The sequence below is a fragment of the Pholis gunnellus genome, assembly GCF_910591455.1.
Source record: "Pholis gunnellus genome assembly, chromosome: 17".
Lineage (NCBI taxonomy): Eukaryota > Metazoa > Chordata > Actinopteri > Perciformes > Pholidae > Pholis > Pholis gunnellus.
Genome location: NC_136544.1, coordinates 15,929,744 through 15,997,586, shown reverse-complemented (window position 1 = coordinate 15,997,586; position 67,843 = coordinate 15,929,744). Strand labels below are relative to the sequence as shown.

At 42.9% G+C, this 67,843-nt stretch overlaps 2 protein-coding genes across 3 annotated transcripts; one reads left to right on the top strand and one right to left on the bottom strand.

Moving 5' to 3' along the window:
- Positions 1 to 3,691: 3,691 nt before the first annotated feature.
- On the bottom strand, positions 3,692 to 6,546 carry LOC306709029 (cell adhesion molecule 3-like). Of its 2 annotated transcripts, XM_079177043.1 has the most exons (4): positions 6,366 to 6,546; positions 5,372 to 5,674; positions 4,897 to 5,286; positions 3,692 to 4,145 (listed from the first exon to the last, which is right to left on the bottom strand). In XM_079177043.1, exons 1-3 carry the CDS (start codon positions 6,466 to 6,468, stop codon positions 4,931 to 4,933), a joined length of 762 nt encoding a protein of 253 aa, XP_079033169.1. In that variant the 5' UTR covers positions 6,469 to 6,546; the 3' UTR covers positions 3,692 to 4,145; positions 4,897 to 4,930. The 2 variants fall into 2 exon arrangements, with proteins under 2 accessions (XP_079033169.1, XP_079033168.1); XM_079177042.1 differs by having other exon boundaries at positions 3,692 to 5,286.
- A 6,846-nt stretch (positions 6,547 to 13,392) lies between these two features.
- Positions 13,393 to 61,868, top strand: mgat5b (alpha-1,6-mannosylglycoprotein 6-beta-N-acetylglucosaminyltransferase B; the record flags this gene model as incomplete). The annotated part of the gene is made up of 17 exons (XM_079177394.1): positions 13,393 to 13,460; positions 15,182 to 15,294; positions 25,022 to 25,166; positions 29,254 to 29,363; positions 30,891 to 30,964; positions 31,819 to 31,986; positions 33,520 to 33,684; positions 37,167 to 37,336; positions 46,242 to 46,373; positions 48,069 to 48,202; positions 49,081 to 49,211; positions 52,459 to 52,614; positions 52,711 to 52,857; positions 52,996 to 53,112; positions 55,946 to 56,020; positions 60,589 to 60,854; positions 61,668 to 61,868. The coding sequence occupies 17 exons, from the start codon at positions 13,393 to 13,395 to the stop codon at positions 61,864 to 61,866; spliced, it is 2,370 nt and encodes a 789-aa protein (XP_079033520.1). The 3' UTR covers positions 61,867 to 61,868.
- Positions 61,869 to 67,843: the final 5,975 nt, after the last annotated feature.

Below are 67,843 nucleotides of genomic sequence, written 5' to 3'. Positions count from 1 at the left end.
ACATTACTGATTGCAGGTTATTTCATCTTCCCACATACACCTTTGTCACGGTGACGCATAGAATACCTGTAATGATCGTCAAATGTATTTCAGGTAGAAGCTGTTTGCTTTTAACTGGGTGCAAATGTTTCCTAAGAACCTTTTTTACACATTACTAAAGACATATCTTAAGAGTTTTAATGTTGCAACCCAATTTTCTTCAGCTTGTTAAATGTAGCTAGCCATCATTAATGCTATTGTTTACACCTGTGTTAAAATGTCTGCCACACAAAGGGCTTGTTGCATACAGGACAGTTCACCTGCTACGACAAAGGCTCAGTCAGACCTCTCGCTGCGATTTGACGCAGACACATACGCACTTATTGTAAATATGTCAGTGAGAGTGGCAGTCGCACGTCTCCGCCTGTAAAGGTAAGTGTCTGCCTTTTACAAGTTGAAAATAATTAAAGTTGAGCAAAACAATTGCGCTTATCCTGGGGCTTTGTGAATCTGATTCATTCAGAGACACGGGTGCTGTTTTTATTTTCTTAATCTAATCGTCAAGGATCACAAGGTTGACGTCATTATTAAAACAGCATTCAAAAGGAGAGAGATTGAAGGGACATTACAGGATAGTAGTAGTCCAAAAATCCTAATTGTGCGAATGACATGAGGCAAAAATGTGTTCTGCTTTCTGCGTGAACAGCATTTCATAAGAGTCGCTTAATTTGTCGAGTGCCAAGGCAACCACAAGTATTCATTATGCTCATTAGCAACAGATGTAGTTATTACGTTGTGGAACACGTTTATTCATCACCGCTACATTTTACTGCAAATGTCAAGAGGAGGTTTTATTTTTTACATGTAAAAGGTAAAAGTACTTCTCTGATTTCTTTCCCTCCACTTCGTGATGTATGACTTAATTGGTCTGTTAAAGGATGGAAGAAGGGGAAATTACAACTTTCCCGGAACTTCGTTTTTATATAAATGGGTAACCGCTCCACTTAAGGATGTGGAGAAGTGCGTCACTCTTGAGAAACCATTTCCTCTCAGGATGAAAAGGGTAAGGAGTAGCTGCTGTGAGCTCAGGTCTGTGTGTGTATATATATATATACATACTGTATATACACAATGTTGAATTAATATCTGACCAACAGAACAAAAGATGTGGGAGGCGAAAGCTGAATAATATGCTGCACATAAGTACAGATGTGGTCTTCAGCTGAAAAGCAGCTTCTGAGGATCGGAGAGGTTTGTGATGACGAGTCCTCTCTCTTTGTGGAATGACTCTCACCACAAATACACATTGTGTGCACGTTGTACTCTTTCTTATTCAGTTTTTCCTCCTTATTGGTACAGGACCTGATCTGCGACACGATTCCAAAGAACACCCAGGATTTATGTCATTTTGCGTTTGTCAAGTTCTGCATGGATGCCTTTGAACAGAAGGCGTTTCACTTGGCTGAATTGTCATTCACGCATAAGGAAACTGGCCAGGTGTGTGTGTGTGTGTGTGTGTGTGTGGGGGGGGGGGGGGGGGGGGGGTGTTCTTGTATATCTTTCACAGTTTGAATTGTTCAGCTGAACTCTGTTTCCTCTTCAGAGAGTGAAAGTCTTGTTCCAGAGAAGGCTTTTCTTTTCATTCTTTTCACAGAGCCTGATGACATCTCTAAATATACGTGTGTAATACTCCAAAACAACACACTCTTACACACACTGCCCTTTGCTGTCCATAATAGCAGAGAACATCTCAACTGAGTGAAGGGTTATGAGGAGACGGTGGTACCTAATTATAGTGATCCAACAGTTGCCTCGCATTTCATGGTGACTAGCAACAGGTGAACGATAATCCACTTCTTACCTTCAAGACTGTGCTGTGATCTATGAGACATCCAGCTAACGAGAGAAATCATGCCTCAAAGCCCACCGCTCACCGCTTCAACGCGTTCACCTTGAACGTGCCCCCCGTCTTCCACTTCACTCGTCTGCTCTGCGTGGCCTTCCTCGTCCACCTCCTCACCTGCAATCACCCAGCTGCTCCCCATTCCCTCTCATTAGAGCCTGCCGTTTGACTCCAGCCCAGGTTCTTTGTTCGTTGTCCTGTTTCAATGCAGCTACCTGTCTGCCTGTTACCCGCCTGCCAGACCTGCCGCCATTGTAAGCTTCTCTATGTAAGTCACTGAACTGCACCAATCTGAATGGTGATTGATTTCCTGCTAACATTGTATCATCATTCTTCCTTCCATTGGCTCCTGCTGCCTGCTCTCCTTACTGTGATACGTCTGCTCTTAAGAGCATGTGTCATGAAATAAGAATCAAACAAAAGACATCAGTGATGTCAGTGATTAGCTGAACTACTTCTGAGATGAATGCAACTACAAATAACAGCGAATGCAACCGGCCCTCAGATAAATGATACGCAGACATGCGTGAGTTTGACCTCTTACTTGATGGGGAATCTGATTGCTGGGCTCCATTTTCTGCACCAAAAGAAGAAAACCAGCAAATTTGAGACATAGCCGACATATTGTCCTTGTGAAAAGCTTCGGCAGCTCAAGTTCACCATGGCAACAGTGTTTTAGTCTCAACTCGACGCTGTTGTCTTTGCAGACCCAACGGTCGAGGTCCAGCTTAGCCTGCAAACATCTGGATTAGATCTGATTCGACGGATGTTCTGTTCTTCTGTACGATCATATATACATTGTGTGCTTACGTTTGTGGTTTATAGTGTTTTGCAACCTACACATGGCTGCTGTAGGATTATTGAACAGCATGTTTTTTATATTTCTGACACAACACGAGATAAACAACGTTCTTCACTTGAGAAAAAGACAAACGGTCATTTGCATATAAAGATCATTGATTTTAACATAACAGTGGGTGAATACTTTTTTGTTCCCATTACGAAATACTAGACACTGTGTTTTTTACAATACGTTCTTTTCACAGCATGTGAATACAACCATCAACATTTATGAGATGCACATATTCAGTTTCCTGCTGAGAGATGGATGAGAAGCTTGGTACCACCGTGTCAATCTGCAAACTGAATATGCAAACAGTTATTTCCCAAAATGTCAAAGTATTCCTTTAAGGCTTGATAATGATGCTCATAGTAATGTCCACATCTAGACGTATATAGTGTGTAGTATTATAATATTCTGTTGATATTAATCCTGAATGGTTATGGATTTTGTTCCCTGAGTGTACTAAAACACTACTGATCTGCAATGAATCCAATGTTGTTGTTGTTGTTGTTGGTCTTCATTGTCTCCTCAGTGACTACTCTGCAGTGTGTATCTGCTCTCAGGGTCTCCTGAGGTCACGTTATCTTAACTGCCTCTCCCGCTCCAGTGGCTTGGTTTACCGACTCAAAGCCTCTGGTGACGGGCGTCTTTGGTCTTTGACTCTGCGGAGCAGCAGAAGGTTGCATTTTTTTCCACTTTCTTCACTCTGAGCTTTGAAGTTAATTTTAAAGTTTGTCTTCGTGGCTTTTGCTCCTGTTTATGTTACGGTGGACGAAAACCACACATGAGAGAAAGTCATTGTGCAACACAATACCTGCACGTGTCCTCGCTTGCACTCTTGGTCACATACTGTTTATATTTATGGCAATCTTATCTCAGGGGCTCATAGTTGGCTCATGTAAATCCACTAGACGGTTGCAGAATTAAGGATGTTTTGTCACTAATGCAAGAGACTCCATCGGGTCTTTTGAGTTTATTTCAGTTTCACAAAAGAAGAAATGCATACAAATACAAATGCAAAGAAAAGTTGTCTTTCCACTCTCCACCCGAGCAAAACCTGTGAAACAGATGAGCAAATGCAGTCGGTTGGAACAGAAACTTATCTTTGAGGAAGACCATATACAAATCCTAAAAAAGAGAGGATGTACGGTTTGAACGAGATGTGAAAGAAGAAAAGCTTTTTTTGTCTGTAGGTGGGGTTTAAATGACATATTCTCACAAAACTGACCTGGATGAAATTCATTACATTTTACATTTTTTTTTGTAGCATAACTACAAAGCAGATTTAAAAAGCATTTACAGTAAAAAAGAGGTGCATAAAGGCAGTAAATCAGCGCTCCTTATTTGTCCTACATGGGAAGACTGCCTCCTTCTGGCCATCAGGATGAAGTGAAGGTTTGATGAAGTCATTTCCTACAACTACCAACAAAACAAAACAGATTATGGCATTTCAAAACACAAATGCTGTTTCTGCAAAGGTTAAAGTCTATTTTTAGGCACATTGTTTCATCAGTCAAAGTCCTCTCAGAGTCCACAGTCATCAGTTTTGAGTGCCAACAGTGAATCAGTGAGCTTAGAACAGCAAACTCTCCCTAATCAGGCAGGAGGGGAAGTCAAAATACGCTTTTAGATTTGTACTCAAACCAATCATTAAATCAGCTGACTTCCTCATCTCCAGTTAAAGATTTACTAATCGGTGAAATATTAAGGTTTGGTAACACTTTGACACCCATGTATGGAATGCATTATAAACATACTTGTAGTGTGCTATAATCAGTTCATGGCACTATATAATTTTAATCATAGGCACTTAGAAACATCCATAATGCTTTATAACAATAATCATAACACATTATAAAGCATTGTATAATGTGTTATAGGGTTTCATGATTACTGGTCACTCACTGACATTGTGTATTCAAATTCCCATAGTTGTAAAAAGATAAAAAATCTAAGCTGTTTATAACGCATTTATAAGTATGTTGATAATGCATTATAGACATGGGAGTCATAAAAAGTGTTGCTTAAGGTCTCATCTTTCCAGAGAAGAGTGTTGCGCGTCGGCTCTCAATTGCAAGTTATTAGATAACATGTTGAAAACAAATGATATGCCCACTCAATGGCACTCAGCAACAATGGCAAACAGAGCTAACAGTCTAACAGACCTTACCCTTTTTAATGCCATGCCTCAATCTTTGTTTTCTTCATATCATAAATTCCATGATCCCCACCATTATACAGATCCACTGCAGTTTGACGGTGCATCCTGATGAACTGATCTTTTTCACAACCAAAGGTAGCTGTTGCCTAGAGAGCCTCATCCTGGTGGAGGGTATCCCCAGTGAGCATTCATACGAATCATTCAGGTTTCCTTTCTCTACACTAATTGTACTCGAGACATTGAACCGTCCATGAGGGTCCTTCACTGCCTGTGTGCTGGCTGAGTCCGTGAAGTTAACATCTCCCTGCAACCAGTGGACGGTGCCAAAGGGGTAAACTCCATTGAACCAGCACTCAGCATGAGACTCGTTGATGGAGGAGTCAGAACTTCCAAAGCAGCCTGTAATGATCAAGGACTTTTTAGACAGATGAAAGAAGACAGCGAGAACAATCTGTTTAAAAAAAAGAAAAAGTTTGATGCTCACCTTGTACTGTGACATGAGTTGTGTTAGACTTTGCTCCGCTAGTGGAATGTAGTTTACAGATGTATTTCCCCTCGTCGACCGGCATCACGTTGAGGAGCGACAGCGTGAGTCTGTGAGGCCGGACCGTGCTTTCACACAGAGCCTCAGATCCGTCGTCTCCATATTGACACACACTTTTATTCTTAGCCAGCCAGGAAAATGACTTAATATTGCCTGATGTGCTGGCTTCACACGTCAGTGTCACATTTCCCCCACACTGCGCAGCCACCTGGGAAATGGTCTGCAGCGTCACACCTTGACCGGCTGAATGATCAGAGAAAGAGATGATTAAAGTTAGAACAGAACACGGGTCCATTGTCAATATTGTTTTGAAGTAAGTATATGAGGGTCAAATTATGATAATTACTTTGTGAAAGTAGTCTTTCGTCTCTTGGTTACCTTTTTTAGATTTGGGACAGCTGTTAGTATACGGTTGGGTTAAACAGTTTTATGACTATCTTAAGGAATAGTAAGGCATTTTGGGAAATACACATAGTCACTTTATGACCAAAAGCAAGATAAGAAGATTGGTACCGCTCTCAGTTCTGAATGATAAATGTGTAGCTACAGCCAGCAGCCAGTTAGCTTAGCTTAGCACAATGACTGGAAACAGGGGGGGAAACAGCTAGCCTGGTTCTGTCCAGATGTAACAAGAACAATCCACCTACCAGCGCCTCTAAAACTCACTTTGTTTAATCTGTTCTAAACCCAAAGAACGACAACAGAGAGGGTTATATGTTGGACTATTATCAGGAAGAGCCATGCTAGCTGTTCTATGCTTAATTAAATCACAAGTAGTATTGATATTATAGGAGGTTTCCCAGAAACACATAAGAAAGTGATAAAAAACACAACGATGCACATGTTCAGTAAAAGCTGTAAACATTTCAATCAGTTCACAAGAAAAGATGTGTTGATACACGTGTCTCTTCATGCACAAAACAAAAAGCCTCACCAGCAATGCTGACTGCTGAAGTCAACCAGAGGATGGAAAGCCAGCCCAAAATATGCCGAGTCATCACATCAGGGGAGAAACGCTTCATCTCTTTCATCTGCATTGAAAACAATGTCGCATCAGATGAAGCAGATACAAGCTAAACACAGGCAACCGATTGTACTAAAGGGCTGTGTGTCCTCGGAGGATCTACTGTGTGGAAGAAGGCTCGCTGAGTCCGCCTTAAGGTAAACACTAAGTGATGTGATGTCAGCTCCTAACGTGAGCAGACATGCCGTGGAATGAATGACTGATGAGGAACAAGAGTAAGAGTTCCGGCCTGCTTTAAAAAACCCTTTAACAGAAACCATGTTTTGATACTCACAGTCCACCACATTGGCTCTACTTTTTTCTCAACATCATTTTTATTTTAATATATGTAGCCCTAATAGGTAGAACTTTTATTCTAGCAAATATGTATGAAACATTTGTCAATTGGAGATGTTTAATACTTGGTTAATTACTTGGATCTAACCAGTTTTCATCCCCTTTACTCCAGAGAGAAGTCACATATTTATGCGTCATGTAAACAATTCTGTGTTCATGAAGATCAAAAGTCAGGAGGCTGTGTGAATACATTTCAGGGCTTTTCTATCAGTGTTGCTGTTTGCATCAGAATTTGGTGTTTATGGTGTTTAAGATGCATTAAGTTGTGGTTGATCATTCAAATTGGCCAACAAACATCAGAAAAAAGATCCTTAATTTGTGCATTTTGACTTCTGTATTGAAAATACTTCAATTTAGTCACCCAGTTATAATTATAGCTTCTCTGACTCTCACCAGACAATGCAATAAAGAGAGACATTACTCTGGGCATCAACTTGACTCCATGTAAAAGCAACATTTAAAGATGCAATATACAACATTCAGAGCATTATTATAGCAGCAAACAACTATTCGCTGTTGGAGTAATGTCTGCCTTAGCAGAAAATGAAGTCACTTTCTTTAAGTGTGTTGTTAGCAGAGCTTCTCCTTCCTTTGTGCTTGCTTTTAGTGCAAGTGAGCGTGACCCAGTGGTTATTATTAAGAAGCAATAGAAATGCAACCGATCCCAAATAAAGTAACTTCAAGTGGCCATCAGTATGAAAGACAAAGACTGTTTCTTCTGACACTTCAGCATGAGATGCACTTCTTTATTCACATTGTAATCAGCCTTTTGTTCACCACTTTATTTGTTTATGGTTTTGTGAAGGTTTGTGAAACACTTCTACTCTGACTCACTCAAACCACTTTACTCAGGGAGGAGATGCCAAAAAGGTGTTTCTCTCTGCAGGGCAAAGCTCAGATTGACTTGATAGCAGCTTTAATGGCATAGATCAATATTTTACATTTGACCTTTCTGTAGCAGCTGCATTTTGTTGATCGGTGAAAGCTTGGCCTGGAAAGTTTTCGTAATGCCCAAAGAACGAACCGTGTAGGCTGCAATTAAATAAATAAAAAACAGGAATAACAGGCTCATTTCCAAAGTCCTGCTGCTACACGTGCTGCATGGTTTTGTTTGTCCTGCTGATAGCAAATCAGTATTTTAGCCGTGAATAATTTCAAGTCTCTATAGTACATCAAAGCAACAATTGCAATCAAGATGTATTGGATTCCACATTACTTTCACCCTCTACGTTTAAAAACCTCCAGCCACATTCTCAAGTTTTACAACAAAGACTGAAAAAGAGCTTTAGTGTGTGTGGAGAAGGTGGGGGCTGCAGCAAAGATCATAACAAGCAATCTGCTTGTGTCATCTAAAAACTGGTGGCAAACAAAGTAGCAAAGATATCTGTCCAGACATCCCCAAATACCTCAGTGATCCTGTATGAGGGCAGGCATGAAATGACAAGTTACTCTTTCTCAAAATGAAAAAGATGCATCAACTTCTATTAGTGAGGAACCTTTGTTTAAATCACGTTTATATCTACAGAACGAACGCCGTATTTAATAGTATTCAAATGTGTTGTTGTTATCTTAAATTATGCCCACATTAGGATCTGGCGCAATATGCAAATTAGTTTTGCAGAGCAGACAAGGTGTTTCCTATCGTATCCAGAGGAGAACACAACGTCTGTCTTGGAGGGAGAAGAGAGAGAAAACTGATCAGCTCTGAACCTCCAGGAACAGTTTTCTTTGATGTGTCAGGATCTTATCTGTACAAAAGAACTGATGAGCACTATTTTAGTCTGCAAAATGATCAATTTGCATTAATTTGAGTTCTTTTAAATGTAGAGATTTACTTCACAATCTACCTTCAAACTTGATTATGATATTGTATAAATCACCGTAAACACATGTTAAAGAGTTATATAAGTGATATGAGGCTCCAGCTTCTCATCACTTGCTTCTTGACAATAACCTGCCAACAGAGCTGTTACTGCAGGGATGTACTGCGATTGCTGCCAATGCTGGAAAAGCGTATCCTCCGCAAAGAATGAAGCTTGTGCAGCTGTCGGATAAATATAGTGCAACTACAGGCTGGGACACCTGGCTAGTATCGTCAGCCAAAAGTCCCCTGAAACTTGAACTGGATATTTTCCCAAAAAATCTCCAGCTTCTCTGCCTTTCACACAACCGTCACACAAATCCCCCCGCAAGCTCATACCTGTACCTGCACCCACATTTTGAAGGATGCACGTCTTTGCAGTGTGGTGTGAAGATGACAAAGAAAACCTCACTTGTGAGGTGTTGCTCTGACTGCAGGTACAGGCCCTCACATGTACAGACATCTCAATACTGTACACTCGCTGTGTAACTGTTGACTGAATAATGTATAATTAATCAATCTAAGTACGGCAGTATGTATTTTATTGAAATATTATGTCAGTGTAAAAGCCTCTGCAGAGGGAGGCGGTATGGAGGAAGCCACTGCTGCCATTTAGACTCTAATGCATCTGAATCTTGATGGAGCTGTATAAATGAACATTAAGACTGTTTTCAGCACCAATATTAGAGCACCACATTTGCAGTGTCATCACTCCCAGTTACATTAATGGGTGCTTTGGACATTTATGGCAGTCTAGAGCAGGTGATCTATCTATGAGCAGGCACATATCTGCTGAGAGATCCTATGTGAGTAATAACTCGTCATGTGTAGCTGGTGAGAGCCGCAGGCTGGAGAGAGGGAAATTAAGAGTTTAAATATGCTACTCTCTCACCACTAAGGGGCTACAGCTCGACAAAGTCACAGCTGTTGGTTTTCCTGGCTTCACAATGCTTGAATGCACATATTCACCGTTGGATATGTAAATAAATTCTTGTTTTTCAAGTCGGTTGGAGTCAGTCAATATCATAGACCAGTGTAGCTCAGTGTGGAACTGGCACGAGCTGGTTGCTCAATCCTGAAACATGGGGGTGGATGTGTTTCAACAGCTGCTTAGAGAAAGCCTACTGTAAGTCAAAGCAAGGTGTGCCCAAGCAGGTAATAGTTTGTTCATGCAGTTTAGCTTGTATTGTGTAATTTGTGGATTTGTGGATGCTTTATGTAGAGGTTTCTGAAATGTAATATAATTCAATCAATAACATAATTGAACCACCTTGATGCATGTTTATGTATTTATAAAAATGAAACAGGGTAACCATCTAATTCTTAAGACAATTTACTAAATTAAGATAAATGTCCCTCATGTTGATGAGGATACTAGTCACAGAACGCCATTAAAAACTAATAGAAGAAGCATGGTGCAATTAGCACTACATAATGTAAATACTTAATGTTTCCTCCACACACTCCTGTCACTATCCCCAGTTGAGTGACAACTTTGACATTTTCTGTAACCAGTGTAGCTTCTGAAAACTTGTTGGAATTACCTATAGATTGTTGTTCTGTCCAAATGTTTTATAAAATCATAATTGTGTGACTGTCATCTTTGTTTGATAAAAACAGATGGCAGCTGTAACATTTTATATCAACTATGATCTAATAGCAGTGATTCCCCAAGAAAGGTAGCTAAAGCTACTTCTAGGCTAGCTTACCCCAGGAGATATCGGCTACTTCTACAGTTGCAAGGGCTAAGTGGAGAGACTGTGAAGTAACTTTATAGCTCATTTAATTATAACAAAATAGAAATGATCTGAATGATCTAATCTAATAATCTAATGCTAGCTAAACTTCACACATTGAGTCTGCTGTAAAACCTGAACACAAACGTTAACCTATGCTAACGTTACCAGTTAACGTTAGCTAACTTAGTTACCACAGTAACGCTAGTTGAAACAGTTAGCGTTAAGGGCTAGCTAAAAGTAATCAACCATTCAAATAGTTTTGTAGGAAACGGTTGAAATAGTTAGCTGACTAAAGGCAATGGCTAAGCTAAGTTGTTGAAATTGTTAGCTAAAAGTATCTGCAATGGATAGGGTAAATGGCTAAAATTGTTAGCTAAAAGTTAAAGGGTTGAAATATTTAGCTAAAGTAATGGCTGAATGGTTTAGTTTGGTTGAAACGTCCAGCTTCTGCTGTGGTAACTAGCAGCTCGTACATATCTTTACCAACAAACAACTGGAACATTAAGGAGTAGCTTCATCAGTAAGGGGCTGTGGGGACAACTTTATGTCAGACAAGATTAGGAACTGCTGAACAACAGAATTATAATATAATGTTAGTAGGCTAATGTTATTCCAAAGAAAAACGGTTTTACTGTTTGTCTTCCTCTCACATTCCTGGCAGACGAACAACAGAGATTCAGTGACTGGGTTTTATTTCCTCTGCCAAAGATGTTTTTGGTTTGGTTTATCAGCAGGATTACTGGAAAACGTCTGGCCTTATTACTTGCTACGGGTGTAGCAATGGCCAAAGAAGAGCTCATTAAATGTAGCAGCGGGTTGGCCTTGGCGGATGTCTGCACTCTCTGAATGCCCTTCTAGTTTCTACTGTGATCAAAGCTGCAAGTGCATTTGATTTTCCTCCCTCTTTGTAACACCTAAGCCTGCATTTTACACTTTCTTTTCCCAGATGCATATTTCCCTGTTATATGTATACAGTGTTTAGTATAAAGTCAATGCTTTTAAGAGTTTTTTGTCCTTGGGCGTCTGCTTCTGTGAGTCCAAACCAAACAGTGGGAGGAAAAGAGAAACTGTACTCAAGAGACAAGTAAGCAGACGGAGACAAAGATAGAGAGGCTCAGACAGAGAGGCAGTAGATGTCAGTAAGATAACAAATATTGGCGGATAGTGCGGTGGTGAAGAGGTCATCATTACGCAGTGGAAGGAGAAAGACGATAAGACTCAGGACTGGACTGGAGAAAAGCAGAGGAAAGGAAATGAAAAAGAGGACACGAAAAAGAAAAGATAAAGATGAAGTGTGAGAGATATCCTGACACGATGCTGCAGGTGGTAGTTTCCTGGGTTCAACTCTCTCTAAGTGGCATGAAGGTTCATCCTTTCATCAAAAAGAGCATGAGAGGTTATCTCCGACTCAATGCACACTTGCTTTTCTGTGATTGTTTTGCTCATTTCTGCAGCCAAAGCTATAGATTCTGCTTTAAATAAAGAAAACAAATGAGGAAAAGGATTCTTGTCTGTCCGCATGTGTAGCACACACACACACACACACACACACACACACATAATCTGCTTGCCCTCACAGATACTCCTGCTGAGGCATGAAGCCCTGCAGTCAGTCATGTTGTCAAAGTACGTAATAAGTGAATGTGATCTGACCAGTGGTGCATTTTACATCTCTGCCCAGGCTTGTAATGTCAGCGGAGCCAGTCTGTTTGGGCTGCAAGCCAAGATGCGATAGCGGCAACAGGCAGAGCCGAGGCCCGACATCGGAAGAGTGGAAACGGTTTCCATGGCAACAGAGGATGCTTGCTGTCCATTACAGGCCGACGCTCGATGTGTCCTTGGACCACTCAACGATGGTCACTCTTTAAGATGGTACGCCGGGTATACCGAGGTCAAGTCAACATTTTAGTTTGTATTGTTTTCATCTGTTTTTTTTCTATAAAGACAACAACAACAACAACAACAACAACAATGAAAACAGCAACAACTGATACTTCAACTGTTTTATTATTTCACATTGTATTAACCTTTGATTGAATATCCTTTTTAAATAAAATTAAAACAGGGCTGTGAGTGTATTCTGCGGTCAGTCCGCTGGGTGTCGGTGCTGAGCTGCTGTCTGTCTGCAGGCTCACACTCGGAGCTGTCCGTGGTGCTGAAATGAGTCCTGAAACCTCAAAGCTTCTGCACCATATTACGTTTAAAATGGTGCTAAATGTATTATTGGAGACAACTATGTCATCGTTATGGAAAGTGATTTGCTAAATTAATCCATTAAATTAGTAGTTCATGTCTTGCTTAGTTCACTTGAATTAAGAACTAATTCCATATTAGCCCTGTAGTATTATGCAGAATGATACCCCGCTAACATTTACATTGATCCTACTTGTATATAATATAATAATATTTCACACACTACTTTGCCAACAGGCTACGAGACGTTTGAATAATAAGGCCTATTGTCTGTGTCTTCATCCATCGTCTGTTTTTTTTATTTTTTTAAATAAACACAGAAAATAAATATGTATTTTTCTAGTGTAAGTCTTTAGATGGCGCTGTCGGTAAACGAGCCGCAGCGAAAGATCTGCTCGCACTATGTGAAGAGTCGGCGAGTGCTCCATCGACTCAGAGGAAATCAAGGAACTCAACAGTCATGTGTTGTAGCATCCGATGCCGCTCCATCTCCAACATTGTAAAGGATACAACCACAACTGATCAAAGGAGATTGACATAGTTTTCTTTCATATTTATTCCTCTGCACAACCGGAAAAGAAGGACTATCGACCCGCTGCTGCAGCAGGACGCACCGGCGGGATTCCCGCTAAAGTTGTTCACACACACGCAGCACAACACGGCCAGCTGTCGGACCGGGAAGTTGCCTGCCTCGCTGCGCTCTCTGTCGATCCTCGGGACTCTGGTTAAAAGTTATGTTTTTGACGCTGGTTGTCACACAGACTCACACAATGTCAAGAGGACCCGGAGCTGTCTACGTGTGTGGGAAATGATTGCAACCAGCGCCGACCTTTCCATTATGGTGAGAAGATGTCTTCTCACTTTCAAACCGTTCAGGTAAGAACATGTTGGAGTGGATCTTTCACAGCTTGAAACATTTTCTGTGTTGACTCACATGTTAAATTATACACACGGGTTGGTTTTTATACATTGATTGTTGTTTATAAAATGTAAAAAAAAAAAAAAAAATTTGAAAATTTGAAATTACATGAAATTAAAAGGAATACAGACAACCTTCAAAATCGATGTAAATGCAATCATTTCATGCTTTTTATGTCTGCTGTTTTGTTTTCTGCAGTAGAGCAAATCTTGCATTTTCAAACCATTGGCATTCTTTTTTTTCTTCGTTGGAGCCATTGGCATTAATTGGAACAACAGAATGCCTGCTGTGCTATAATTAACGTTTGCTTACACAGCTACAACTTTCACCAGCAGCAGCAGCAGCAGCTGGAGAGGAGTGAAAGCAACTCAAGCAGATATAAACTCATTAAAACTTACAAGTCTGACTGGATAGGGTGTACACAAGCTCCAGGGCTCACTGGCATTAATATGGTAGTGATGGTGTCCATGCCACTATGAGGAGTCTCTCTTTCCGAAGTAAAGTTCCCAGATGTTTTGCAGCTGTCTGAGTGAATACAACGGTGTTCACATTATGGCTCCAGAGCTGTTTTAACATGCAACTCTCACTGCAGAGTCCTATACTTGTTTTTTGTCCCCACACAGCATGCATGCTTCCCTGAACATCAGATCCCATTTTTTGGCCACTACCTCACAATTGGATGGTGATACGGCACTCTCACACACTCTTGCTGAGTGACTGCGGCCTCTCTTTTGACAGTTTTCAGCCTTATAAAAATTCCAGTAAGCAAGCTGTGGTGTACAGAATGGAAGCGTGACAATCTGCCTTGCAGTTCCCCGCTTTAAAAAAAGATTGTTATACCAAAACGTTTTCTCAGCACAACCACTGGAGAATGCCAGACGAGCCAGTTTTGAGCTAATCGGTCCAAAGCATTTGTTGTCAAAGCTTCCAGGACTTCACACATGTTTGCTGTGCGTTCGCTTGTTTTTCTCCAAAATGCAGCCATTCGCCCGTGAGGTAATGCTTTTATTTTGGATGTTAGCTCACTCAGCATGGTGTGATGCCGAAAACCCACCCATGTCATGGTTCATTTGAGATGACACACTCAAGCGAGTACACAATGCTTTTCTGTGGGTTGATTGGTACAATACGAACTTTACAAAAACATGTCCTCGCTCCATGAAGCAAAGGGCTCAAAGAGCTCATGTTGATGTGGGGCCGGGCGATATGGCCAAAATCCTCTATCACAGTATACACTTTATTAAGTGAACATGTATACTCCTGTGTGGACTAAAAACTTGACAAATGAAAAGTGTTTTCTCATTCACTTAACAACGTTATTGCAAAATGAACATAACAGTTTACAGAGAAAATAATTAATATTTCTATCTATACACTGACTTTATTTACATGCATGCACACAAATACATAGTATTTAGATTAAGACATCATTTGATTTAAGTGAGATTTTCTATGTGTTTGTTGTCGGTATATGATTTCATCACAATTCCATTGAAAGAGGATATAGTATCATGTTACATTACACCCCAACCCATTGTTAACGTGGACTCTCTTGCACACGTCTCATTTCAAATGTTCTTCTTCTACTCTCCTGTCAGTACCTGAACTCCTTTTTCTCACGAGCTTGTAACCTTGTCCTGCTCTCGTGTCACTTGATCACCCCCCGTGTCTCCTGCAGGATCTTCGTGGTGGGGATTGGCTTCTTCAGCCTGTGCTTTCTAATGACCTCTCTCGGGGGCCAGTTCTCGGCCAAGAGATCCGGAGATTCCCCCTTCACGGTGCGAGCTGAAGGTAAGCCCGCAGTTGAGCAGTCAGTGCTGCTTGGTCGCCTCTGATTGCAGCGGCTGTGCCGAGGCCAGCGCGCTGGTAATGAACAGGCCGGGAACACGCTGAGAGTTTCGTGGGGCTTCCTTGACTGCTGCCAGGGGGCTGACAGACCTGCTCACTCTGCTCATCATGAGTGTGTCATGGGGGGGGGGGGGGGGGGGGGGGGGGTACATGTCGCCTGGAGAGGCTCCATCTTTTTTTTTTATACACCTGCTTTCATCTTTGCTCAGTGCCCACCTGACCTTGTTCTGACCCCCCACATTAACTATTTTTAGCAGCAGTAGTTACTCGCTACTCGCTGAACAATGTTGGAGGCTGAGGTGGGATTTCTGTTGCCCTGTTATGAATCTTTATATGTGATGTTGACCCTGTGTTTATTCATGTAGTACAAATACATTGCATTTGTTTTGTACAATAAGTTATTTTAGCCGGTAAGCTCACTGAAGCAAAAATAAGTTATTGCAAACATGAATTACCCTGGCAGAGAAGATTTAAAAATGAAATTTTAAAAACTAATTCTATTAATAGTGTATGTTTATGAGATAGTGAACCAGTACAGCTATTGCATGTGATGTATGAGACAGTGGTGCTGTTGTTTCTTAGTGATAGTTGTATGTTTCATGTATCACAAAGCACAAGTGATCATGTTTTAATCATATAAAGGTTATTAACAGCTTCTTTTAGACAACTCTTATCTTAAAATAACCAAATGGCCACTCCGATGAAGCCAGCAACATTTACTTTTTAAAAAGATAAATAAAAATCCAAACAATTTCCAAGTGCCATCCCTGAGAGAAACTTGTTATCTTCCTCAGCACGTTCTCTGTTTGCGCTCTGTGCCTCTGCATATAAACCACCACAGCACTCGCCGTTTGGGAGAGTCACTGTTAGCTTTTGGACTTTTGTCTCTCACCTTTTTATTGCCGCCTGGCACAATGTTGACACTGTGTGTCATCCCCTGCGACGGGTACCAGCTGGCACGGGAAGAAGCGATGCAAATGAGGCGATGGCAATCATTTCACCCCTCTTGAATAATACGGCCCATCGTTTGGGCCCAATCGGTGAGCGGCATGTCGCCCTGTGGCGGCTTTGGTGGCTTGTTGTTGTGCGAGATGCCAAGTGTTGAAATATGTTCGATTGACTGACTTTAACGATTGTGATATTTAAAATATTGGCTCAGAGTTGGAGTCAGTGTGATTCTGAGAGTGTAGCAATGAAGGCGATGTTGTACGGAGGTGCATCAGGTGTCCTCACCGCAGACGATTTCAAGGTTATCATGCGTTTAAGAAATATTAAATGCAGGGCTGATTCGGGAGAGAGAAAGGGGGGGGGGGGGGAGACAGGAGAGCTGTCTGATTAATTAACCACTCACAGGCCGCAGTCGAGGGACGGCATTCGGCCTCAAACTCATTAAACACTGCCTCGCCGCAAACCAGCGAGAGCCCAGCTATGTAAATCCTCACCGTCTGTGTGCGAGCGTGCGTGTGTGTGTTTGTGTACATGAGAATGTTTTGGGAATGAGGATTAGCGGCACGGGGAGTTTGCGTAATGAATGAGCCGGGAAGAATTGTTCAGTGGAGCAGCAACTTGATAATACTTACAGCCAGCCAGTCGCTGAACAGCGTGAAGAGCTACAGGAAATATATACGCACACCTATACACCTGCAGCCATGTTGTCCCTCAACGTGTGTGTGTGTGTGTGTGTGTGTGACCAACATTCATGCAGGACATCTCATAATCTCATAAAAGCAGTAGAGGCACGTTAATATGCGCAGTGTTTTGAATCTGAAAGGGTAAACAAAATGGCCGGTCTGTGCTGAGAGAACCCACTACCTTGTTTATTGCTCATCTTGTGAATTGCCTGAAGAGCAAAAGGTGTGAAGGAAAACACGTAATTATTGTCTCTCTCCTCCCTCCCTGCCTCCCTGCCTCCCTCTTGCTCTTTCTTTTTTTATGCTCCTCTCCAGCTCAGTCGATGTCACATGTTTTTGTATTATTTTGGTCAGAAATCTTCCCGAAGCTGCACAAAGAATCTTACACCTGCTTTTCAGGTTGGCTCTGACAAAAACTTGTGCTATTTTCTGCATTTTCTGTATTTGTGTGTGCTCTGGATGACGTAGTGTTGCACTCTTTGACACTCCAGAGCCAGAGACCCAGAATACCATTGAGTTTTGCATTTGGACACCAAGTTATTAATCCAGTTTTCAAATGCGTGCATTTCCTTCACCCCTCGCGTTTGAAGGTACAGGAAGCTAATGATGTGGAGAAAATGAAAAAGAGAGGGGGGGGGGGGGGGTTATGAGGGAAGGGATTTTTACCAGAGTAGGAAGCATGAAAGTGGGAAGCGTTTGATCCTAGATATCTTAAAGGCTCCAGAGGTCTACTGTAGCTTTCTAATAAGCTCTTTGAAGACCACCTTCACAGTGTGTCCTTTTACCTCAGGGGTCTTAATGCAGCTTTGCCACAAAGGGAGAAATAGGCTTAGGGCGCTATCGGGTTTTACCCCGGTCAGACCAGGACTCAATGGTTCAGATGCTAATGCGTTCTATATCCCTATATACCTGTAAGCTCCATTACCTGAGCTTTATTTATTCACCGTCCTCTTAAGCGATGGAAAAACACATTTTGCTGCATGCAAACAGAGTCTTGCATCAATCAACAGAAGCAGATGCTTTCTCCCGTCTTTAGCCACACCCTTGTATTTGCATCCCTTACATTTGGCCCCTTAATTTATGATCAAATCTGCACATTTTTGTGGCTGGACGACTGAAACTCCTGCCTTTTCCTCAGCGTTTTAATCCATCACCGAGTCACGTAGCGGAGCATCAGGTGTGGAAGCAGCGTCGTGTTCAGTATCCTGTTCTCTGCGATCCTTTCACAGACTGTGACGGGACTTTCTTTTTATTCCACGGCTCAGCAGTCCTGTCTCTGCGTGGTTGCATGAAAATGAGTCTAAGCGAGTCTTTCCTGACACCGCTCCTTGTAAGGGTGTGGCATTCGTAGGTCTGTCAAAGCTGTGAACTTCATGAAAAATGGGATAAGTGGTCTGCTGGAAATAGAAGTGAGTGTAGATGTTATGAATAAAACAAACTGATCTACTGATGCAACTCCACCAGTAGTTAAGAACTGGTGATGAATTGTTCATATGATTACCTGGCTCTGTGTTTGACAAAGAAAAACAGACGTGTGAATGGAAGATGACTGCTCGTTGTTCACTCTTTCCCGTCGCCAGGTGGAGAGAACCAGTGATTGTCTCTTTGATTGTGAGGAAGGTGCAACAACAGAGGGTTTACTGATTGTTTTTGCCAAAATGGGCCGTTTCCAGATTCAACTGCTGACACGTTTTCTGTGTCTCAGATTGCTTTTTATTGTTCGCGGCTTCGTGGCATTCAAAGCATCATCTGATAGGTGTGTTATTGTTTGGCTTTGCGATAGACACATTTTAAACAGATTATTCTAATGTATTTAGAAATGCTCATTGCTCTTAGATAGGATTTACTTTACATACACATTTGTTGGTAGAAGTGTTGGTGTACACCTCATTTGATTAAACTGTCTCCGGGGGGAAATGAAGTACTGCAGTTTTGATTGTTTCTGTAAATGAGATGCTGCAACGTTATTACCTTTTATCTGAGTGTGGTCATGAAGTGTGTGCACGTCACGTGGACATGCAGACACACGCAGACACACAGTCTCTTTCCAAGTAATTATTGCACGAAAAAAAGAGCAACACCTTTAGAACACCATGACAACCCCCTGTGCTCTGTCATTGTTTAATATGATCTGAGAGTGAGTTTGGTCTGCAGGTTTCTTTCAGCCTCTTCTGGAGCGTATATGTATTGTTGATCAGGCATCGTCAGCTATGTAGGGTGAGCTGCAAACTGGGTCAGGAAGTTCACTCCCAGACTCGGTTTAGGTGGCATTCTCTATTCTTGTTGCTTCTGTTGCATTAATGCAAGAATTGTCAGTGTGAAAACAGGAAATATGTTTATGCAAATGTTCATCACATTTGTATGGCTCCACACAATCTGAGCAGGGAGAACATAAAAGAGAATAAAACCAACCTCTCCTTCTGGGAAATGAGTGTATGCAGTGACACTTGTGTGTGTATTTAATAAGGGATATTAGACCCTGAGCTCTGTCTGAGCCTTTTCCTCACCTTCTAAGGTGTGAGTTTTATCAAACACCAAATGATAACTCAAAGCTGTGGAAAAATCAATAAACATGAGGCTGCAGTGTTTTGTTGTGAAGTTTATTAAAACACCACCAGACTTCTAACTAGACTTGTTTGTGTATGTCTGCATACTGAGGGGGGGGGGGGGGGGGGCTGGGAGGGTCAGAGGACCTAACTAAGGAAAGAGACAGATTCAGGTTTTAATTAAAGCAATAGAGAGCCATGTTAAAAAAAAAGAAAAAAGGTAGAGTGCAAGTAGTTTTCTCGTTTCCAGGCTGTCCGGTGCAATAAGAGGCTGGAGCTGCCCCGAGGATAAGTGACAGGTTTTCCGCTCTAATAGCGTCTGGATGTCAGTTGCCCGCATTCCACCAAGAATAGAGGAAAACTCAATCTCATTCAGCCTTTTTCTGGAATGAATGTTTGAATTGGGAGTGAGAGGACGTTCTGTGCATGCGTAAGAGTGCAGATCAGGAGGGAGTGTGCATGCATTTATCCTGCTGACAGGTGAGACGGAGAGGTCTCGCCAGAGGTCTTGCCAGCCAGCATGCACACCAGCGGGGATGACAGGATTTATTTATTTGGTCCTCAATTATGCTGACGGGGAGGAGAAATATTTATTTAAAATGAATCAAACATGACACGCAGCCATAATCAATTATTGATGAATACATTATTACGTGCAGATGTGCTGTATTTACATTTTACATTTGAATTAGTTTCCCAATAAAAATGTTATACGAGATGTTATGAAGCTATATATCTCACTGGCTTCTGTTGAGGTTGGACAAAATGTCTCCTCTGCTCGACATCAGACAAAGACAATGTCTTCAGTTGGAGTAGATTTCAATATGTGAGCTTTTTGGTTTTGGCAGAGTTGCTCATTTCACCTTTTCTGTAGAAAGAAAGTGAGACTGTTTTAATTAATTGCAGCAACTTTATTGCTTCTTTCTTTCTTGCAAGTTGCATCTCTGCAGTGTAACGATGGGATGGTTCTGACCACTAGTGTCTGCACAAGTGAAAGCTTCTGTGCCACTTGCATGATAATCACCACTCTGTGCGTGTTTGTTTGTGTTTGTGTGTGTGTGTGTGTGTGTGTGTGTGTGTGTGTGTGTGTGCTTAGGTGTATGTGTTTGTGCCAGGCAAGTGCTGTCGCATTGTCCTTATTTAAAGCAACATGCAAAGTTACTCATACTCGGCAAGTATTCAGGTATTTTATCTTAACATTTTTTTGCATCTTCCATTTAAGTGATCAGACAAACACACACACACATCGTCTGAATGTGGGAGTTGCTGGTAGCAGGATCAGCCTCGTGTTGTGAGACACTGTGTTCACAGGTTCCCTCTGAGGCAACGTCAAGCAGCGTCTAAATCCTCACGCTGCATGAGGGCCGAGGTGGTGAGATGCACTGCCTCGCTTTCTCGTAAACGCGATTTCACTTGTCGATGAATCTATTAAGTGTCCCTGCTACATCCAAATAAACTCCAGTGAAGGTCTTCTGACTTTGGTTGGGCATTTTAATGAAACATTCTGAACCACAGAATCGGTGATGACTGCAAAGACAGTCTTTTGTGTCGTTTTTAAAGAGTTCTTTGGATTCTGAATGAACCATAGACGGACTGATCAATAAAAGCACTTGCCCCGCTCACTGTCTGACTTGGACCCGCAGATGTTCTCTGGGGAGCTTTTGAAGCTGAACAAAATACTAATCTGTCAGTCATTTAAAATGCTCAGTGAAATAGGGTGAGGACTTAAATGCGTGAGTCACAGACAGAACAGGTAAGGTCGTTGATCAGAGCACAATTCAGCAGGATAACAAGACTCTACGGCTGAGATTGTCACATTCTGGCTCTGTGTCCTTCCCTCCGGCCACTTCCCCAAACCCATTCATTGCCATTCTCTACTTGTCCGCCGGATGACCTTTGGGTTTCCTTCCAGTCCCAGGGTACTTCCCAAGTCTCTTATTTGTCATTTCCTCGCTCCTCGCTCCTCGATCCTCGCTTGTTGTTCTGCTCCGCCATGCTGGCGGCCGTCCCAAAGCTCTTATTTCTGCTCTGAGGAGCGAGGAGGGATCTCTGGGGAGCCATGAGCAAGGATACACGAGAGCAGCCTTCGCGGAAGTCTTTTGACGACTGACACGCCCCCTCATTGTTTATCAGTTATATGTTATATGTTATAGCTTCAGCTTCGGGCTTGATGAGATACATCATTTCAATTTTACCCGAAACATTTAGCCTAATAAATACTTTCCAGTGTTCAAATGATACCATAATCATATTCTGGGCTACAGAATATACATAATACAAAATGCAGTTTGTTCAACAGGTAACAGGCTACAGAGAGGAAACATCTCTGCTCTGACAGTGATGATAACTGTGTGTCTTTATTAGTATCAGTACAGCGCACATATGTGCACACACAAACTCCATCAAAATTCTTTACAGCTGTTAGAGCCGACTGACGGCTGATCCAGCTGTGACAGAAACGCACAGTTACTTCGCGAAGCGCTCCAGAAGAAAGGACGTCTCATTTCTCTAGAAGCAGATTTCCTCGTTCCCTCTCTCCATGCATCCCTGGTGGGAGGAGCTAAGACACAAAGAATAGACGCAGGTGAGGGAAACATGGATGCAATCAGGAGACTTGTGATGCACCCCCAGTCACCTGACCTCCACGCCCACCTGCTCACCTGTAGATCGTCAGCCCTGCAGTATTCAGCCAGCCCCGTTTCACTGATTCTCAGCCAGTTTTCCAGTGTTACCTGTTACTGGACTTCCACCTGATCCGGACCGGCTGCTTTCTCTCAGGATTTGTTGGCCGTTTCGGACCGCCTTCCCCTTTTTTGCTTTTGGGTCCTCCCTTGTTGCCTCGCTCCCACATTTTATGACGGGGTCAGAAAAGCACGCTGGCATGCTTGCTGCAAAATGCGACCAGATGTAGTAGCACATCCTGGTATTTTTGGCATAATGCATTTGACACACTATGTATCGGGACATACTAAATCTGTTTCCAGCTCACTAAATACTAGGGTAGTATGGGTAATGGAACACACAGCTACTGTTTACTGCGAGGCTGATGAGGAAGTTAGGAGCAGGTGTGACGATGTGGGCATCAGGTGAAGGGGAACGTCGGGGTCTGAGAAGACAGGAGAAATATTTGCTTGCAGACAAATACGAGAGGCGAGGGAACATCTTTCAATCTGTCAATAACAACAGCTGGTTTGAGGTTAACCAATTGTTGCTCACGGTTAAAATGGCGCGCGAGGGACATTCTATCCTGCTTATAGTCGTATTCAACATTTATTTACATCCTTCATTCTTGTCAGCAGTATTCATTTGGGATTATAGCAGCCTGTTAAACTAAAACATCTCTCTTTGTGTCAATATGGTAGACACTGAGTCCCTCCAAGGGCGGTTGTTTATAGCTGGATGGCCAGTGTTTTCGCAGTGCACACAGCAGGCCACAGTACAAATGGCGATCTAATTGGAATTTGTTCATGGTATCGATTGTGCTGTGGCACTTCCGAAATTGAGTCGTTAAAGGAGATTAGCTGCTGCTAAATCGGCCCTTTATTAAGCAGCAGATGAGGAATGACATAGAGGAGGCTCTACATTAGCACATAGATACCATCAGTTCCTGCTACACCCCTGTGAGCCCGTGAGCCTGCCAGACTGTGCATTGGAAAATAAAACACATTAGCCAATGTTTCCCGAGAGGCAGCAGGAATCACTAAGGGGAAAAAGCAGTCTGAGGAACAGTTGATTGCAAACATATATAAGGCTCTGTTCTAAAAAAGCGCTGCGTAGGAAGGCTGTTAGGTCTCGGTAATGGTGATTTATGGGCACAATGTGTGCGAGGAGCATTACTGTGAAGAAGTGTGAGTTCTTCCCACACTAACCCGGAGGCTTTGTTTAGGGTTAGTGCTGCGAGTACGCTGGAGCCGATAGAGGATCCTCTGAACTTAGCCAGGAGTCTGAGTCCACAAAGCTAAATGTACAATAAGAAGGACACAATAATTAGTTTGGTAATTTTAGTGCTCAAAGTTTGGTGTTTTAGTTACGGTTGGTGGGCAACGATGGGCAGAGTGTGTTCACTTGGACAATATAGTAATGTATTACCCTGCAGTGCTTTACTGCCTCCTAAATCTCATCTCCTTTCCTGTGTCATTCTTCTTTTAAAGTGTATTATTAAACTGTCTCTTTAGGTCTGTGGAACTGCTGAATGATTCAAAGCGAGACGTCTTTGGGCCAGTTTGTGTGGAGATATTCTAGAAATGACTGAAACGGTGCTAAGCCAACGACAAATTAGGGAGAGGCGATAAAGAGAAGAGATTTAGGGATTTAGGGCTCTGGACTGCAGCTTTCTTTTTGTAAATATTGTTGGTGATGTGAGTGCTTCTCTTCCTTTTTAAAAACACAGACAGACACACACACACACATGGACACAGACCAATAGATGTGGGTGGCTTTTCCTCTCGGTCCTTATTTTATTTGCTGGTGATGTAATACAATTTATTTTCAGAGAAAGGTGACTTTGGCTCGGGCCGTGATGAATGAACTCTGACAGCAGAAGTGAGTCTGCACACATTGCGCTTTCTAAAGCCTAATGCAATTGATGAGGGACCACTGAGAGGTGAGGCTTTATTTCCACTCACAGCCTCCGAGAACTATATGAGGCTGTTGTTGGTCGCCAGTATTTTCTCCGGTTCAAACCAACAAATAATTCACTCCCAAGTCCCAAGAGTGCCGTTATTCACCTTGCTTCTTTGGATCTTCATCAAAAATGACTTTGTTGCTTAGAACTGTGTTTTCTTAGGTGCTCTTGAACCCTTTGGTGATTTTAAACTGCGTCAATGATTACTCTCGGTATTCAGCGTAGAGCTTAAATGTGATCAAGAAAACGGTTCGGGATCGGGAACTTGTCTCACAAGCGATGCAGTCTGGAGACCTGCTTTGACCTTATTGTCTGTAGCTGCAGGCTCATTAATTGACTGGGTGTTCACTAACGGCATCGTTCTGTTTCACCACCTGTCAGGTCGTTAATAATTTGAACCGAGCGGGAAGACAAATCCAATACTGTCAGACTAATTCGCCTGTTCCTGGGATTTGCTGGAAAGCTGGCTCTGCTGCTTCAGTAAAGGACAAAAGGAAGTAGAAACTAAGTGATGTTTTTACAGTAATCAGTCAAATGGAACAGAAAATGGGTAGATTTAAAGTGTGACGATGAGTGAATCTGTGTTATATTGATGTATTTAAACTGCTGGTACACTAAATCAACTCAAAGAAGAGAAATATACTGTATCTGAGAAGTTTGTCTTGTTCCTTGTTATTTTCTATAAATATAAAGCCAAACGTTGTTGTAAACTGTAAAATGGGACTTTAGAGACACTCTGTAGCCTCCCATTGCTTTTTATTAATTTATCACTTTCTCCTTTCCTCTAGAATGCCTTTCCAACTCTCTCGCTGCTCTATGATTGACTTCAGTAATAGTTGTCTCACACTCTCTGTCTGTGTGTTTTTCAGTGCTCGGTGGACATGAATCTCGTGGGGTGCTGAGGAAAATCAGTGACATGCTGGAGGTCATTATGAAGAGGATGGACGCTCTGTCTAAACTGGGTAACACCACAGACACCCACAGGATCGATGAGCTCAGCTCGGCCCTGGACAGGTACGGCATCTTGGTTTCTATCGGGCTGCAACCAACGACTAGTTTATCATCGATTTACCTCATTCGTTCGTTCGTCACATTAAAGGGAGAATGCTCATTTTCAATGGTGCCGAGGTATACAGACGATCCCCCGGAGTAGCAACATAAACCCAACTATTATTATCATCTGTTTTAATCGATGACTTGTTGCAGCCTCAGTTTCTAATGCTTGTCTAAGGTGTTTTGTGTTTACAGCGTAGGTAAAATGCTGCAATGCACAGGTAGGGTTGACGCTAGTTCACTGAATGTTTCCGAGGTAGGCTGCACATTACCGGCACAATTATCAGTAAATTGCCGGAGACAGAAAGTACTAGGTTCTTCTCATTCTTTATAAGTAATAGCACTGCACTGTTTCAGCACATCTCTCCCATATAAAAAGCCTTTTTCAAGAGCTAGAGGAAAGGAGTGGGGTGTGGGGTGTGTTTGGAGGAAATGGGATCGTGAACCTCAGGCTCCACTTGAGGCGGTCGCTGAGTAAAATAAATCCCTCCACCAACAAGTGTTGCTTCAAAGTCCATTTTGTAACTGTTTAGGACCTTTCGATCGAATCACATAATCTTTATCGGCAGACTTTGCCTGCTTGTATTGCACTTACAGTGCTTAGAAAAATGAAAGTTTTAACATTTATAATTCCGTGACAACTCCATCTGCTGACGAGGATTGAACATCCAGGTGCTATGCTTCGTACAGATGGGATTGTCAGCGTGACAGCCCGTCAAAAAGGTTGTCGGGAGGTTGTCAGTGATCATATAAAGATGCTGCCGTAGGAACAGCTCAAAGCTGTCCAGCTTAAACTTGAGGTTGTCCGCAGAACATTCTGTCTAGTTCTCCAGCTCAACCTGTGTGCCGAAGGTGAGTTATTTCATTGGCGTAGTAATGGAAAGAGGCAAACATGGAGGCTGAGGAAGGCCAAGTACGGAGCCCTGGGGCATCCCAGTAGAGCAGGTCCACACAGTGAAGAGAGCAGAAAAAGATCGTAAGAGCAAACCTCTCCTCCTCTCTCCAGTTATACACACATATACTGTGTGTGTGTGTGTGTGTGTGTGTGTGTGTGTGTGTGTGCTCTTCGGTTGCCTAGGCAACAGACCTTTCCTCATATACCTGCTCGGGGTTTGAGGAGCGGAAGCTTCCTCCTGTTTTCTGCCTTTGCCGTTGGTTTCGCTCCTGGACGTCGCCCCCCCCCCCCTCTGCCTCACAGCCGGGGGAAATATCTCTTAACGAAAGGCACTTCAGTGGAGGCTGCACCGCCTCACACAGCGACGGAACCGCCTCTGATCATAAATTTGAAAGATATTGTAATAAGATATGAAGTTTACAATTCGTCTGGCCGCGGCGTAGCTGCTGTTGACACCGAATGATGAAGAATGACAGAAGAGGTGCGTCGCCTCACCTGACCTGCTTTTCAAAAAGCCCCGGGGGAAATATGTGCTCTGGCCAAAACACTGCATTTATTTTTATCGGCAGTCTTAATATTACACAGAATTAAATTTTGTCTACAAAATGCCCCGCGGATTTACTCTCAGTCATATTGTTTTTACAGTCGTTTAATTGGCCTCTCAGGGACTAAACTGGAGACTGTTACAGTGACAAAGGCCAAACAGTTGTAAAACTGACTTGGTGGTAAAGATGCATCTCATGCTCGCTTCCTTTTTCTACCTCACGCCGATGATTAAAACACTCTGCATGGCTTCAGGTCAGGTAGGTTGACCCCGGAGATTACCGCGAGAGCTTAAGGCAGGAAAAACTTTGCCCACCTGGTATGTCGTTAAAACAGTGATTAGGCTGTCCTCTTGCTCCTCAACAGCTGATAGCCGCTCCTGGGTCTCTGCAGTGTAAATATGGGATGGTTCTGACCACTAATGTCTGCACAAGTGAAAGCTTCTGTGCCAATGCATGATAATTACAACTGTGTGTGTGTGTGTGTGTGTACTTTACTCTTGTGTGTGTAATTGGCAATTCATTTGTGCTGACCTGCAAGTCTAAAGTATAGATGAGAAGGTTTGGCTACCACTTGCCTCCTGGGCACCACATGGAAAAATGAAATTGCGGTTTAGGTTGTTATGTTAAGTTATGCACATAAGCCCGGTTAGATTGCTTCACCCTGCCACACTCACAGAGATGCATGCAGCCTCAATGAAATCCCAGTGTTACTGCTTGCTCTCAGAACCACTGTTCCACTAGTTTTTTTGTGAGTTTCCTGAGTTTCCAATGTTCAGAGCTCTTTAATGACTTGTGAAATTTCCAGAAATACTGCTACATAGCTCGTTAAAATAATTCATTTGCGTGTTTTGGTTTCATGTCAAACGAGGCAGCGATACAGCAGTTCCATGATGATGATGATGATGATGATGATGATGATGATGATATATGCTGGTTGATTATAACGAAGGCAGCACACGCCATTGAAGTCATGTGTTGCAGTGCAAAGATTTGAGGTTAGGATTGACTTTTCTCTTGGTGTGCTGGATGTTGTTTAGTTGTGCAGAGACGAGGATCTCACTGAGAAGGACTTTGAATGGGCTTCACCAGTAACTAGCAAGTTATAACGTATGTTGTGCAGAGTTCAACTAGCAAGTGTGTGTGTGCATACAGATCATCACTGTACTTTCTCTCTAAACACTAAAAGTACGCCAACTCTAGATTCAAATATAACACGTAAAATAACGGTATTATTTTATAAATACACAGAAGATACCACTGCAGGATTTTACAGAAGTTTATAACACCAGTTTGTGGTGCTGAAACAATAAGTTGATTGATTAATTAGTCAACTGGCGGAAAATGAATTGCCGGCAATTTTAGTAATTATTTCTGAAGTAAAAATGAGAAACATTTGCTGATTACTTTTGTTTGTAAATGAATAAACTTTTGAGCTTTGGACGCAATTTAGAAATTTGACGAATGTTTTCTTTGTTCTCTGTAGTAAAATAATGGACAGATCAATGGATAGTCACAATAATTGGTGTTTGTGGCTGGAGCTACAACAATTAGTCAATTCATTAAGTATTGTGGATAAACAATAAATAATCAAGGAGGTTTATAACAGATTCATCTTTTAATTAATATTTCAAGCAAAGCTGGCTCCAGGTTCTTAAATGTGAACATGTTCTGGTTTTCTTATTTCCTGTTCAGTAAACTGACAGTAATGGTTTAGTTTCACCCTCACACCGCTGCACATAAAGCACATATCTGACATGTCCACCGGACTTCTCAAACTTATCTTTTTATTCCCCCTTTCGGACACCAATAGGAAACTAGGTTGTTCTCAAGAACATTTAATAATTCATTGCATAAATCCATTAAGCATTAATGGAGGTGTTGCAGTGCATTCCTACGGTGCTGCAGCAAATGTCAAAACTCCTGAAAGGTCTTTCCTCTGAAGTTTCATTGTTCCACAGGAAAAGATAACATTCGGTGAGACGACGTCTCTTCACCTTTGGTGTTTGCAGCTCATAGAGCAGATATAGTAGCAGCTGTTGGAATGTACTTTGATGAACTTAGGCTCTGCTGTGAGATGAAACTTTAACTACGTTTCAGATAAATTGCTGTTGCGCTGCTTCTCATAGACACGGTACACATTTCCAAAATCTCTCAGAGCTATAACACTGCATATACAGTATATTGTAGAAACCATTGTCTTCTCTTTATCTCCTTTTGTGTATCAAATGTTGCTTCCTGATTGTTTTGCCAACAGCTTTCAGGTCACAGAGGTCAAGTGCTTTAAAACACATTTGCTAACAACCTAATTGTCTTCTGTTTCCATTCCTCCTAGGGACCCGCTTTAAAATGCCAAGTTACTTTTTTATCTTAACAAATGAATTATCTGTCAGTGTTTTAAAAGCTTTTTTTCCATTTCACGCCTCAAGTTCTAGAGAATTAGCATCAGTGGGAAAACAACAAATACAGCTGAATGAAAGGGAGCTATAAAAGAGAAATAGTGTCTTGCTTGCAGGTTAAAGATAATTCAGGTTATAACGAGATGTTTGTCGTGGAATAATTGAATATACATTCTCGTTCTCTTTGTGTGTTTGTGACGTGTGGTTCTCAGGATTCAGCCTATAGGGCTGGTGGAGCGGATTCAGGCCATAGCCCAGAACATGTCTGACATGGCAGTGAGGGTGGAGCAGATCCTACAGCGCAGCATGGCCAGCAGCAGAGGTACGATTTAAGACACACAGACGCAGCCGGCCCACTCGCACACCTGGAGAATACCAAATAGAGCTTTAACCCCTCAGACGAATCCCCCCCCCCTGTTCATTTCAAATCCATCCGATCTGAAGACACTGTTCCCCTCTGCCCACGTAAAGCCCGACCGTCAAGCCTTGATCCCGCCCATCACTTGAATGCGTGATTTATGTCTAACATGTGCACTTGCCGGTTGATCATATAGAAACCTGACAGACATCATTCACGGGACATTACCCGTTCAAATGGCAAGCCACTGTTTGTGTCAGGGTGCAGGAGCAGCACGGTGCTCCATTGTTGCTGCCGTATCATAACAACACCACGACAGGATGTTTAAATCATGGTGATGAATTACTGCCTAGTTAATGGGATCTGGGTCTGTCAGCTTTCTTTATTAGCCTCCACTCTCAATTTCTTTATCGGACAGCACGATTTAATTCACGATTCAATTCCCCTCCTGTATTCGCCACATTGCACTTTATGACTGAAAGCTATTTGCCTCACGCGCTCATTAATATGTATCCGATAATTCTCCCGTTGTCGTAATGTCCAATGTCATTTAGATAAGGCTTACGTGAAACCTGGCTAAGTTTTGACGGGAGCAGGCAGGAGCACTTTTCATCCTGAGAGTTCTGCCGTCATCATGATAATCTCAGACAGAATGGCTGGCAATTATTTGTCTGTGATTGTGCTCTTCGACGCTTGGCAGGATGCTGGCGGAGGAGCTGCAACTGCTCCTTTAATTAGACTCACTAGAGCCGGGCTTCGAGAAGGGGAAAGAGAGGAGAGGAGAGGAGAGGCAGTGAGAGCAGCAGAAAGAGACAGGAAAGATGGGATGAGAAGGAAAAGGGAGCAAAGAAGACATGGTGTGGTGGGGGGGTGGGGGGGTGTTAGTCTATGTATAGTAAATCCAGTGAGTGAGGTGGAACAGAGACTTGGCCATTCAGCAGGGGGACGCCAAGCTTTTACAGGAGCTTGTTAGCTATCTCTACTCTCTAATTTATCCCTGTTCATCCCAAAGGCCGGAGGATATGCGCTGTAATGCCAAAGACAAACAGACGTGAAGCCCAGGAGAAGCGCCGTTAATCCGTGTTTGATCAAAATGAGCGCTGTTCAGTCTCGAGAGGTCCAAGAGCTGTAGTGGTAATTATACATATACATGTTATGGAGCTCGGTGCACAAAATCTAATATATTGACAGAATTTTGAGATAATGGAATAAAAAATTAATGCTTTGATTTGATCGACCAAAGAACAAAAACCCTGCAGATGTTTTGGATGTATCTTGCCAGCTTGTTTTTATCACCTTCCTCTTTGTGTTCGACTTTTGTGTGTGTGTGTGTGTGTGTGTGTGTGTGTGTGTGTGTGTGTGTGTGTGTGTGTGTGTGTGTGTGTGTGTGTGTGTGTGTGTGTGTGTGTGTGTGTGTGTGTGTGTGTGTGTGTGTGTGTGTGTGTGTGTGGGCTTTGATAAATACTCTGTGCTTTTCTGTTCTCCATGCAGTCAGGGAAGGAACGTTAGGACAATGCGAGACTCCTAAAGATCTCCGTTATCCAGACTGCCCCAGCAAGATGGATGTAAGTATTCACATTGTCTCTCACTTAAGTCCAAACTATTTCACGCAGAGAGCGAATATCTCATTATCCTTCACTGGGGACTCATCTTGGTGCAACATCAATTTTATATAATAAGACAAGAGGATGTATAAAGGCTCCTTTGTGGAGAACAGCTTTTCTGAGCGACAAAAAAAAACTAACAGAATATAGAAAAGAATAAAACTAAATATGGTTTTATAAACACACTGCTTATACTGTATATACATATGACTTACAGCCAGCAGCTGTAGCCACAGCAGAAAAGGGCAGTGTGTACAATATAAGCATAAACAATAAAAATGTCCAAAGTGTGCTTCTTACCCCTAACGTGTGGATATCAAAGAAGAAAAGTGTGAAAAATATGCACCTTGTTAAATATATAGCTGAGCTCAAACACCGCTGTTCTCTCTCAGTATCACAATCATGTTTATGCATGAAGTAGGCCATAAATATGCCAGTCAGTCCCTCGCCATATGAATGTGTGAATGCATTATACGCACGTACTAATGTGAAACGGTTCTAGTTTGTGTGGATCGTAATGGCCAGCTGCTTCAGTTCAACCTCACAGTTTCAGGCGTTTTTCAACGGAAAATGGTTTTCTGTTCCGTCAGCAAAAGAACAGAAGCACCTCTACCCTGGAGGGGGAGATGTTTGCTCGGATGTCCACTCTTTGCAGCCTACAGTGCATGTCAGTAACTGAGTTGACCTGAGCGCCACAAACAAATCCCAAATGATAAGCGGACACAAGGGATGCATTTTAAACCAGCCTTTTGTCAAATGTAAGGGTTTGCTGATAGTATTTCAGAGAGACAAGAGTTTGGGTTTTTGTCTTCCAGTGGATGCGGGCTCGTTGGACCTCAGACCCTTGCTATGCCTTTTATGGTGTGGACGGCTCAGACTGCTCCTTCCTGGTCTACCTGAGCGAGGTGGAGTGGTTCTGCCCACCACTGGCCTGGAGGAACCAGACTGCCACGCCCACCTTGAAGCCTCCGCCCAAGAAACAGGTAACGCAACATCTCCTTATCATTCAGTTAGCTGAAGGGGAGACGTAGGAACAGAACACAGGGCAACAGTTTGACGTAAAGGTAAAAGTATTACTGCAGAGACTTCAGTTCAAGATTCCTCGAAAGCACAAGTAGCCTGCAGCACAATAGCCTGTTTCTCAAGTGGGAGGTCAACAAGGGACACGACCTCGTCGGCTGGTTAGTTTCACACCTGTTCAAGGTTGAGCAGAAGATCCTTCGGGAAGAGCGTCATGGAACGAAAAATTTCTGCTGGGAGTGAAAAGACGACAGCGGAGCCAACTGAGGAGGCACATGGACGTGTGCACTCTTCACACGCAAACAAAGGTGTCCTTCATCTTGCAGTGACAAGGAAATCTGGTATAAATGTGTGACTAAATTGTTCATAGTCAATTGACAATTTAGAATGAGAAAGAAAAAAACGATTAACACCGAGCTGCTGTTTAAATACTGCTGCTGTAACGTTGGCGGCTTGACGCCGATGCCACAGAATGCTTTTAACTTATTCCCCAAGTTCAAGCAGAGCATCTATTACTTCACATTTTGATCAAAAGCTCCTGGGAGAATATGAACACCCAGCTGCACACCGTCTCTCACAGGGCGCTGGCTGTCATTGCCGTTTGCCTTTCAGCATCATTGACTTTTTATTTTCAGCATCAACACATGATTCATTGTGCTGCTTACAATCAGTCCTCAAGGTCTGTCCCACCATTCACCCCCCCCCCCCCCCCCCCCCCCTCCCCCCCTCCATCCTTCTCCCCAGAGTAATGTACAGCCTGCAGGACGGGCCCTGATGTGATTTCACTCTGCAGTTCTAACTTCTGCTCTAATTGCCCAGCCTGCATTCACTGACACTAATCCCAGGGCTTCCCTTGAGTACGCTGCATTTTGCTGTGCCGCACACATCTTGCTCTTGAGAGCGATAATTCACCTGCGTTGGGAGAGAACAGCACGGCTCTGCATATTGATTTCGCCTTTGAGAGAATCTCCGCCTCTTTTATGGCGTACGTGTCTTCGAGTGAGGCAGACGGTCGGTGTTTGTGCGAGTCAGTTTTCTCTTCTGTACATTTCTAAGTCCTCTGTGCTCCCTTATGCAGTTACTCCATTGATTAATACTCGCACGCTGTTATTGGGATGCGATGCAGTGATTATAGTGGGCAGACCAGGAGGTGTAAAATGAGAGCAGACTATTTATGAGGATGATCCAGGAATCCCTCAGGCAACCTGTCTGAGAGGCCCAGCCCCGGGGCTCTAACAGATAACAGGATATGACAGGCTCTCTGTGCTATATACAGTCTCCTCTAATGAAAAGGGTTTCACTTCTTCAGTTTCCCGCCTCCTATCTCCTGATATTCAGCTTTATAAATACCTGTTTTTTTTTGTATTCTCTGGTGTAGAACGTCTGTACAAGGTCTACACAAAATAAATTCAGCACTGGCTCATGAAAAGAACACGTCAGAAGTTCTCTACACTTCTGATTCTTTCCCCGTGATTCTCGCTTCTCCTATCATCCAGGCTGTGCTCCGGTGTGACATCGGGGCTCTGCTGGAGCAGGTGGGCACCGGGAAGGAGTCGCTGAGCTTCATGAAGAGACGCATACGAAGGATGGCGGCCCAGTGGGCCTCCGCCGCTCGACGGCTGGATGACAAGCTCCGCAACCACTGGAGGGAGCAGAAAAGGGTGACTATTACGAGGCGCACGGTGAATGTGCTTCTGCACACACTGGAGGATGAGAGTGTGGGATGAGAGAACGAGTCTGTGTTGCGGTTTCATCTTTTCAAAGCCTTGTGGTTGCAAACAGACTGCGGATGACGAGCCAGTAAAAAAGTGCTTTTTCTCAGTTTCAACAGATTTTCTTTCTTGTTTTTTTTTCTGTAACTCTGGAAACATATTCCTCGGCTCCAAATTTAGGCATTAAAGAGAGAGAAGAAAAAAAAAAAAAAACTCTTAGCTCAGGATGTTTTTGATCAAACATCAGAAAGCCAGACAGTCCTTTAATGCCCACATGCTAGGCTGCTAAGTGATCAAAACACCAGTGAGTCTTCTTTTATCTTACGCTACTTGTCGTGAATCACAGGATGTTGAGTAACATCTATGCAGATTTACTCTTGATTGGCTTTCTTGCTGTTTCATCACTGACATTTACAGAGACATTTCCACAAAGTGTCAAAGAGCGCTGCCTGGTGTATATTTTAAAACCTTTACCAGACATTATAACATGTACGGGATTAAAGGAGAAATATACTGTAAATGTCTATCACTAAGATAGACGTTGTATTCAATCATACTATACTGTGCAGATCTCCACACAGTCAGTGTTCCAAACTGCTTCACTTTCATCGAGTTATTTTTGGCCTTTTTGTGGCTGTTTGTTGGTGACACATGAAGATTTGTTTGTGTTGACTTGCTGCCGGTCGGTGTGCTAGCATTGTTTTTACTTTGGATTGCTTAATTTTTTAGTCCATTTAGTTTCAGACCCACAGAGTATATGTATTTGAAATAGCGCCTCCAGAATGTGTGCAGCTTTGAGTGCTGTTCTCTAGCCTATGCTCTCTACACCCACATTAATATACAACATAAGGTTCCACTGCCTGACATGTGGGATCATTTACGCTGCCGAACATATGACTAACTAATCTTGGCGCGCATAACGGCATCATCGTAGCAACACACTGTCTTTGTACCCACGCGATAGGTGAGCAATAAATGAGACATTCAGTAATGTAAAAGAGAGAGACCTTCATATCTGTTGAACACATGTGAAAAGTCACTGTATTAACCAGAGAATATACAGTAATCATATTCATGATGTATACAGTATCTCTACTGTCCACTTTTACTCATCAAGTTCAGTTTACTGATTCCTCTGGTTATAAGTCTGATTGAATAGAAGTCTATGAGAAAATGACCCTATACTTCTCTCTGGATTTGTTATGGAGTCTCATTTAGAGTAAATTAAACATGCAGCGTATGCTTTGGGGATTGGCTACCTTGTGATTGACCGGGTTGTCCGGTGGAGGAGTTGTCAGTGTTTTTGTCTTTGAATTTCAGCTCTTTCACAGTACGTTTTCTGTTCATGAAAGCTTTTTGATTTGATTGCCATTGACAATGTGGGTTCCATATTGTGGTTACTTGTGTTGCTCTTTTAAATTCAGTTATCAAAGTCAGCACCCTAGTAGAAACATACTGTATACTCAACACATGCTAACAGCACTGCAGGGAGGAAATGTACAGTAACCTTATAATTTCATATGTATAAAACAAAAACACAACCTTACCTGGTCATTTCATGTCTGACGTCTGACTCATTTACATGCATGTCTCAAAGGAGTATTGTATATTGATTAAGACCAGTGTCATTATGTGTTTGATTCTAATAGTGAGGAGGCAGAGGACTGTATTGTTGACATCAGTTTCACCAAATAGTTCTCTACAAATCCCTCTGTAGCTGAAAACCGGCTTGATACTTAAAAGCTTTAATGAAACAAAAGGGATAATAGACATTCTTTTGTGGCGTTTTGCTTTGTGTAAACAAGCTGACAGTATCCTGGCGTGTGTATGTTTTTTTTTTCTTTTTAACATTTTCAGTTGGATAAATCAAAGCCCGTTCTGTTAATAACAACTCACTCTTCCAAAAATGCCTGCTTCTCCCCGACTGGGCAGAGGGCTTTGTCTAGTGTAAGGGTGTGTTTGACAGTAATAGTTACTGTCCATTAACCAGACCCTGCAGGCTTGGCTTCAATCGCTGAAACAGAAATACAGAAATAGAAAGATTTGTGGAGAAAAGAAATGTTTTATGGAACATATCCTGCCAGCTTGTTTGTTTTTTTCTACTTCCTGTTCTGCCTGGCTGTTGCACTTTATAACCCATATTTAGCTCCTAATACTCTTTACCTTTGTGACGTTTGAGTTATGAATCATCAGTATTGTGTTGGTTTTATCAGGTTGTCCTCTTTAACTGGAAGCACAATGACTTGAACATGATGGCGGGGTATCACGTCGTACCTGCAATCGTCACTTGGATCCATTTAGACGCTGGTGCCGTCCCGACTCTTCGGTACCACCGCTAACAACAAACTGTCTGCCCAACGCTTAAAAGCTACAGACAAAGTGTGTTTACTTTGTCTCTGGTTCTCCTGCTGGTGCCGGTATGGGAAGAAACGTATTAACAGGAGTGAGACACTATTTCTGGGACTTGTTCTCAGCCTGCCAGCTGCTGTCAAACACAGACCTCCTCCCCTTCAGGCCCTTCGGACTTTATTTGATTTGGACCGCAAGGGTGACTAAATGTCATTACATTTGAACCTTCAGGAGGACTTGTAACAGTATTTGTACTGTATGTGAGCACTGTGTATTTTCTATTTTTATCAAATTTAATAAGCTATTCCCTTCCCCTCCTTCACTAAACGGAGAAATCTGAGTTTTACATCTTGACACGTGGGACTCGTACATGTGTACAGCGCTGCAGGCTAAACAGCTTTGTTGCTCACACACCATTGTGTCAGCACTGTGGGAGAAGACATCTTGTAATGTATTGGTATTTGTACCAGAACTGAAAAAAGTCTGAAAAGCACCCATTTCAAAACCAAGAACCGAGAACTCACTGTAACGCCTTTAAACAAATAGTTGAATAAATGTGTGGTCTAGCAGATGAATAAAATGGAAAGTTTTTTTCAAGAAAAAAAAAAATCTAATTTCATTACATATTTAACAGCCTGGAAATTCCATCCTTCCCCATCAGCAATTAAACCGCTGGTGCACCGTTCTGCATATGAATTAGCTCTCCGCAGGTCCATTTTCATTTCAACTCCATGCACAGTTGATTGTAATTCTTCAGAATTGCGGCGTGTGACTTTGCTGTCACTCTGCTTTCTCGCTTTCATTGGAAACTCAATTATATTTTAAATTTGACATCACCGTTCCATGACACATTTTTGAAATTATTCCCATTGAATTGCTCCCACAAAATCTCAGTCAGTCACCGAACAAAACCAGAGTGTCCGAATATAAAAATCTAAAAGAATGATGGAAATAATGACTTCTTCTCGACAATAACAAGTGCAGAAAGGGTTCAACCCACGTTGCATTAACACAACACAATGCTGGCGTGCGCTGCACTCTTCTCTTCTCTTGACTTTATTTTTTTTTCATTCTGCATTCAGATTCTAGTTCATGTGGGCTTTCTGACAGAGGAGTCTGGGGATGTTTTCAGTCCCAAAGTGCTGAAGGGGGGTCCTCTGGGTGAGATGGTGCAGTGGGCCGACATCCTCACAGCCCTCCATGTGCTGGGACACAACCTCAAGATCTCGGTTTCTCTCAAGGAGCTGCACGGGTGAGTTTAGATTTGATTCATTCCTCTCTGATCATGTTGTTTCTCAAGCTGTAGGCAGAACTGCTGCAGTCAATGTACAACACTCGGCTTTGTGTGGCGATGTTTCTCACGTCCACATTTAATGTGAGATTCTGTGGGGGCATCGGTGCAGGAATCATCCGTTGGTTTTAGGATTCATTCTTATTATTAATTGTTGAATAAAAATGCTTTGTTGTTCATTCTGCGACACTCTGCGAGGGATCGGCAGCCGTCGCTCACACACCGTTTTTCGATCACCTTTGGCCACTCAGATAAGCTATCTCTCCTTCCCGCAGAGTGCCGTTTCAGCCTGAGGGCTTGACAGCATCTCTACAGTTGGTGCACCTCCTTCCTGCCGCAGCTCGCCCGCTGCAGAGTGATAACGGGCTTGTCGCTTGCCATCACAAACACAAAGTGCTTCTACCAGTTGACACGCACTCACACATGTGTTTGCACAAAGCTCCGCCATCCAGTCAGGCCGACGAGATGGTTACATCTAAAAATATAAGGCTATTGATTGTCGCACCGACGGGTCCGGGTCCTGTCTCGGACATTTTCTCGCCGTCGTGATCTTTCAGAGCGGCTCCGGCTTCACGCTGGCTGGTCAGGAAAATGACCGTGAACAAGATGGGATTTTCTGTCGATTCTTTTCCTGCCAGTGGGCGACGTGGAGCTGAGGCAGACCGGCTGATGATAATGGCCGCTTGTTGTTGAGCACTGTATCCACTGCTGTAGGCGAGCGGTAAGGGCATTGATGGGTTTGAGCTGCCCTTTGATCTCAAATGTGTGAAGAAAAGCTGCCTTGATAATTATAGACCTGGGAGATCGCTGAGGTGGGTAAGTTGCCGCAGTGGGAATGCTTCCGCTAGCCGTGCCATTATTTAACCCACTAATTGGTGTCATGTGTGAATTGAATCACTGCAGAATGTCTCCATTGGGAATAAAACCAGACATGTTTCAAAAACTGCTGAAGACTCACAAAGAAACATCAGATGAATACGGTACATGTCCATGTGTGTTTATGTGTGTGTGCATTAAGGTCATCGTGCCATAGCAGAGCGAGAGGTGGACTTTATTGAGAGATTTGTATGGATTTTGTACCTTTTATATAAGTGTGCTGTGGCGTTCCATTAGGGCTGAAATTGTTCTTTATTCATGAGGAAATGAAATGTTCAGCCTCAGAGAAAATATAATGGAAAGCTGAAATTGAAGACAAGTGGATTTATATCAGGCTCAGACCGTAGTCACTCTCCCCGCCAAACACAACCCAGTGTACTTGTCCCGCTCTTTTCATGGTCATCTTCAATTGGCCAGTTAATGGTAGATGCTGAACATCCATAAATCCCTTTCCTGTGACTATTAGCGGATATAAAAAGGGAGCATTTCTCTCCATCCCTTGCTCTCCCACGCGCTATCAAATTGACAGATCATTATGTGGGTTGAGCTCCTACAGATTCCCTCAGGCTTGTATCTATTTACATTTCCTGCTCTTCACTTTCCTACCCAAGCTTTGGAAAGAAGGTTTTTTTTTCCCACTAAGCCGCCTGCTGTGGTGCTTACGTGGACAGGATAGTTGATATGTTTTAGCGTTTTCTCCGACAGACAGATTAGTCACGACGGGAGCTTAGCTATGGTGGGAGTCAAGCTGTTGGTTTGCATCACATAATTGCCTCTAATTGGCAACCTTCATTCTCTCCGATGGCTTCACCGAGTATTCACTTTGGCTGCATGGCGTCTTTGAAATCAGTTATGCTCACACATCCCGCCTTCAGCCACTCTTGTCCATTCAAAGATCCTGCAGATGCTCCACTCTGTGAACAAACCGGTCACAGTCGTTTCTCTTTCCACGCACTCTTTTTTTTTTTTTTTATCAGAAGTCATGCAACTTTTATGTCCCTCTAGATCGCTGTGAAGCCGTTCAGGTCACAATCCCACCGCTCCAAACTCTGGCTCTGCATTCACAGAGGTAGCAGCCATTGCTCCATAAAAAGCCACAACAGAATATTGTCTTTCTTTCACCTCGCCCTCGTTATTGTCTACTCACGACTTTGCTGGTTTGAACTTTGCAGCAAATTGGAAATTATAGTGTAAACGTGGACTTCAGTGGCCTCCATGATTTACGTCCGACAGCGTGCTGAATCAGGACCGTGACCGTTTCATGGTGGAATCTGATACTGACGACTGGTTAGTCAACTGGTTGACTGAAGAAGTCAGCCATGAAGGAAGATCCACGTAGAGGGAGAGCAGTAACAGAGGCACAGTCCTGGTTTACTGTAATTGAGGTGGAGACGGAAGCGGCTGTGACATCACTTCTGTCAGGAACACCGGCACACCGAGGAGGGAGGCCCTTCGGCGGTTTGCAGGGCGGCAAAGACAGCTGTCTCTTCCGCTTGGGGATCTCATCCCCTCCCAGAGCGACGTGGGTAATTAGCCGGCAACCGAGCATGGTGTCTCAACACCTAAGGAGCAGTGGATGAGGGGGAGGATGGAGTGAGAAAACAGAGGAGGGAGAGGATAAGGAGGGAGGAGGTAGCTGCAGCCTGTCAGGTTTTAGCAAGTTCTGTTAGCAAGCAGAGCGGAGAAGCAACGCTCGCACTGGTAGTGTTGTGATCCCGAGATGGTTCTCACAGTCTCTCTGCCTTACTCGTGCTCATCTAGTTCCACTGTTTTTACACGCTATTGTATCTCTGACTCTGGTTTAACATGCATGATGTGAGCGCTGCTGTGTGCGTAGGCATTTTGCCGATGGCGGTTCTATATTAATTATGTCTAGCAGTGCTTCACTTGACCGAGCACCTTAACACCAGGTGATTCCTACCTTGGTTCTCCCTGCAAACATACAGACGTGTCTGAATTGTGTGATCAGTATTCCTAAGAAACGATTTAAACAAATGTCAAATTGGGGCTCAATTGTGGGTGCAATCCTGCAGCCAGAACAGTGGGAGCAATGGCAGGCATGTGCAGGGCTTTCTGAAGTGTTTAAAAAAAAAAACATCAAAGCTGTCTTTTCCCTCGAAGCTCCAACAAAGAGCCTCATTGCGCTGCCAGTCTCAGCTTGTGCCTCTCCATAAGTGCCGATGCCCTCTCACCCTGCATCCTTCTGATTGATGTGCCTTTGTTTCTGTGCTTTGAGATTAAATGCAAACACAGCAGCATTGATACAAATTGCCAGTGTAGGCCATGAGTTAGGAAACATCTTAAGGATTTGTCTTCAGCACAGTATTGCATGGTGACTAATTGAGGTTAACAGTGCAGTGCTTGTGTGAAATTCCTTAATTTAACAATTTTAGTGCCCTAAAATACAGCGGTGGTCAGTGTTTCTAAATAGATGTTGCCCTTAAGGCTCAGTCTTTTTTGTTTTTACAGATTTTCACAGAAAAACACTTTTTTTTTTAATGACCAGACAGGTTTGAACAAATCTTCCCACAGATTCCCTACTCCCTTTTTTCTGCAGCATAAGGACTTTGTTTACCGCACTTTAAGAAAATGAGGCGCTCTTGTGATGTTGACAGCTCAGAAAGTGCTTCCAGAATCAAAACTGATGAAAAAAAAATGAGGAGAGAAGACAAATGAGCTGCTGACAACACAAAAGCAGTATAAAAACTGAGTTTACCCTCCTAAATGCACATGTATTTCCGTTTTTTTTCAATCAAAGCTGAAGATAATTGAGCACAAGTTACTCCACACGTTAACATAAAGTAAGGCTGTCATAGCGACCATTTGCGAGCTGAGATGGAGCCATGCTGCACATCAGGCCCATCAGCTGTCTCTGATCACAACAGCGTCAACATCTGAGTTTTTCTCTCCTGATATCCTGCAGTCTCAAGTGGTCGATTAGCATGCCAGACTCTGTTCCCTCTGGCAGGCCGGCTTCACACACATCAGCTCTCCTCTCTGTCGATCCCCTCTCACCGCAAGGCCGCCTTGCTGCCCTCAGTGAACCCCTTCGTCCCTCATATGTACCTGTAAATGTGCCTCAGCCAATTCCCCTCACTGTTGGACATGTGCACCCTGTAATGCAGTGACTAAGGAGTCTCTAACACTCTTTTGTCTGACTCTCTCCCTTTTCCCCAAACTGGTGAGCTGCCATGCTGCCAGTGGGCCAGCTGTGAAACAGAGAGATTGTGCCCGATGGTTGTCAAATGGTTTCGGGAAATGTATGCAAGTCTGGCACCTTTTGTTCCTCTTTTTGCAGTCGCACTCTCACAACTTATTTCTCCATTTTAAAGGCGGAGCAGGTCATTAAAACAGATGGTTTTCTTCTCAAGAAGAAGTCACTTTCACACTGTTAGAATAAAAATAAAAGCTGATTACATCCTTCTCAGCTTATGTTTAAGAGCCAAATCCAGTGTCGTCCAAAACCTGTTAAAAACACAATTGGAAATTGTACACAGTGACATTATCCTTCATTCTGAAGGACGCGGCCAGTGTGATCTCTTCTGAAACAACTCTGTAATTGCATTTTTAATATTTGAAGAGCAGCTCTGTCTTGTTGACATCGCAGAGCGCGCTCATGGCCGTGTTTATGCTGCTGAGAGGAATAAACTACACTTTCATCACAGTAGACCAAAGAACACCAATATACCAATAGATTTCACCAACGAGTATGGCTCTTTTATGTGTATTTAATAGTTTAATAGTTTAGAGGACAATGGAGCTGTAAATCATGGCTGCAGTTCTTGTTAGTGGGATACATTCATTGCTGGTTGTTGTCTTTTTATGGGATTTGTTGATAATGATAAAACGATGAAATAATGCCAGCCTGCGTGTGCATCTGCGAATGATAGCAATAGAGTTGTTTGTGCCTGCTTGTGTATGCATACTTTATTATGTATGTGTGCTTGTGTGTTACATATCCCATTTCCAGACTCCTGGCTCCTTAATGCACTTTAATCCCTTTACTCGTCCCTTAAAGTTTGCCCGGATTTGCATATATCCCATTAAACCTCTGAACAGCAGCAGCTTCAGTGGATCTGTGAGGAGCAGAGTCACGTACAGTCACTGTAATACATCTGCTCTCACATTGAACCGTGAGAGGCTATACAGGCCATAATAACAGGACAGTGAAACCACACATGTGACTGAAAGATATACATAATACATTTTTATGTATCACAAAAGGCACCTTCAGCATGTGCAGGTGAGTTTCACCTGTGTATGTGCTGTTTTAGTGTGGAAGTCAATGTCCGTGTCTTTAGCCATGCTAGCCGACTCTGTGGCTGCGTTGTCAGTTAGTTGGTCCGACACTTTGGTCCAAACTAAAATGTCTCAACAGATATTGGATCGATCACCACGTCATTTGGTACAAATAGTCTTGTTCCCCTCAGAATGAATTGTAAAAACGTTGGTTATCCTTTAGTTTTCCCCAGCTGTACTTTGTGTTTACCACTAGCTATTGCTAGCACACTGAAGTGAGATGGTGATCACGGTAAACATTCTGCCTGATAAACAACAGTGCGTTTGCATTGTCATTGGGAGAAAAATGTCCAAATTAAGGTCTAAAATATGTAAAATAACTTAAAAATAGTCTCAATCCTTTTTAGTACAACAGAGTATTAGGGACATTGTAGGTCATAATAATATTATAATAATAATTAGGTAGCTGAGGGAGGGGGAAATATACAGAGAAAAAACTCAAGATGTCGAAAATGCATGAGAACAAAACCTGGATACTGTTTGAGAATAAAGTGGCGAATTTACAAGCAAAAAACGCACATTTTTGAGATTATAAAGTCTCATAAATTTATGGGAAAAAACTCGTAAAAATGTGTAAAATGAAGAGTGCAAAACTGTGGTGATGACAAATAATGGGGGGGTGTTAAGGTCGCACATTGCTTCACTTTGCGAGGATGAATCAACCTCATCACACCACAGATGACGGCGTTAAACACTGCGCTAACGTGAGCCGCTGAGTGCAAAATATTACATCGGAGCAGACTCTCCATCATCCATCCATCCATTCTCATCCACTTACCCAGTGTTGGGTCGCAGCAGCAGGCTCAGCAGAGTATTCTGGACATCCCGCTCCCCGACAAACTCTGAGGACATAATTCACCGTAATCTGTGGTTCAACACAAGCAGATATGTGTTCTGGGCCTTCTCTGTGTTGTTTTCCCTTTAAACTGACACAGTAACCGTTGGGCACGGTCCCTTAAGAGCTTCAGTGTGGAACTATAGTAAAGCAGTGTGTTCAGGGTAATGCCTTCTCAACGGTGGGTTTTCTCACTGTGCTGAATTAAAGTGTCATCAAAGATAGAAGTTTTACTTTTCTGTAACTTCTACAATATTTATTTAAGGTCAGAAAGAAACGCAGAAAGAACATGAAACCACATGTATGTATGTGAGGACCGTCACCTCGCTCAGTTGTCATCCTTATAATAAAACTATTTACTGTTCCACTATTTTTCTGAATTATTTCTCATAAATATGAAACTTTATAATCTTGCAAATTTCAGATTTCTTTCTCGTAAAAGTTCGACTTTAATCTTTAAAGCTGCAATGAAAAAGGACTTTTTTTATTACGGCTGCGTAATCATTTTTTTTTTACCCTAAAACGCGGCCATAGTCGATAGCAGATAAAAGTTGCTGAAATGTCCTGTATTATGGCCTTTGTGTGATAAGCTGGACTGTCTCGCACCCACCTGGCTGCGTACTGCACACAATACAAAGAACAGAAATACAGCCTGAAGAAGAAGAAGCATTTTTGTTGGTGTGAGCGCTGAATCGCCTGGGTGTACACCTTCTGACTGAGGAAACCGCAGCTCATTATCCCATCTGCTGTAGGGGAACCGGCCGCTATGTCTGTTTCCAAAGGCTGCGGTGCTGACTGAACATGTTCACTGTCCAAAGAACGATCGATACAGGCTCTCGTTTCGCAGGTATTTGTGTGTGTGTGTGTGTGTGTGTGTGTGTGTGTGTGTGTGTGTGTGTGTGTGTGTGTGTGTGTGTGTGTGTGTGTGTGTGTGTGTGTGTGTGTGTGTGTGTGTGTGTGTGTGGCCGCTGGGTTGTGCAGCGTGTGTTTCTGAGCCAGGCAGCGAGAGAAAGAGGGAGTACAGTGTGAGGTCATAGGCCCGCTGCAAAACTTTCTTGAAGTGGATGCAGTTTGACAACACTGAAAGCTTTTATATTTTCCAGCACAGTGACTAAAGACGGTCTTTTCTTCTCTGCTTCCTGTACAAGTTCTCCATCCTTGACAGAGTTTCTTACATTGGTCTTGGTTTGCTTTTCTTTGAAATATGAGACTTGGAAGCCTTGACGGAGCTCTTTTTTGATATGAACTCCTTTTTGATCACAAAAAGTTTACATTATGTTATTTTAAAAACAAATGTAACATCCAGGCCCTTTTCTTTTGCCTGTAATTTGTTCAGTTACACATTGAGAAAGCTAGAGGAGATGTGGCCAAGGCTAAGTTTCTCACATCTTCATTTCATTTTCAAATGGAAATGTATTGTAGTAAAAGTCTGTTCTTGTGTCTGTAGTGGTCCCTCAGAGCTGCGTTATCATATTTAAACAAAGATTTTACAAACTGCTCCTTGTTGTATTATCTTGACATCCAGTAAACTGCATTTAGTACACCGCAGAGTACTTTACAGACCTGCACATCCACTTACTCTTCTTCTGCCGTACTGTTATTGCGCTGTGGCGTGTCTCTGAAGGCCTGCTGAGGTTTGACAAAGCAGCACTTCCTCTTGTAATAAAAACAGACACACTTGAGATTGTGTTTTTTCTCAAACAAAGCGCTACCTTGATCCCAACTGAAAGCAGAGCGCTCTGAAGCTGCGCTGTACTTTGTCATCGCGGACAACAAATGCATATCTCCTGTCTTTCCTGGTTTTGGTGAGAAAAAGGCTCTTTTGTAGCTGCTCTCGTCTGGGTTTTATTCATGCCTTCTTTCTCCAGGCAGCGGGCGCTTTATCGCGACTGATCAAGCTCGTCTCGTTCACTGCACGGAACGGAACACTAACGAGGACAAATTGTATCATACAACACTGACTTGCAAGCTCACATATTTTATTATCATATAATGAATATGAAAGAATATCATTCGCACATGTGCCTTATGCGGAAAACAAAAGTATATTATTGGACAGTATTGGACACCCTGAAATTATGACCTGACGGTGGTGCGCGATGGCGAGTCTGAGGATGAAAGTTATTACAGTTCAATGTCTGGGGAGCATGAATGTGTGCGCCTCATTTCATGGCAGTCACGTAGCTGCTGAGATATTTCAGTCTGGAAGAAGTGGATCGACCGACCAACAGGCTGACGATGTCATCCATAGCTACGCTACGAGTCAGGCTGTAAACAAAGAAAGCTAACAATGCAAGGGAGAAGAACAACTTGAGAAGAGGCACTATTGTGGCTATCTTTGTGCCAACGTTCATGCAGTAATTGCTTGGAAGGCGTCGTGATGAAAGGCGGATCGAGCGCAAACACTGCTTGAAAGCATCCATCCCTCAGTATCAGTCAAAGACGTGTGGTTAAAGCCGTCTCGCTAAGAACACTGACATGCTTCAACGAAACTGGGCTCTGTCATTCTTCCTGTCCTCCCCTCTCTCTCTCTCTGTCTCTCACCCGACCAAACTCAAGTTACACAAGCACCCACACATACACTCAGAATCCTCACGATATGTTTGTATCTGTACAAATGAGGAAATGTAAGTACAACAAATGTTAAGTTTAATTTAACTTGGTGTACGTCAGTGCGCAATTTCCCTTTATAACTCCCAAATCAACTTGACATAGTCCACACATGGATCAGCCTCTGTCATTACTGTACGATGGGTATTTAAATTCTCTTTGGGATTACAGAGATTCTTGTTGTACGCCGCTGTGCACACTGTTTGGCTCAGTTCGACAGTAACATCGCATCTGTCCTGTCTGCAGGTTTTTGGGGGTCCCTCCAGGAAGAGGAAGCTGTCCTCTGACAGGACCTCTGCCCTTTGACCTCATCTACACCGACTACCACGGCTTGCAGCAAATGAAGCAGCACATGGGTCTGTCACTGAGGAAGCACAAGTCAGTGTTATACTCTCTCTCTCGCTCTCTCTCTCTTATGAGTCTGTCTTGTCATTCCCATTTGTTTCCCAAGATGTAAGTGCAGTGTTTGTTTGTTTGCATTCATTTCTTGTTACCAGTAATTGCCTTATTGCTGAAATACTTAACTATTGGCTTATTGACTGGCTGGTGTTACAGACTGGTGGAAACTTTACTGTGCATCAGCAAAATTCTCCCTTATGGGGGATCCAATGTGGCCTCTTTACACAGTGATTAATCAACCAGCTGCAGGCTTCATCACAAACTCTGCTCTTTATATGCATCACATAGGGAGGTTTGAGTAGGTTGCTTAAAATGAACGACTAAACCTGTACACAAGTACATAGATATGTACTACAGTAAAATATAGTTCATGTATTTGTAAATGCTTTAAAAATCCACAATTCTGAACGGTTCCAGGCTTGTTTCTTTCTGAAAATCCAGTTTTTGTTCTTTTGTTCCAGCTGAGCAGCGATAGAGCAGTGTGAAAGCAAATCCTCTGTTTTATCCAAACACAGAAAAACATTGTGCAAATTGCAACTCTGGGAAGAAAATGTATTTACGGAGAAGGAAAAAGGTCTTAGCCGTGTGTAAATAGTGATAACCATGTTGGGTGTAATGTTGTTAGATTGTATTATGGAGCTGGATTGCGGTTTGTTTTTATTCCACATTTTACGAGAGGAGAAGGGAACATTCTTTAAAAGAAAGATTCCCATTTCACAATAATCCATCGTGATTCTCCTGCGTTTTGAGCTCCTGGCAGAGCGGCAGTGGAAACCTCGCTGATTCCAATCAGCGCCGGTCCGAGGTCAGCTGATCGACCAGCACTCCTCAGCTGTCACACAGCGAAAGACCAATACTTTAATTTCCTCTCCTGCCCTGACACTGATTAGGGAGGCAAGACATTGATAAATCTCAGATTGGATTACATCAATTGATTTTTGATTTGCTAGTGCGAATATTCACCGCCTATAAAGTGCTAATGTAATTTTCTTCTTCTCTCGTTGTAAACTAAAAGCATAATTGCTCCTCTGTTCCTCCCCGCTTTTTCTGTTTGATATTGATTTGGAAGGACATCAACACATCTTTTAAGATGTTTCAGTGTCGAAGGAGTGTAATTCCCTGTTGACGCGTTGCCTTCATATTATCAGAGAGAATTTTAAACATCTTCCAGTCCATCCAAACAGACTCGCGCACTGTAAGAGAGTGTAGCATCTCCTTCAAATGTATTTCTGATATTCGTCCAAGTGTTTGGCTCAAATCCATCCAGGTTGCATCCTGATCTGTTCCAGCAGAGGGCCTTGCGGTGGCTGTGAAACCCGGCTGTGATTTAAGCCTCAGACGTCTCACCTTGAGGCTCGTAAGCTCGGCTCAGTGAGGAGGGACTGGCCGGGGACGTTGCTATCCATCACCACTGACTGCTTTACAAACCAACAGTCTGACAAACAAGACACTCATCGTGATGAAATGAACTCTTATTGCTCAAAATGAGGACGGCATTTTTCCTGGCTGGCAGTCTTTTGCATACTGTTTATGTAGACTGACATCGATGCTTTGCCTGGTTTAGCATATATGTGCTACATTAGGGGGAATAAACCAAGCTAGGAGCAAAGGAGTTTTATTTGAAAGACAACCGCGATCTCATTTTAGCTCAGCCTAATTCTCGTTTTGTCCCAGGTGCCACATCCGAGTGATTGACACCTTCGGCACGGAGCCTGCTTACAACCACGAGGAGTACGCCACCCTGCACGGCTACAGGACCAACTGGGGCTACTGGAACCTTCACGGCCAGCAGTACATGACCATGTTCCGTATGTGGGCTTTCATTTCTCTCAGACAGATTGTCTCTTTGCTGAAGTGAAAATGATCTGCATAATTCTCACAGACGACATCAAAAAGCTTGATTTGTGCGTGTGTTCGTGCGACTGAAAGCGCGAGCAGATCGTCTTCAGACGGTAACGGGCGAGGCCAAGCACCACCAGTCAGACACAGGAGAGAACGCTAGAAACACACAAGCATTCGGGGCACATTTGTTGAAAATTGGTGACAGGAAAAACTTCAGCTGTTCGTGTCGTCTCCGATTTAATTCAGCGACAATCGGCAGCCCCGCCGCTTCCACAATACTTTCATCACAAAGCCCGACACTGTGAAAGCTTTCATCTCGAGTTTGAATTGACTGAAAATACTGTTTCTTTTCGCTTCCCACTTGATAGCTCCCTGCTGTAGTAGACTTCCTTTGTGTGTGTGCTGCCATTCATCGTGTTGTTTTGTATCCTGAACGCTGTAAGCTGTGGCACTTTTAAAGCTGCGATCCAAAAGTCTTTCAAGGTTAAAACTATAGCAGAGATGAGGGTGAAGAAAGTGTTTTGTAAAGTTGTTTCACCTCATTCGTGGTGTGCAACAAAAGTCAACCAGCCAATTGATGCAAATGCAAATACACTGTATTGTTTATTTAACCGATAAAGTTATCAGTGGCATTGTTTTACCACACAAATCAATGGAACAATTATTCACATGAAAAACACATTTCAGCAGAGTCCCCACAGTTGTCCCTCCGTTCAGTATTGTGTGAATGCACAGCAGCCCGGATCTCCACTCTGCCTCCTTTTTAGTTCAGTCATATTTCTTTGAGACATGAAATTGCACTTTTACGGTTGTGTTGCCAGTTGCTTTTGTTTATCCTTGGCAGCCCACACTCCAGATAACTCCTTTATGGGCTTTGTGGCGGAGGAGCTGAATGAGACGGAGAGACTGAACATTCAGCGGAACAAGGTTAACAACATGGCTGTTGTGTACGGCAAAGAAGCCGGCATGTGGAAGGTCAGTGTCGCACAATATCCCCAGCAAAACCTTTTGTTGTTTTTAATTTGTGAGATGAGAACCTCCTGATCTATAATGCGTTGTGTAATTTGGTAACCTCAAAATGTTTACTCTGTGGCTTTGCAATAAATAATTACAAATAGATTTAAAAGGACAGACAGAGAGACACAAAGAACTCTACGTGATCCTGTTGCGTGTGATGCCGTCTTGTGTAACTCTGGGTTCACACAGGCAAATGGCAACTCTTTTATCGAGAGGCTCCCTGCTTCCTCCTGGCGGGTTTCACATGACTCTCATTAAGGTGACCTCTTACCACCTTTCAGTAGAACAGAGTAGAGGCTTTTGCACACCAAGTTCATATTTTTCGTATGTGATTTTTTTTTTTATCCGATAAAAATCTTGAATCACAGAAACTTTGCACACTGAGTCTGATGCGTTTTTAATATTCTTTTCGTTGTGAAAATTCGCAGTATGAGACAAAACTGAATGTATTACGAGGGTGCAATGTACAGCGCTATTCCCAAACGGGGCTAATAAAATCATGACATTGGCAAGAAGCAATCGTTTATCTGCCTGGAGCGCGATCACTCCTGTGATCTGTGATACATCCTTAGTTCTCTGATCCGATTCGAAGCGGTTCTGCAATCGCCGGCCACAAAATGTCTTTAAACTAACAATCTCTGTATTGTTGACTTAGTTTGATGCAAAGTGCCGGGGGGACGAAGTGAATGTTATCAGGGAACATTTTGGATGATGACGTCTCGGGGCTTTGTGTGTAAAGGCCTGAAATACGCTACATTGCGATGAATTTTTTTAGTGATGAAATACGTGAGAGAGATATTGAGTCCCATTCATCCTGCTCGATGCCATTTGCCCCAAAAGTAACACTACGCGGTCTATCATATTGTGTGATTTCTTAGATGGCTCTCAATTCAACACAAATTGCAGTACACTTTTGTTCAGTTTATGTTAAACAGTGTAGTGTTTGGTGTTTTTGTTACATCCTCCTTAGAAATCAATTCCTAAAGCTTCAAATACAGTATACTTTGTACTGAACGAAAACAATTTGAGGATAAACTTAAAGTCGAAATGTTCAGTAGGACACGCTCTTGGGCTTCTGATTGGGTTACGACACCAGCAAAGTATGAATAGAACCATGATTAAGGGCAGAGGTTTTCAAACTGTGCGCCGTGCCTCCCCACTGGGGCTCAGGAGAGTTAAAGGGGAGGTGGGGAAGGAGAAACGTGACGCAAAGACACTGCATGAGGTGAATTTGAGTCAAACGTGTTACTCCTCCTTTGAGTCTGAACTCAGAACACTCACACAATACTTACAGTGTATCTCTAGATTCAGTGTGACCTATACCACCCACGATAATACCACTATCTATGTTAATCACAAATAAAATCCATTCATCTGCTTAGAAATTATAGAAAAAAAGACTTATAATCTGGCATACTTTTAAATCTGCCAATTTGCCTACATTTAAACAGATATTGGCTAAAAGCAGAGCTCAAGTTGTAGCCCTCAGGTACAATTGTAACTCCTGTTTATTCTCCCCAAAGCTCCGCTGTTGTCTCGAGGGGGAACACAGCGTCGTACTTTGAAACTTCTGCTTTAGGGGAGTTATTATACCCCTACACACAACATTGACAGAGCTATCGCATGTTATAATTGTTGCATTCACGAGGTTCCGAGAATCTGACGAAATCAAGATAAAGTTTGGAGAACTTTTGAATATCACTTTCCTAATCAAACCTGCACAACCCCCACTAGATGTGACAAGTGTGTCCTCCAGGAATCTGGCCTGAAGTGTGATGGTAGAGGAACAATCGGTTTTGTTTAGAGAGTAAATTTTCCCTTCGAGCTGCTGGCAAGATGTCTCGTTCTTGCTGTAACTTTGAAGTGTGCCGCAGCCTCCCACAAGGTTTGATTCACTTCACTGACTGCAGCTTTGTTCCTGCACCAACACAACATTCCCTGTTTCTCTGAACAACTTGAGCTGCAGTGTAACATTTGTGCATCCGACAGATTTGCACCGTGAAGCCGGTAGTGTTGGGGTCTCTCCAGACAGTGAATCCCCCCTCGATGGGAGCAGTCTCTTCCTCCACCTTTTGAGGTTTTGAGTTTCACATGAGAGATTTGGGATCTGTAAAGGTCCTACGAGAGGAAAAAGGACTAATACTTCTGTCTTTTCCTCTACACCTGCTTCTCACTACTCCGCTGCCCTCTTCTCTTCTCACCCTGTACTATTCTACATTCATCCCATGATGCATCATTGATGGATTCCCACAGCTTCAAGTAAGTACACCTGCTTTTCACTGGCATTATTGATTTTTCGAATAGCAAAAAAAGACTTCTACTCTGCTTTTTGTTACCAAAAAATATATAATTCTCTTCAGTTGTGTTGGCATGAATGTATCAGAGCCTAACTTTTGAATGTCAGTTCTGTTTTAAAATATAAAAAATATCTCCCAACATCTAAATCTGTGACTAAAACATGAGCAAACACATTTCACTATTAATGTGGTCATAATAGAAATTAATTGTAACTCTCATGAATCCATGAATGTAAGCAGAAGTGGAAGAAAGTGTGACTTCATCTCCATGTTGCTCGAAGACATTAAAATGGCCCACGATGAAAAACGATCAAGCAGATGACATTTATGAATGATTTATGCCTCGAAGACATCATTAGTGAATAATTCATATCATTCCCCCAGAAACGCTTTTTCGAGATAAACTAATTCAGTTTTACGTCAGTGAAATAATTCAAGCAAATTGTTTCCACGGGGCAACGTAGGAGATATACATTGATTTCAGTCTGTCATAACTTCACAGGTACTGGACAGTTACCAGTTAACAAATTGATGACGTTGGAGCTAACAAGCCTACAAACGCAGACTCGGCTCATTTGAACTGCTTGCCTCATTTCCATTAACCAATACTTTTGTCTGGGCTGGGGTGATACTATTGCCCTCCCCAGCACCTTTGGGCTTTTCTCCTCTGCCCTTTCAAGAGCGGTTGTGTGTAATACTGATGAATCTAGTGGTGTCGCTGCTGCAGGGGAAACTTCACATTGCCAAACACAAAGTGAGCAATCAAAGGCTAAAACCAACCAATAGGGATCTGGTGCACTGAAAACAATAGTCCCACCCTTGTAGCAGTGTTTGCAATGCTAAAGCAGTAACTCCACAGTGTCCATTTGTACGTTTTCAGCTCATGTTGTATGTTGTACGTTTCAAAGGGAAAGGAAAAGTTCCTGGCCATTCTGCATCGCTACATGGAGATCCATGGGACGGTCTACTATGAGACACAGCGTCCTCCAGAGGTGCCTGCCTTTGTTAAGAACCACGGTCTGCTGCCTCAGCAGGAGCTGCAGCAGCTCCTCAGAAAAGCCAAGGTGGGAACATCACTGAGGCTTTCATGATCTTAGAACATGTGTTAAACCTGGATATGAGCAGACTCGTGATCTCCTCCTTCTTATTTTCCTGTCAAGCTGTTCATTGGGTTCGGCTTCCCCTATGAAGGTCCCGCCCCTCTGGAGGCCATAGCCAATGGCTGCATCTTCCTACAACCCAAGTTTAGTCCGTCTCACAGCTCTCTCAATCACGACTTCTTCAGAGGGAAGCCCACCTCCAGGAAGGTAGATGCTCTTATTATTTTATCCTGGCCATTAGGATGAAGGCGCTTATGCAAGCATATAAATATTAAGTACCCAGATCTTGACTTCACTTGTTTTGATTGTGACTGTGAATAACACATCCCATTTATTCCTCCCCAGGTGTCCTCTCAGCATCCTTATGCAGAGCAGTACATTGGCAGGCCGCACGTCATCACCATCGACTTCAATAACTCTGAAGAGTTTGAGGCGACCATCCGTGAGATCATAAAAATCAATGTATGTTAATTTATCGGTGTTTACCATCCAAGCTCAGCACTACTCATACAACACAAATAATGGCCCTATATTATAGTCTACCACAGCTACTACACTGCTGCATAATGATTATAATAGTTTGGTCTTGAATGCTTTATGAAAGCCTGGCTTGACCCACTTTAAGCCCTCAGCCTTTAATAGACCTCTTCATCATGGCGTCCTGCATTACAGCGCGATGCTTAGCTGGCCCGCTCTCCCCTCTCCGTGCTGCTAATTGCTTGAGATATTATGCGACTCAGGAGGTACACACTGCGCCCCACACCTGGGTTTACATGGCAACCTTCCAGAGGCCAGCCCCACAAACAGAATAGCATTGTCCGCAGCAGATCATATTAATCAATCACGCTGTGCTCAATCTGTCGCCACAACAACACCGAGCGGCCGCCTCTCGCAGTGCCAAGATGCACGTGTTCCTCTACCTGCCAGGTTCGTTAAATAGACCGCGTGTGTCCTGCTGATAGAGGCCAAATGAAGTACCACTTGTGGCGCTGGTAAGTGCTTGAAAAGTGGATCCTAGTGAAAGGAAAAACAATACTAATCACAAAGGCTGACTGGGCAAGTTTCCCCTTCATTCTAAAGGATTAAATGAAAGTAAGAGCTGCTTCATTTCCCATCATCGTGATGAGCATACCTGATGCGTTTAATTCAGACAGTTGTAAAATAATTAAGATTTGTAATCTCGGTTTGAATGTTACATTTTCATCGTATAGATAACACCTATAAATATAGCATCAAAAGGTGTGACGTTTTGGGAGAGCCGCTCTCTTACTGAGAGTTGGATGAGAAGATTGATTGATCACTAGAAGCCCCTTAGCTTAGCTTAGCATAGCTTAGCTTAGCTTAACACACAGATTGGAAGCAGGGGGGAAACGGCTAGCCTGTCTCTGTGCAAATAATACAAATCTGCACCTGTAAAGCTCACTAATGAAATGATGCGTTGCGTCGGACTGTTTCTTGGCTGAGAGCAGTTACTTCCTGTCTCCAATGGTTGCTCGTCAGCTGGTCACTTTGATTACACTTTTGTCTTTGTACTAATTGAACAAACAAGATATAACGTGTTAATTAGTCTTGCTGGTAGAGAAGAAGACAGAACCAGGCTAGCTGTTTCCCTCCGTGTCCACTCTTTGTGCTAAGCTAAGCTAACGGACTGCTAGCTGTAGCTTTGTATTTACAGTACAAACATGTATGACAACAAATAAGCGCATTTCCCAAAATAACGAAGTTTTCCTTCAACTTCTGTAGTATTTGGATAATAGGAGTTGAGTATATGTAACGAAATGTTTAAGTTTAATGAGATGCATCCTAGTTTACTAATATCACATGTACTCAAATCACATAATGTTCTTTACTCAACACATATTTAGGTTGGGTTTGTACCTTTTTCTGTCAGCGAGCTCGAGAGCCGTCGGACACACTATTGCCTCCGATTTCAACGGCTCCATGGCAACAGTGCATGATGGAAATGAAGCAACAGGAAGCTGATAAAGAAGCCCTAAACTGCCCGATCTCACCCTTTAGCTGGGTCTGTGTGCCTTTTTCTGGACATGGCTGCTCTTCGCACAACCCACCTCAGGAACGTGGAGGAAGTTTAATTTTATCGTCATCGATGATGGCATGAAATGATGGATGTTGCTCGCATTTATTTTGCGGCAGAGCAATGCAATCAGTTTATGTATAAGTCATTTTAAAAAAGTTTTACGCTGCGGAATTCAAATCGCCCTCGATGAAACATTTTTGTTCTCTCTCGCTCAGATTCTATTATATAAATATGCCCAAAAGGCAAATTGCATTGCGGAATATCTGATGAAGTGCCAGATACATTTCATTAAACTCAGATGAAGTAAAGTAATAAGGGAGTGCTATAAGGAACACAACACTAAAAGGAACCATTTATCAGTTTAAAAGCCTGAGTGCTTCAGTGGCCTGATGGTAAACAATGAGATCTCACTCTAGGTACCGTGGGAGAGATTCATTGCACAATCTCTTCCTGCGCTGAGACTCCTGACAGAATGTATCCCGATATATTCATAATAATTGGAATCATCAAAATACAATGGGCTTTGAAATGTAGTGATTACAGCAATATAAACCTGCATCCAGAGACATTAAACTGCAGTCATGTTTCTACAGCACCAGCAGAACGTCTTCCTGTTACACTGTTGGCATAAAATCACCAGAAAGCCATTGAACGGTGTCTCTGTGAATTAGAATCTATTTCCTGTCATCAAAGAGTCAGACAATGAGTGACAGGCTTTAACCAGCGACACTGATAACGGCACCCAGAGGACAAAGAATGCACAAAAACATCAGCCCCCTCAGTACTGGACGACCTGCACTCCGCTTTCAGTTTAATCCATTGTTTGACATTTTGATGTAGTCGTCACTAAACATAATGAAATCAGTTTTCATAGCTGTCACCTGTGATGTATTAGCTCATTGATTTTAATGTGTGGCATGATATAAGCCTCTCACAATCACGCTAATGAATATGTCTGCTTTGATTAACTATCAGATGCTCTGTTCCTGTAATTGTAATTTCTTATTTCTGTGGCGACACACACACACACACACACACACACCTACACACACACACACACACACAAATACCTGCGAAACGAGAGCCTGTATCGATCTTTCTTTGGACAGTGAACATGTTCAGTCAGCACCGCAGCCTTTGGAAACAGACATAGCGGCCGGTTCCCCTACAGCAGATGGGATAATGAGCTGCGGTTTCCTCAGTCAGAAGGTGTACACCCCACTGTTTCTTCATCTGTGTGAACATCTGTGTTTGCAGGTGGAGCCCTTCTTGCCCTATGAGTACACCTGTGAGGGGATGCTTGAAAGAGTTCACGCCTACATTCAGAACCAGGTGGGTCTCAGAACTCGACCGAGCCAGCAGGCATGCTGGGTAAAGTCATAATGATGCAATAGAAAATATATGTTAGGTGCATTTGTTGCATCATAGCAGGTCAGGTTGGTCATAGTTTGGTGGTGTGAATAAAACGCTGAAATAAAACCGGATTTATTGTTCCGCTGCTTGTGCCTGGCTCGATGTGGCTCATTATAATAGGAGAGAAGGAGTGCAGCGCAATACTGGGTCACTGAAACTATAACAGCTTAGTTAATAAATAATGTTACTAAATTACCATTTTGATCATTGCTACAAAGGGAGTTTAGGTTAAATACCAGTAGTAGTAGTGTCTAATATGTGTTTTTACAGTGCGTATCTTTTATACAGTGGAAACAGCTGGTAGTGATCTGTCGAGGTCAAATTGATCACTATAAGCGGATGATTTTTTGTTTGCTTTATTTCTCATACAGATTACCATCTCATTCACATTTGCATATTTATGACATGAATATAAAGTAATGCATAAGGACAGCTTTACTGTTTAAATGGTATTGACAGTTTGAAAATACAATGCAGCTGTTCCGAACACTTTTCAAACCAGAGAGGTGCTCTCAGCAGAGGGCAGATCTCCGCCAGCTGTGTGTCTGCGACGCCCGCTGCTGTAATGTCTGAACGAACAACAAAACCACAGTTGGCCGACTGCTCGTCACAAGCGTACGAGACACGTTTCTTCACTCGCACGTCTCACGCAACCGATACGCTCTTCATGACCCTGCAGATGTCTGCATCAGCTCCGTCTCATGGGCGTAACCGCGACTTGAGGGCGTTCCTACGCTTGGAAAACGTGAGTTTGATTGTCAACAAAAAAAGGCACAAAAAACTGCAGAGCGGCGGCGACGCGGTGAGCTGTGTGAGTAGTTCCGTTGGCTAGACACCCATTCCAAAACAGTTAAAGTAAGCAAACTGTTCCCCCCGCTGTGTCTATGGGCGCAGAGCAGCGGCAGGGATTCAGCGATCCACTCGGGCTGTCTTATCACTATCGGCCCCTACCAACCAACCGGGGCCAGAGGAGTGAGTGAGTGAGGGCTCAGCAGGCACTTGATGGAACACAGGCATTAAAAGGTGCTTTGAGAAAGTGCGACTCACCGCAATGAGAGGACCTTGAGCATGCATCCATAACTGGGCATCCAAAATATTATTCAGTTTGCTGGTAAGCTGTGGATGGACACAGGTGCACACTCACTCACTCACTCACTCACTCACTCACTCACTCACTCACTCACTCACTCACTCACTCATCAGCGATCACATGATTCTCATGGCGGAGGTAATAATTACAAATTGAATAGCTGTACTGTGTATAATTGAAATACACTATAGTACAGTACCTATACAACATGTTTTACTGTAACAGATAATAATTAGGCTACAGCCTAAAAGGGTATTGTGTAGTTTAAATATAACGTAAATAGGCTACTAAGCTGCGGCTCGGCAGTGGTTTCAGTTCATTTCTAGAATTTGAACAGGCCTGAAAATACACTTTAGGCCTTCTTACAAAAGCTTTTCCAAACATCCACAGTCTCCCCATTTTGAAAAAGATGTGTGTCGCTGGTGGCAAACACAATACCAGGATGGAATATGAATGAGGCTAATGAAGCGCTGCAAAGGAAATGTGTATTCACCTCTTGCTCATTCGGTCAGTCTTCATTGTGAGGCGGCTCACCTTCTTTGTTGACAGGAGAGAGGAATAGATCTACTTTGGCATGTTGGGTCCTTGTTCCTCGGCCAATCCATTTTATTTTCTTGAGTGTTTGTGAGGCACTTTTCCTTATTTATCATCTGGCCATCTCTAGGAACAGGTGCACACCACACCTTTTGTCCCCCTGTCTACCTTCATGGTTGAGTTTTTAGTCAAAAGGGTGTCGGTGTCTGTATTCATTTAATTCTGTGTTTGGAGGATTCAAGCAAACGTTTTCACAAGTTTCTAGAAATGTCGGCTGGATAAATGATTGATAGTAGCTTTAAGAACGGAAACAGCACGAGGATTTTTACACAAGGTCTCTTCTCATTAAAGCCTTCATAGAGCCGTTGAATTCAACTAATAAACTGAACTTCTATTGAAGAAAATCCTTTTCTGGGATTTCTCCTTTACTTAGCCACAATGTGTATTCCTCGGCCACACTGCCTGGCTCTGCTATTAAATTCTTTGCAGGCGGCAGCTGCGAGTTCAATGGACGAGCGCGGTGACTCATTCTTTGCAATGATGGTCCTCGAGGATGGCGATGAAAGAGAAAAAATGGACTAGTTATCCAACCTTTTACGCACATGAAAATGTAAAAGACTCCATCACTAAGATATTATGTTATTGTGCATTTTACTGAAAACCAAAGTGAATGAACCTGTTTGGTTAAAACAAACCGTCTGGTTTGTTTGAGCTGGTGAGGAAGCCGTCAATCGAACGCACCAACCACAGGACCGTATGATCGAGGCTGTGTGATTTTAGAGATTTCATTCAAAATCCATCTGCTGAATGTGTAATCTGTAATCTTATTGATCTATATTTAAGGCCGGATATGTATCAACAAGTTTCCTCTCCGTCCGTATAACTTCCTGTTCATTTACACCCACACGTTTTATACTGTCTTCTTACAGATGTAGTTGTCTTCTGGTACATCCGTCATGGGTTGGTTGCTTTAGTGTCTTTCTGTGGCAGGTTGAAGGAATGTGACACCATCACTTCCCAGGCTGTCACACACACACACACACACACATACACACACACCCGTCTGGCATGTACATTGTCAGACTCCCAGCAGACTCTCCTCTCTCTCTCTCTTCTTAAACTTCTCGCCCACCATTTTCAACCTTTCAAGTTTATTTCTAACTTCTCAAGTCACTTACAACTTCCTACCCTCATTTGTCTGCCCTGTGACTGAACCTCTCCTCCTCATCTGTCCCTTATACAATCAACTCTGATGACAGCTCCGTCTCTTCCCCTGAGAACATTGTCTGGGTGATGGCACGACGGCACACATTTGTTTTGTTGTGTCCCCGTAGCAGGGGAGTCACTTGATCAACTTTTCTCATTTAGCTCCAGAGACACACTGGTGGAGGTCAAACACACACTTAGAGGCGTTTGTGAGAAACAATCAGTGAGGACGATTTCCTGTGACGGGCCGTGGCGTCGGCCATTTTTATGTCGTGGTTCACAATGACGATGACCCCGCTGACCCTTTACAGCAGGAGATTGATCCTACTAGACAACATAGATCTGAGATGCCGGATTGGATGAACATGAAACCTACAGATGAGGTCACCTTTCCCCACTATATGGCAGATCAACAAAAAATGGTGGCTCCAGTGAAATGGAATGAATGCTAATAGCCAATGTAAAGCACAGTGTATAATAAGATTAGTGATGGCTGAATTCCATTTAGCTGCTTCAGCTTCAGGGTAGCAGTGCATGCTGGCTCACTGTCAAGATGACTGTTGTGTTTTTGCAATAAAATGTCCAAAGTATCTATTATAGTCGTCCATTGCATCATAAAGTGTGAAGAATTACAATTTAGTAATGACATGGTAAGTAACGAGGTGTCATGTGACTCGCCTGCACGTCCTCCTATTAAGCACATGTACAGTACATGACACGGGGGAAACACACCTGTGTGGTCGTCTGACTGATTGCTTCTCCAGACCTCAGCAATATTACAGTATAAATACTACCTTCAGATCTACAGACATACAACCCAGGTTTGTGTCAGATGTTCATTGTTCCTTATGTGTAGGATTGGACACTGTCTGACTTTGATGACTCAGAGTGGTAATATTAATAACATATAATTGTAAAATTGATATGATCACACAAACATGTACCGTGTCAATGATTACTAGACAAAATAAAACCTAAGAATTGTGGGAATTTTCTCACAAGCCCCACATTCAAAACTAAATACATGCACACATTAAAAATAAACTATTTGAATTAAAAGAAAAAAAGATAATTCCAAATAGTAGCATCTCCACACGCCCCTGCTATCCATCTCTGTCTCTTAACTTTGCCCCTTTCCATGCCTCGTTATATTCCTGATGAGCTGTGTGTGAGTGTGTGTCACAGATGCTGTCTGTGTTTAGGAGTGGAAGAGCAGCAGAGATGGAGAGATCGGAAGCCGTTATTGCCTGCGGGTGCTGGGAGCCTGTTTTAATAAACGGGTCTGGAGGCCAGTGGGACATGTCAAAGAAATGTTATTACCTGGGTCTTATGAATAGCCCCAGCTGGAGGGGGAATCTAATCAGGCCTCTCACCAGAGCCTAATTCTGCCTCCAAACATCATTTGTTATTGGGTGGCATAACTGCATTCATATCATTTCCTAGAAGATTGACGAGGACTTGTCAGCTCTGATAAGCACCTCTGTATCATCGCGGTTCTTTTATCGTTTCCTCTATCAGCTGTCCACTCCATGTGTACCAGAGCTGAATGCATGATTTTTCAGAGTGTGGAGTTTATTTTGGATGACAGGTCAAAGTGTTTGCAATACAACACCTGAACATATTTCTGATCTGGGTCACTTTGTCTTTTCACCTGCAGGACTTCTGTTCCCCGGAAGCTCCGTTTCCTCCCGTGAACTCGTCCTGGCTGAGCAGCGCTCCCAGTCCTTTCGTCCTCCTGCCGAACTCTAGCATCCTGACCTGGGCCGCCAACGCCAGCTCCTACTCGTCCTGGCCACCCCTCAGCGCTCTGCGCCTTTTGGCTTCGCTGGAGGGCCAGTCGTGTGTGAAGGCCTGCCAGAGTGCAGGACTCATCTGTGAACCTGCCTTGTATCGTTTCATCAACATTAAGGAGGCCTTCAGCGCGTAAGATGAGGGATACTTTGTTGACTGACAATTGACTGACAAACAATTTGGCCCCAAACCATTATTTATTATATATATATTTTTTGTTTTTTTTAATTGAAAAAACTTACCAGTGATCTTTGGATGCACATGGGGCGGCTGTTTCTTAGGGGGTTGAGCAGGTCGCCCACTAATCGGAAGATCGGCGGTTCAATCCCCGGCTACTCCATTCAGCATTGCAAAGTGTACTCGGGCAAAATGCTGAACCCCAAATTGCTGCCGAAGTCCGTGTGTCCGTGTGTGTGTGTGTGTGTGTGTGTGTGTGTGTGTGTGTGTGTGTGTGTGTGTGTGTGTGTGTGAATTTAGCATATAGATTAGATCCTGATGGGCAGTTTGTATGGCAGCCTCTGCCATCGGTGTGTGAATCGGTGAGAGGGTGAAAAAGTCCATTCACCATTTTCAAGTCAACTTTACACCCATGATAGTGATGTACAGTACATTGACCAATGCACCATCCACACTATTGATTACTTCTTGATTCATTCTGGACTTCTTGGAATTGCTCATTCTGCAAAATAATAAATTGGTTGAAGTAACTTTCCCTCTCCACAGCGTCATGGCTCATTGGCACTTCTAGTTTCAAAATGATGCAGCAGCATAAACTACAGAGGAAGACCAAAGCTCACCCTTTACTGTCAAATCTCCCTTCATTCCTTGAGGGCCAAGGGGCAGCACTGAAAATTAATATGAATTATATTACTGTGGTGCATTAGTGGAATAATAACCTTTAAAAGTCTTTATAGTTGCATCCTCCTCTTCTGTCTTTGTCTCCAGGCTGGAGCTCCAGTGTGACGGAGTGGATTCGGAGATGAACCACCTCTTCCCTGCCTTCTCAGCAGAGCATGCTGAATGTGGCCTGCAGCAGGATCCGCTGCTGTTCAGCTGTGCCGGCTCCAGTGCCAAATACCAGCGCCTCTGCCCCTGCAGAGACTATCGTATCGGCCAGGTGGCACTGTGCAGAGACTGCCTATGACTAGAGGAGGATCTGTGGACGGAGACTCTTTTCTAACACTCGGCATGATGTCTTTGAAAAGGAGAGTCAATGGTGAAACGGTGTAACACATGAACTCCACTCCTTTACCTCTGACCAAGGACTGGCTGCCAAAAGTGTAAGACGGCATAACTTCTCAGGGAGCTGCATGATTGTACTTGTGGTGGGTTTGAAGCCTCAGTTTAAAGGTTTACATGGCTGCATTAGGACCACAGTCTTAACTAAAGTCGTGATGAAATGTCTCATTTGATGGATCAGTTAGATTAGTAGGGAAACCATGAACAATCAAACGGAGAGCGTTGATTAAAAAAATATATATATTGCAAATGCTTGAAATTCACAAGTGTGTTTTCTCAGTGTTGTGTGAATACAGTATCATAGTGGAGTTTGGATATTTGTACTAGATGCACCCAAAGCCATTTACACCATGTTGAGATGTACTATTTTACATGTCCTGTAACGAATATATTTGTACATAAGTGTTGTTTAATAAAATACAGACGAAGAGTAGTTAATGCCCTTATTGATGGTAGGATATGGATGGAAATTATACATAATTCTAATTCATTTTTTTGTTTAAATTGTAAGATGTCATCAATCTAAGCAGGAAGGGTGATACTTCAATTCTTGTGTTCTTGCACATTCAACTATTCTCTGATTCACTGCCGTTCTCTCAGCTCACCTCCTTTAGTCTCACATAGGAAACACTCAAGTGTTTTTGTCTTTTGGACCTTTTTCGTGGGATCCTGCTTCTACCGCCCTCGTCTCCAGTAGCTGCTGCGGTTCATCTCTTACAGCTCTGTGTGAGTTTGTGTTGTTGAACAGGAGCCTCTGTTTGTATCATGCCTTGTTTTGCCTCAAGGTGTCCTCTATCCCACCACCTTAGTCAAGTCTTGCAGGGTCTAACTTTGACTGTTACAGCATGGAGACAGTGAAACAGAGGAATATTCCTTGCCAAGTTCACATACCTTTCATCTCCTCTTTCGGCAGCATTGGCCTGGGGAGGCTTTGGATCTTCCTTCTTCCCCTGCTGACACAAGCAACACTTGGTCCAGTTCTTTAGTTTTGATCCTTTTACCATCCTGTAAATGTATGGATCTCCCTGACTAAGAATTTACATAATCACATCTGATAGGTCAAGTCTTATCATTGACAGTTCGTCGAATCATAAATGTCCTGGTCCCCTTCTTGTTAACTTTTACAGACGAGCAACATTGAAAACTGGAAACATTACAAACTGGGATGGGAAGTGTACGGCCCAGGACAGGAGGGCTCTACAGCCGGTGATAAAAAAACGCCCAGAATCATTGATAACCATCGACCGAGCATCTGTGATAATGGAAGAGCCCAAAGAATACTAAAAGACAAAACCCACCCCATCCACGGCCTGTTCACCCGGATACAGAAGTATCAGCTGCCGTACCACCAGACTTCAGGGCAGCTTCTTTCCTCAGTCTTTGAGAATACTTAACTCATCCTCCAAACTCCACATATAATGTAGCTTTTTCTTTCTTATTGTAGTAAAAATGGGGACTACAAACTGCATTCCGCAGCACAATGTAGTCCAGACTGAAATAGCCTGGAGGTCTTCATACCACCAACTCTGTCACTGTCATGTGAAATTGGGGCGCTGGTGGCAGGAAGAACAAAAGATTTTGCAGCTGCGTCCCAAAGACACAGAGAACAACTGCAGGTGTTTTTCACACTATACACCAAACTGGGACGGTTGAAAATCTGCAATGTTTCCTGTTTTAGTTTGAAAGTCCTCGCCTCTTGTTTCTTTTCTTGTTTTACTTCCTGTCTTTATCCCGCCTTTGTGATTGTCTGCCCCGCCCTGATGAGTTTCACCTGTCCCTCGTGTACGGCCTCCTTCCCTAGTGTGTTTACTTTGTGTGTTTATGTTGACTCAGTGTCAGATCATCACTCTTTCACTCTGTAAGCATTTTAGCCATTATTCCTAGTTTCTCGTTTTCCCAGTGCTTCGTATTTTTTAGTTCATTCCCTCTTAGCAGTCTTTTCGATTTCCCTGTTTTCCTGCCTGCTACCTCCTTACCTTCCTGTCAGAGGACTTTCAGCTGTGAGCCATTTCAAGTAAACCCTGGAATTGTTGTGTATCTGCATTTGGGTCCTTCTGCTGCAACCAGCAATCATGACACATATTGAAACGTCTTTGGGTTGCTGTTATTGCTCCTCTTGTCCACACTGGATATGAAGAGTTTCATTCCCAAACACAATCGACTTCTTCTTCTGCTCCCCGGTCCTACGCCGCGGTGACGGTGACCGGCTGACACCGGTGTGGAGGACTGACGGTGTTATAAGACAAGCAGCTGTTCTTTACTTTCACGAAAAGCTCAGTTACTTCGAGATCTTTTGGCAGTCGGAGCAGAGAAGAAATGAGTCGTTAAGTTGTCAAATGAAATACAGTTTAGTGTTTTAATATTTCCTGTCGCTCCGGTTTGTTCTTGTAAACGTCACAGCGCCTGTGTGAATAGAGCGCAGCTATTGATCCCCTGTTACTAGTATTATCATGTCATTTATCGTCAGGATATGAATAATCTGATTTCTCATGTAAACATCATATCCTGTGTGATGATAATCAGGATAATCCTCATGAACAGGTTACTCATGTCCATGTAAACTCCAACATCCTCATTCTGTGCAAATTAATTCCAAACCAGAGCTGAAGCTAAAAGGAGCAGTTTAAGTTAAGCTGCAGAGAGACGGTAACACAAAGAGGAAATAGCTGCGCGGTGCGTCTCCCTCAGACGGCTGAGGCCTCGTATCAGCTTTAGCCGACCTTGAGAATGAATCTCTGTCTCTCTGTGTGAGACTGGATTTTGTTCCTGTGGAATGGTTTTTAGTAAGAAATGAAAAGTGTGTCACTGCACAAATGGGAATGTGAGTGTTAAGATAGGTTCACTCTTTTTTCAAAGTCTATCATTTAAGGACTAGGCTGGTAAAAAGATGAATACAACCTGAGGCCTACGGGAAACTGCAGCAGGGTTTTAATGACTAAAGACTGTTGGGTTTAGTCCTGTAGCTTCAGCACCAAAGAGTACAATGGGACTCATTTCAAACCCCACAGCATGGTGTCCAGTTATCACGCCTCACATTGTGAAAGGAACATTTGGAAACCAACCTTTTTTTTCCACCAGAAAAATAAGATGCATAGACCCAATGAGACAAATCTGGAAACATTTTCTTTTTCAAAAGGATGACAGTAAAGTACTGTTGCCCCGGTACGACGGTAACATAATGAGTAGCAGTTGTCATGTTATTCTATATTCATTAATCCAGTCATATTTCTTGTGAGCCTTCTCAATACACAGATACATTTTAAGACCAAAGCTTTCCAGCTTCGTTTCCATTGTAATGCGTTCCTCTCCCCTCTTTGGTTTTGTTTGTGTTGGCCTCGTGAATGAAACAGTTCAGTGACGTTGAATACCCAGCGCTATTTTAAATCACCTTTACAGATGGACGTTGTAATATGCACAGAAACAATGCCACTGTCACTGAAGTCGTTATCGTGTGAGCTGTTGCTCCGCTGGAGCTGAAACCCTCCGCTAAGATAAGAGGGTTTTAATGAGACATCCGCAAAAGACAGTCACAATTTCCATTTAATGATGGCGCTGGTGTCTCTTTGACTGATAGTAAGGACTATTTCACAATATGCCCATTTTGCCTCTGCGATCCATAATCTCTGAACTAATTTTGAACTTTCTCTCAAATGCAAAAAAAGGAAAAAGAATACATGTGTGGAAGCTGCAGTCGGGAAGGCTTCGAATCCTTCACGGCTTTCAATGTGTGAATTCAGGGGTTGGACAAAAACGTTGTAAAGTTAAGAAGAAGTAGAATTTAAATCCACCACTTCAGCGTTTTCTGAAAAGGTATTTGTCCGTGAGTTAAACCTACAATGCTGCACCCACAGTTCAGTATTTAGCTATTCAGCGACACTCACCTTTGTTTTTCACCACTTCAGAAATTCTATTAATTTACCTGCAAGAAAGAAAAGCCACAATAGGAAACTGTTAGATACCGCATAAACCCCACAATGATGGCTTCCCATCCTGCAGATCCGATGTGCTCCGTTGGCAGGTGTTTCGTCCTGACTACCTGTTGATCTCGTCCTCACACCGATACGGATCCGTGTGGATCGGTGTGAGGACGAGATGACAATATAACTCAAATAATTAGAAAGAGTCGCCAGAAGAACACAGCCCGTCGATAATCAGCATAACAAACCTAAAAGGCTGTTTTCTGTCTGATAATGGAGAATGATGAAAGGAGGTGATTTTTAAAACTGAAAGCTGCGGTTGTAATGCCAGCAGTCTTTGTTCTTTGTGAAGGATAACTCTGAATTCTGCCTGAATAGCCAAACTTTAAGTATTTGGAAGAGAAAATAAAATCAATCTGTAAACATAAAACCGTTCTTGTAAACATCCTTCACAGATTACAGACCAGCTTACACACACACGTACTTGCAGTAAGTCAGAAAGTGACCCTTCTTCCCACTTGATTTATTACCTCACATTGTGAACACGAGTTTATGGACTCTAGTTTCAAGTCTTCTTCAGTACAGCACGATGTTCGTTTAGTAAATGATGGTCCCGTTTAGAGTCCAATAGACCATAAAGCTATCTCGCTACCACGTTGTCCGGTCTGGGAGTTCGTCTGTGTTTTCTTCTATAGCTCTTTCACAGTGTTTTTACTTCATGACTGTCAAATGTCTTATTGATCGCCAAAAACACAAGATGGTGACGGTCAAAACCCCGAACTCGAGGCTTCAAAACGACAACGGGTGACACTGTGACTACGTCCACTTCTTATATCCAGTCTGTGGTTTAACCTCCTTAAAAGTGTTTTTAGGTTATTCTTTTTTATTTTTAATTGGTTGGAAAGACTTTGTTGTAGCAATCCTCATATATAGAAATGATGGTACAGAACAAGCTGCGGGGTGTAACGGAGAAGATTTATCTTTGAACATAATAAAACACACTTACGCAGCATGGGCCCCGTCTCATTTACACATAAGACCGGGTTGTGTATATATATATATATCTATAATGTCCTGGCCATGATGAGGCGTGTGTGTGGGTTGTTTCAGAGCTGCAACACAACAACTCTCACGGCGCTGTGAGGATGTTCTCTTCACTCGTGGATTAGGCGGTGGCCATGACACCGTGTGATTCATGGCATGGCAGGCTACCTATTCTGAGGAGAGAGGTCACACAGGCCTCGATTAATCACTTTTTCTCCACACACAGCAGGCGTCTTCATCCCTCCTGCCTCCCGCTCACCTCCTCCCCCGTGCCCTCTCCGCTTACCTACTCTTTTACTCTCACCTTTTCTTCTTCTCTCCATCCATCCAGGTTCTTCTTTCTCCTCGCCTCATTTTTTTTTTATTGTTGAGATGCTGAAACCTTCTCCGTGACCAATTACCCTCTCTTTACACGGATGCTGTGTATTTGATACTTCTTTATTTTCACTTCTCTCTCTGACTCTTTAGTATGTGGGGCAGAGTGGAGACTCTGTGGCTGCCTCCCACAAAGATAAATGCATCACACATAATGACTCTTTGCTCCGCTCTCTCTGTGTGTTTGTTTGTGTGTGTGTGTGTGTGTGTGTGTGTGTGTGTGTGTGTGTGTGTGTGTGTGTGTGTGTGTGTGTGCACCCTTTATGCTGATGCCTTCCTCCATAATAATAGGTGTCTGAAAAACTGACACTTATTGGGTGCACCTGTTATGACCAAAGAACTGCAGAGTGGAAGAAATATTGGTCAATTTGAGAGACCATTCAATATAGACTGTGGTGCTGCAGGTCAGTGATGTGCAGACACATATTGTAGTTGTGTTAGTTAGAATGGTAGTGTAGGAGTTTAACAATAAAGCTGTGCAGTCATAAACAGATCTATGATGGCTCAGACATTATTATTAGCAATCTGTTTTCGTCTGCGAGCTTA

Coding starts and splice junctions, on each gene's coding strand:
- LOC306709029 (XM_079177042.1), bottom strand. CDS start 6,468: ATGCAGATGAAAGAGATGAAGCGTTTCTCCCCTGATGTGATGACTCGG. Junction 5,675..6,365: donor TTCAGCAGTCAGCATTGCTG/GTGAGGCTTTTT, acceptor CTGATCATTCAG/CCGGTCAAGGTGTGACGCTG. Junction 5,287..5,371: donor AACTCATGTCACAGTACAAG/GTGAGCATCAAA, acceptor TGATCATTACAG/GCTGCTTTGGAAGTTCTGAC.